Here is a 72,089-nt window from a genome sequence, read left to right on the forward strand (position 1 = left end):
TGGAACAATTCATTAAATGTGTGTTTTAAGCCCACTAGATAGTGGCAAAATCATGTTTTCTAAGCCCACCCGAGGGTGGCAAATCCACGTCTTAGCCTACTTGCGGGTAGCACCATCAAACCATTTTCAAATAAACAAACATGAAATGTTTTGTTCCAATTCAGGCGATCCAGTCTATACTTGTATGCTGTGCGCATCACATAGTAAATCTAGGCTAATAACCGGAATAAGAACGCATAAAGTTTTCAAAACTAGATATCATGGTTAGTAGAGGCCGATTTCTGATCGGGCGAGCGGGGGTGCTCACGAAGTGACCTTCCCCAATCGTACCCAAGTTCCCGAGCCGAGGCAACTTTGGTGATAACGGACACGTGGCCTTGGGCAAACGAGTCAGGGTTTCCTAAATTTTCCAAAATAAAATATTTAGGTGGCGACTCTGTATCTGGCAAAGCAGTCCATGTTTGGCACTTCTTTCAAAATCTGTTTTCTCAAAACGATTTGCCGGATTTGGACTCTTTGGTTCAGATTAAGAACCGTGACAATTTGAGAGTCCCGAACTGTAGTGAGCCCAACATCGAACGGAACGGGGGAGCTCGTTCCTCCCCGGGGCGTTTGGGGGACGTCTATAAACCGAGATGTTTTACTTTGGTTAATTGCGTTGATGATTTGCTCAACTTTTAGTTTAAAACCGAGATGTTTTACTAAGTTGACAATTTATTCAACTTCCTGAGACTTTAACCGCGATATTTTACTCCGGTTACTCAAGCTGGTTAGTCTTGCCGAGGTATTTTGTTTGGTTGAAGCTATTTCGCTTGAAGACCATACAAACACTTGAAGAAAACGGAGCTTTTTCATTGATGTGAAAAGTAATTACAAGAGGAGGGGCGGATAGCCCAGTTACATGTGTAATCCAAAAAGGGAGAAAGAAGACAAAGAAAACTAAGCTAGGGGGAAAGGTCAGTAAATTCGTCCTCGGCTGCCTCCAGGTTGACCGTTGGTGTTTGGTCTTGGACACCGGTCTCCATTTGGCTAGGTTGAACTGTGTGATTTTCTCCCTCCACATTTTCCTCGGTTTCCTCGTCACCTTCTTCCTCGGCCTCAGCTTGCAACGCGGCGAAGACGTCGTTGGCGTAGGGCACGAGATAGCTCGGTAGGGTGGCAGCTGGAGGAGTGGCGAACACGTTGGTCCTCGGTCCCTGGCCGAAATGCTCACAAGCAGACTTCCACCCAGCCTTGAAGAAAATGTCTTGGGTGGCGCGGACCTGCTTTGTGTAACTCTCTTCGGCCTTAAGGAAATCGGCGTTGTTTGAACCCTTCAGATCCTCTTCCCGTGATTGTTTCAGCGCATCTAGCTCGGCCCGCAGCGCGTCTCTCTCCTTCTCGGTAGAGCCAAGCTGGCCGAGCAACCGAGAGTTGTCGGAGTTCGCCATTTGCAATGAAGACTGGGCTCTCTCGAGCTCGGTTTGAAGGCTTGCAACCTGGCTGGCAGAATCATTGGCCTTCTGCCAGAGTCGGTGAATGTGTTCCATGACCAAGTGCTGTTTCTGGATGGCCTACAAGAAGAAAGTTTGGTTAGAAAGGAAACCGAACAAACACTTGAAAAATTTTGAGGGAAGTTTGAGATTCTTACCCTGGTCATGGATTTGACCGACGACGTCACCAACTGGGTGTCTGGCACATGGTCACTGCCAACCACGTCGCTCGGTAGCAAGAGCGCTTTGGTGAGGTCAAAGGCGAGCAGATGCTCTTTGTCGCCTTTGACAGAAGCTGTTGCTGGGATCTCCATGCCCCGATGTTTGAGCTGCGGTCTCCATGCGGGCGTTGGGTCGACTGTGACGGCAGGTTGTTCAGTATTGAGCTCCCCAACTAGCTCGGCAAATGGGTCTGCATGAGGCCTTTTCCTAGCGCGGCAGATGTCTTGGCTTGCTTGCCTGGCGGCGGGAGATGCCAACGCCACCACGGCCCCTCTGGATTGACTAGCAGCAGGAGAATGGGTTGGTATGCTTGGTATCTCGGTGGAGGTTGCTGTGAGTAGGTTCTTGATACGGCTTCTCTTTGCCATTTCTTCTGCCTCGGTTAAATGGATAAAGGGGACGTCTGGCAGTGTGGGATTTGGAGGTGGAGATGGAGCGCGGAGAAAGTCAGTAACTTTACTCCAGCGCGGAGCTGAATACCGGTATGTCAGAGTGTAGCCGAGGAGCTCGTTACAATCTCAGTTGCGGTAACGGAGCACGGTCCTGATGACTGCTTCGTTGGGGTAATGGTAGTGGGCTTGCAAGGCTTGGATCGCTGCAAAGGAAAGAAGAAAAGTGTCAGTACAGAATAATAAAGATAAATTGACCGAGCAGTTAGTACAACTTACATGTCTCGCCGAAGTTCTTGCTAATAAACCAGCCCGGTACGTCGGCCGTTTCATAGTTGCCAGACATCCAGAAAAAGTCATCGTCGTGTATGCCCTTGTCTGGGGTGCTGGTCACTATTTTTTCTTTGCCCGGTCAAATTTTTAAGTAATAGACGATGCCGTCGCCCGTGTGCCCAAGGGTGTATTGACGGAGTATCTCGGCTAAACCTAAGTTGGTTCCTAGCTTGTTTTTCAACTTGTGGACCCCGTTGATTATTCGGTAAGTGTTGGTTGAGACTTGAGTAGGTGCTAGCCCGGTGCGGCGCAAGAATTCGGTCATCAGTGGGTTGACCGGGAAGCGGAGGCCTCCTTCAATGATGGATAGCACGGTGAAGGGGCACTGGTCTAATTTGCCCCAAGGGGTTGTCTCAATTTCGCCGAGCTGTAGGTGGACGTCGGCCGGGATACCATATTCTTCTTGGAATACGGCCAAGGTGGTCGGAGTATCAACAAGGAAACGGAAGCGCCCCATGTGTAGCCGGCTGGTTTAGCTCGGCTAAGGTGGTTTGGAATAGACTAGAGTTTAATGGCTGCTCGGTCTTTGAGAGCCTCGGTAATTGATCAATGGTCCCCTTGGACTCTGCAGGAAAATGATGGCAAGTGTAAGTGGAAGCGCGGTCGTGAAGAGTTCTAGACCGCCTCGGTCGCGAAAGCAAACCAAGGAGCTCGGTCGCGAAAGCAGACCAGTTGCTAGCCCGGTCGAGCGGCCAAGTCCTCTGTCTACCTCAATTTCTACTAAGGTTTTGGCAAACTTGTAAATTGCTCGGTCTAATTGTTTTTTGGATCAAAAGAAGACCTGGAGCCCGGTTCGCTCTAGATCTTCATGTGTTCATGTGTTCATCACTGGGATTGAAGAACAACGAAGAGAATAGGGGCAAATGTGGGTTTTGGGAGGGTTATGTCCTAAAACCTACAGATTTTGTGCCCTAATATGTGAAATATCAAATGAAATAGCAATAAAGTGCTCGAAGGACTTACCAGGAAGGGGGTTGAATCTGAGTCTTCACGCACGAACGGAGAAGAGGAACAAGACTGGAGGTTGGAGCTCTGGAACGTCGAAGGTTGAAGGGGAGTCAGTAAGAGTGAAATGAAGGGGGATATGACGTGTTTGTAGGGTTAAAGAACCACCAAAAAATTTGAATGTGAAGGGATGTGATGGTTGGCTGCTCGAGGCCAATGAGTGAGCGACACGTGTCCCTATTGACGGCGACGTCAGTACTGAAGAGACAGGATGGCAAGTCGAGGCGTCGACCGAGCAAGTTCGGAAACCAGTCATATCAACTAGCCCAGTTGTCGTCTTGCAAACCGAGAACCGAGGAAGAGTTTACCCCTATCAGAACAAATAATCCCAGTCACGCTTGTGCGGACGGGATTAAGGAGCAATTGAGAGGGAGATTTATAATCTGGATTGGGCCGTGATAATGGCCGGGCAGATTTGAGCCGAACACAGTTGGGCCGTGGTAGCATGGGCCTGTCCAGAAAGGTTTTGCTCAACTAAGGCAAGGCATGGTTGGACCGAGCTATTTTGCTTCAGGGTGCAGAAACCGGTCGAGTGATGGTTTGGCCGAGATGTCCGCTGCCTCACTAGGTTCCACGGTTCGTGGGTTAGCTCGGCAGGAAGGCCGACAGCTAACCAGCATGAGCTGTCCCGAGCTCGGCTATGCCGGAATGCAACCGATCTTGGTCGTCATTAAGCTAGGAGAGCGGAGCGCTCTGGCTAGCAGTACAGCACGGCCTTTGGCAACCGAGATGCTACAGCCCGGCTGCCGAGCTCCCAGTAATGTGGGCTGGCAGTTTGGTTAGGTGATGTTCAGCTAGATTTGCGCTGACAGATGGGATAGCAGCACCACGTGTCGAGAGACTAATGGGAGTAGATTTGGGGCGCAAAAGGTATATAAGCGAGTCTACGCCCCTCATGCGGAGATAGATGAACATTTGGTGAGATTTACACTAAACACTCAATTCTCTCTCTCTCTCTCTCTCTATCCCTGTGTGTGTCTAACTTGATCGTCGGAGGGGCATTCCGGCCACACACCGCTGGGTAGCTCACCGCCGTTGTGCTCGCAGGTCGATCGGACAGGCAAAAACTTAGAAGAAAGGAGTACGGGTTTGCCAGAATATTTGCTTCCCGTATAGTCTTCAAAATAGATGTTCTAATATTAATAGAATCAATAATACATGCTTTCAGAACTAAATGACATAAGTTCTTAACAATATCACCTAAAATATGCTCTGAAATATTGTTGATCGATGGATTTAATAGCCTCCACGCGAGAATGATCGGCCCATCCGTTAGGCAGTGGTTCTATACTTGGTCTTAGAATCCAAAAGGCTTCAAGAATTTATTAATTTTTTATTATCTTAATATTCCCATAGTCTAAAACTCATTTTTCTTATGATGCACCTTCTCTATGATGACATCAGCCTGACGAGGAGAACGACTCAGTCTTTGGGCATTAAAATGTAATAGAACTTACACGTGAGAACTCATACGGTGGTTAAAGCCAATTAAATCTTGGGATAGAGGACGTAGGGGCTAGTATTACCCTCCGCGTCCCAAACCCACTTTTCATAATGCCCAAAGTGCCCCTCTGCTCACGCGAGGTGCACGTACCTTATGTCCATATAAGCCAGGGTTCAAGATCTGTGATATTATCTGACGGAAGAACCTGGCGCGTCTAAATGTCTTCGAAAGCGTTATGTGGAGCGTCTATCAACAAAGGCGGAGGAACTATATTTACATCCTTTGTTGGATTGGCATTTGGTGAGATACAGAGAGCAGTAATAGAGGTAAATTCTTTTTATGAATTTATAAAAACATATCAATATGGGTGACAAGATTCTGGTAAAGGAGTATTAATTGAAGGAATATATTTTCTTGTCGCAGATTTTTGTGAATCGAACATCAAATTAAGGAGAAAGATATCAACATGGGACGATGGGACGCAGGGGGTAAGAATTATAAATTCTTCCACTGTCCCAAGAAATGATTGGTCGACGGGTCTACATCATAACATCTCATCATAAAAAAAATGTTATATATGGGGGAGAACTTAACTAAATAAAAAATTAATAAATTTTTGAAGCCTTTTGGATTCTAAGACCAAGTATAGAACCACCACCTAACGGCTGACGTGGATTATTTTATTGATTTCCTTGTGGGTCCCACAACAGGTACTGTAGAGTTATGGATCTGGGATTTCATCCATACAAATATGGCACCTCTATATTTTGTCGAGATTGGCATAGAACTATATGTGCTATATCTAATAGATCTTTATTAGATATGAATATAACAGGTGATTAGAACATTAAATATGAAGAGCGTATATATGAATCAAAGATTATTGAAGAAGAAAAAGAAGAATATGGAGAAGAAGAGCTTGAAGATCTTTCAGAACCATTGTAATCTCTATAGTACCTGTTGTGGAACCCACAAAGAAATCAATAAAATAATCCATGTCAGCCGTTATGCGGTGGTTCTATACTTGGTCTTAGTATCCAAAAGGCTTCAAGAATTTATTAATTTTTTATTATCTTAATATTCTCATAGTCTATAACTCATTTTCTTATAATGGCCCTGTTTGGTAGAGCTGTGGGAAAGTGCTTATAGCTTATGCCTAAACAGCTTATAACTTATAACTTTCAGCTTAAGCTGATTTCCAGCTTATTCTTAAAGCATCTCCTGACCCACTCAAAGAATAAGCTATTTTCTGACTTCCACAAAGCTATAAGCTATAAGCTATAAGCTAAACCAAACACATCAAAATAGCTTAAATTAAGCTGAAAGCTGAAATAAGCTGAAATTAAGCTGTACCAAACAGGGCCAATGCACCTTCGTTATGACGACATTAGCCTGACGAGGAGAACGACTCAGTCTTTGGGCATTAAAATATAATAGAACTTACACGTGAGAACTCACACGGTGGTTATGAAAAGTAGGTTTGTAACACAGGGGTAATACTAGTCCATGTGTCCCTATTACAGAAATAAAACCCAACTTGAAGGGTATTGTTGTCCTTTGTTCCTTTATAATATTATTATTCTTTGTCGTATTATGCCCAAAGTCAAATGATTTGCACCGTAGATGGCCACACTCGTGCTAGACAGGTGGCATCATCATAGTGAGAGTACAGCATAAGAAAATGGGTTATAGACTATGGGAATATTTAAGATAATAATAAAAAATTAAGAATTCTTGAAGCCTTTTGGATTCTAAGACCAAGTATAGAACCACAGCCTAACGGCTGACGTGGATTATTTTATTGATTTCCTTGTGGGTCCCACAATATACGTGTATAAATACGTTCTGATGTATAATAAACAATAATATCGGAGCGCATTTGACAAAGTCTTCATTTTCTTCCTCTAGATCTCCGTAAATTTCTTCAAAGTCTTCAATGGCTAATAAAAGTCCTCTGAACACATACACAGTTATGTTGTTGCCTCTTCATATAGATCTTTGCAATGTTCATCAACAATCATGCAACAAATCTTTTTCTGAATTATGTTCTGCTTCTCTCTCGAAATAGATATCTTTTCTAATTTCTTCAGATTCTCTGTATATGATTTCTTAATATCGTCTTTACACTTGATAATATGATCAATGTTATCAATACTCTCTGTAATAATATCTCCATTCTTCTCTGATGAATATCAAATATTTCCTTGTAGGTCTTCAAAATCGATGATCGAATATTGATAGAATCAATAATACATGCTTTCAAAACTAAATGATATAAATTCTTAACAATATCACCTGGAATATGCTCTGAAATATTGTTGATCGATGGATTTAATAGCCTCCACGTGAGAATGATCGCCCCATCCGTTAGGCGATGGTTCTATACTTGGTCTTAGAATACAAAATGCTTCAACAATTTATTAATTTTTTATTTAGTTAAGTCCTCCCCCACATATAACCCTTTTTTAGGATGAGCTGTTATGATGTAGCCCCATCCCTAACGGATGGGGCGATCATTCTCGCGTGGAGGCTATTATATCCATTGATCATCAATATTTCAGAGCATATTCTAGCTAATATTGTTAAGAACTTATATCATTTAGTTCTGAAAGCATGTATTATTGATTCTATCAATATTAGAACATCTATTCTGAAGACCTACAAGGAAATATTTGATATTTATCAGAGAAGAATAGGGATATTATTTACAGAGAATATTGATAACATTGATCATATTGTCAAGTGTAAAGAGGATATTGAGAAATCATATATAGAGCATCTGAAGAAATTAGAAGAGATATCTATTTTGAGGGAAGTAGAACATAATTCAGAAGAAGATTTGTTGCATGATCGTTGATGAACGTTGCAAAGATCTATATGAAGAGGCAACAACAAAACTGTGTATGTGTGTTCAGAGGACTTTTCTTAGCCATTGAAGACTTTGAAGAAATTTACAGAGATCTAGAGGAAAAAGACAAAGACTTTGTCAATGGCGCTCCGATATTATTGTTTATTATGTGTCAGAACGTGTTTATACACGTATATTGTGGGACCCACAAGGAAATCAATAAAATAATCTATGTCAGCCGTTCGGCGGTGGTTCTATACTTGGTCATAGAATCCAAAAGGCTTCAAGAATTCTTATTTTTTTGTTATTATCTTAAATATTCCCATAGTCTATAACCCATTTTCTTATGCTACAATCTCGCTATGATGATGCCACCTGTCTAGCACAGGTGTGGCTATCTACGGTGCAGATCATTTGACTTTGGGTATAATACGACAAGGAATAATAATATTATAAAGGAGCAAAGGACAACAATATCCCTCAAGTTGGGTTTTATTTCTGTAATAGGGACGCAGGGGCTAATATTACCCCCTGCGTTACAAACCCACTTTTCATAACCACTGTGTGAGTTCTCACGTGTAAGTTCTATTATATTTTAATGCCCAAAGACTGAGTTGTTCTCCTCATCAAGCTGATGTCATCATAGCGAAGGTGCATCATAAGAAAATGAGTTATAGACTGGAATATTAAGATAATAAAAAATTAATAAATTCTCGAAGCCTTTTGGATTCTAAGACCAAGTATAGAGCCACCCCCTAACGGTTGACGTGGATTATTTTATTGATTTTTTTTGTGGGTCCCACAACAGGTATTGTAGAGATTACAATTGTTCTGAAAGATCTACAAGCGCTTCTTCTTCTTCATCAATAATCTTTGATTCTTTTTTACACTCTTCATATTTAATGTTCTAATCACCTGTTATATTCCTATCTAATAAAGATCTATTAGGTATAACACATATAGTTCTATGCCAATCTCGACAAAATACACAGGTGGCATATTTGTATGAAATCCCTAATCCATAACTCTACAGTACCTGTTGTGGGACCCACAGGGAAATCAATAAAATAATCCACGTTAGCCATTAGGCGGTGGTACTATACTTAGTCTTAGAATCCAAAAAGCTTCAAGAATTTATTAATTTTTTTATTTAGTTAAGTTCTCCCCCATATATAACCTTTTTTCATGATGAGCTGTTATAATGTAGACCCGTCGGCCAATCATTTCTTGGGACAGTGGAAGAATTTGTAATTCTTACCCCCTGCGTCCCAACGTCCCATGTTGATATCTTTCTCCTTAATTTGATGTTCGATTCACAAAAAGCTGCGACAAGAAAATATATTCCTTCAACTAATAATCCTTTACCAGAATCTTGTCGCCCATATTGATATGCTTTTATAAATTCATAAAAAGAATTTACCTCTATTATTGTTTTCTGTATCTCACCAAATGCCAATCCAACAAAGGATGTAAATATAGTTCCTCCGCCTTTGTTGATAGACGCTCTACATAACGCTTTCGAAGACATTTAGACGTGCCAGGTTCTTCCGTCAGATAATATCACAGATCTTGAACCCTGGCTTATATAGACATAAGGCACGTGCACCTCGTGTGAGCAGAGGGGCACTTTGGGCATCATGAAAAGTGGGTTTGGGACACGGGCGGTAATACTAGCCCCTGCGTCCTCTATCCTAAGATTTAACCACCGTGTGAGTTCTCACGTGTAATTTCTTTTATATTTTAATGCCCAAAGACTAAGTCGTTCTCCTCGTCAGGCTGATGTCATCATAGCAAAGTTGCATCATAAGAAAATGAGTTATAGACTATGGAAATATTAAGATAATAAAAAATTAATAAATTCTTGATGCCTTTTGGGTTCTAAGACCAATTATAGAACCACCGCCTAATAGATGGGGTGATCATTCTCGCGTGGAGGCTATTAAATCCATCGATCAACAATATTTCAGAGCATATTCAAAGTGATATTGTTAAGAACTTATGTCATTTAGTTCTGAAAACATGTATTATTGATTCTATCAATATTAGAACATCTATTTTGAAGACCAAAAAGGAAATATTTGATATTCATCTGAGAAAAACAGAGATATTATTTACAGAGAATATTGATAACATTGATCATATTATCAAGTGTAAAGAGGATATTGAGAAATCATATACAGAGCATCTGAAGAAATTAGAAGAGATATCTATTTTGAGGAAGAATCAGAACATAATTCAGAAGATGATTTGTTGCATGATCGTTGATGAACGTTGCAAAGATCTATATAAAGAGGCAACAACTGAACTGTGTATGTGTTCAGAAGACTTTTATTAGCCATTGAAGATTTTGAAGAAATTTACAGAGATCTAGAGGAAGAAGACGAAGACTTTGTCAATGGCGCTTCAATATTATTATTTATTATGTATCAGAATGTGTTTATATACATATATTGTGGGACCCACAAGGAAATCAATAAAATAATCCACGTCAGCCGTTCGGTTGTGGTCCTATACTTGGTCTTAGAATCCAAAAGGCTTCAAGAATTCTTAATTTTCTGTTATTATCTTAAATATTCCCGTAGTCTATAACCCATTTTCTTATGCTACAATCTCGCTATATGATGCCACCTGTCTAGCACAGGTGTGGCCATCTATGGTGCAAATCATTTGACTTTGGGCATAATACGACAAGTTCTATTATATTTTAATGCCCAAAGACTGAGTCGTTCTCCTCGATAGGCTGATGTCAGCATAGCAAAGATGCATCATAAGAAAATGAGTTATAGACTATGGGAATATTAAGATAATAAAAAATTAATAAATTTTTGAAGCCTTTTGGATTCTAAGACCAAGTATAGAACCACCACCTAACGGCTGACGTGGATTATTTTATTGATTCCTCTGTGGGTTCCACAACAGGTAATGTAGAGATTACAATTATTCTGAAAGATCTACAAGCTCTTCTTCTTCGTCGTCTTCTTCTTCTTCCTCTTCAATAATCTTTAATTCATATATATACTCTTCATATTTAATGTTCTGATCATCTGTTATATTCATATCTAATAAAGATTAATTAAATCTAACACATATAGTTCTATGCCAATCTCGAAAAAATACACAGGTGCCATATTTGTATGGATGAAATCCCTAATCCATAACTCTACAGTACATAATATCTATACATAATATCTTTACATAACATGATCAATGTTATCAATATTCTCTGTACATAATATCTTTACACTTGATAATATGATCAATGTTATTAATATTCTCTGTACATAATAGCTTTGTTCTTCTCTAATGAATATCAAATATTTCCTTGTAGGTCTTCAAAATAGATGTTCTAATATTGATATAATCAATAATACATGCTTTCAGAACTAAATGATATAAGTTCTTAACAATATCACCTGGAATATGCTCTGAAATATTGTTGATCGATGGATTTAATTGCCTCTAAGCGAGAATGATCGCCCCATCCTTCAAACGCTCTAGACACAATCTCTTCATACTTAGGCACGCCAGGTTCTTCCATCAAATAATATCATAGATCGTGATCTCTAGCTTATATAGACATAAGGATTTTTTTTTTTTTTTTTAAATGAGAACTTATAGAGCTTTCGTATACAAAATTGATAATTAAAAATAATTAAAATGAAATTATATCTTTTATGATAATCTTATCATGTGATATGTATGATAAAAATTATTTTATGAGATTAATAATGCCTTTATAATCTTATTGGTACAGGTTGAAAGTACAACTATAATGAATGCCATAAATTTTTAAAAATTTATAATTTTCAACTCAATTTGTTACAATAAAAAAAGAAAGGAGAGGTAAACTACATTTTTTAATCACATAGTTCGATTCAAATTTTACTGTAATTCATATTATTTTAATTTAAATAATTTAACTTTTTCTTTTTCATTCTAATTAAAAATATATTAAATTCAATTATAATGAGTTTATTGTCAAAATAAATTTCAATCATTCAATACTCATTATCAGTTTTCTCAATCAAGTAAATTTCAAAGAAAAAAAAATGATTCAAAATTAGTGTTTCACATGAAATGAAACTTTTACCTTGTAATAAAAACTTGAGTCATATCATAGATGGAGATTGACTTTTAGAACTTTCCAATTCGATCAGTGGAAAGCCAGAAAAAGAATTTACATTACCAGTGTATTTATGGAGCTAGAGCAACAAGACCAGACAAGATATAACTTTTTTTTAAGTGTGAAATCAAAAAAAAAAAAAAAGAAAAAGAAAAAAGCAACGTCATTAATACTCTCTCTTGTTCTATATATACACACTATATATCTTCATATTCCAATTCTCAACCAAAACAGCAAAAAAAAAAAAAAAAAAAAAAATCATCACTGAGAATTGAAAGATTTTCACAAACTCCAATCAAAATTACATGCATTTCTCAATACCCAACTCCCCAAATCTCTATGTCTCTATTTTTTCATCACTCTCTTCTCTGTCTCCCTCTCCGACCCCCGAATCTCCAAAGTCGGCCTCTTCTGCGGTGACACCACCCCATCTCTGCCGCAAAACGCCGCCTACATCCCAACCTTCGTTATAGAAATGGAATCACTCTCTCAACTCTTTTCCTCCAATCACTGGGCTTACTACGTTATCAATTCAATCATTTTCGGCCTATTCCAATGCTTCGAAGACCTCCCTCACACCGATTGTCTCCTCTGTTTCGCTACGAGTCGGACCCGAATCCCCCATTGTCTCCCCTCAATCTCAGCTCGAATCTACCTCGATGGCTGTTTTTTACGATATGAGAGCTTTGATTTCTTCAATCAAAGCGTCGATTCGGCTCAAGACACTGTGAATTGTGCTACTGATGTTGTGAGGGAGTTGGGTTTTGAGAGTAGGTTTGAGGAGGTGATTAGTGATGTGATTCAAGAAGCGGTGGTGAACGGAGGGTTTGCGGTGGGGAAAGAGAAAGGGGTTTATGGATTGGCGCAGTGTTGGAGGAGTGTAAGTAGTGGTGGGTGTAGAGACTGTTTGGAGAAGGCGGCGGGTGAGGTTAGAAGGTGTGTGCCTAGTAGGGAAGGCAGAGGGTTGAATGCTGGGTGTTATTTGAGGTATTCCACTGTGACGTTCTTCAATGGAGGTGAGAAATTGCAGAGAAGTTCTGGTTAGTGTGTGTGTGTCTCTCTCTCTATTTTTGAATTTGATCATGTGAGAATTTGTGAGTGAATGGAGTTTGATTTTAGTGTTTTTGTTATTGAATTCTTGTGTTTGAGGTTGTGACAATAGTTTGATAAAGAGAGGGAGAGAGAGCAAATGAATAATTCTGTATTTCTGTGTATATTTACAAAGAGATGTACACTCTCTTTATAGAGAGGAGAAGACAACATAGGATGCCAATTGAGGCACCAAAAGCATAAAGCAAGGGGACACTAATTATTAAAGCTAAACACTAACATATAATAATATACTAACAGCCCCCCTCAAACTCAAGGAGGATAGGTACTAACCAACTTGAGTTTGGAGAGAGTAACAAAACAGGAAAGTAAACTGATAAATAAAATAAAATAGGATAGGAGACACTGTATGGTTGTGTCAAATCGTTGTTGAAGACACGGTATGGTCGTGTCACACAGTTGGAGAAGACACTGTATGGTCGTGTCGGACCGTTGTAGCAGATAATGTCTGGACAGTTTACGAGGTCATGCCGGACCGATGTAGAAGCTAACCGGAATCAATGTCGAGACAGTTTACGGGGTCATGTCGGACCGTTGTAGGAGTTAATCGGAATCAATGTCGGGACAGTTTACAAGGTCATGCCGGACCGATATAGAAGCTAACCGGAATCAATGTTGGGACAGTTTACGGGGTCATGTCAGACCGATGTAGATGCTAACCGGAATCAATGTCGAGACAGTTTACGGGGTCATGCCGGACAGTTGTAGAAACTAACCGGAATCAATGTCGGGACAGTTTACGGGGTCATGCCGGACCGATGTAGTTGCTAACCGGAATCAATGTCGGGACAGTTTACGGGGTCATGTCGGACCGTTGTAGAAGCTATTGGTGGTGCACTAAGGATGCGACTTAGGGAATGCGCCATAGGGTGGCTTGAGTGGTTCCCATGGTGTATAACCATGCTCACCAGCTTGGGTGGTTCACATGGTGTATAACCATGCTCACCATGATATATGTATAACCCCCCCTCAAACTCAAATAGGTGTGAAGATAGAAACCTATTTGAGGTTGAAACAAAGGGATTCATAAAGTGGAGCAGAACGACTCAACATAGAGTGGAGATGTTAAAAAAAAAAAAAAATAGTAGAAAGGTTTTTTTTTTTTTTTGTGTGTGTGTGTGTAGAACGGTGAGTGGGGTGCCCTGATATGAATAATATAAGGGTGTTGTGCAAATCAGATGGCAAGAATGGTACAATTTTATTTTATTTTTGTTTTTTTAAAGAGGGGGAACACGCCCATGTGATAATAATAATAATAATAATAATAATGAGAATTTGCTCAGGATATTGTCCAGCGAAGTGATGGGAGATAGGAGGAGTGAGAGAGTTGAGTAATATATTATAATAAAAAGATATATATATATATATATATATGGGGCAGTGGATAAGATGTTGGGTCCATGGAGAGAGAGAGACTCAGGATCTACAGTCGGAACTGGTCACGATTTTACCGGAGTGGAATTTGTTTTTTTTTTTTTTTGGAATGATAAGTATGGTGATGATGAGTATGGTAAAAATAAAATAAAAGCAGTGGGGGGTTCAGAACCTGTCACCTGTGGGCTAGGATAGCGGATGATAAGATATTATGATGGGTTGGTATAATGCAAGTGTGTGTGTATCTGCGGGTGATAGGAGAGAGACACAATGGGGTTGGTGATGTAAAAGGGGTGAAAAGAAAAAAATAAAGAAATAAAAGAAGAAAAGTAAAATGAGTTTGAAAATAGAGAGAGTGTGTGTTTGGAACCGGATCTGGTTGTCAATGGCTTTGGGTGGGACTTGGCCGGAGAGTCCCATGCCGGGGACGGGGAACTCGGTGACGCGGCCGGAGTCGCAGATGACGCTAGGCCACGAGCATCGGCTGGGCTCGGAGAGGTTGGAAGGGATCTGCCAAGCGATCTTCGCGGAGGCGCAGGCGTGGCAGACTCGGGCAAGGGCGCATGAGGCCACTGCTGCGGCGCTGCAGGAGCGGCTTCAGCAAGTGATAATGAGCGACGACGGAGGGCTGCTGAGGAGCCCGCGCCATGGGCGGCGCGTGGTTGCGCGTTGGCTCTGACTCTTGAGACGATTCCAGCACCGGAGAAAAGAAAGCTGACGAGAAGTTTTCGTAGACGATGTCAAGAGAGCTAAAGCATTTGCTGCTGCTTCAATAGCCGCCTCAAGAATACGGCCTTGTTGATTTAGCTGTTGTGGTCTACTCAATGACTCATCACTCTTTGTTGAATGATGAGGTGGAATTGGAACATGAATCTTGGTTGGCGGGTGATTTACCATCAACACCCACAGGCCAATATGGAGCCTTAGTTGCAGCACTCAAACGTTGCAAAATTCCTTTATCTGCCTTCATGATAAGGATGCTAGTCTGTGTGTGTATGCTGTGTGTTGGTCTACTGACGGTTGCCAACTGGTGGGTTTGTGGCAACGGAGTGAAGGTATGTATAGAGGTCCGACGGGCGGCTAAGACGAGGCTGCCACCCGCTGGTGAAGCGGAATTACTAGGTTGTTAACCTAGCTCTGATAGCATATAACAATAGTTTGATAAAGAGAGGGAGAGAGAGCAAATGAATAATTCTGTATTTCTGTGTATATTTACAAAGAGATGTACACTCTCTTTATAGAGAGGAGAAAACAACATAGGATGCCAATTGAGGCACCGAAAGCATAAAGCAAAGGGACACTAATTATTAAAGCTAAACACTAACATATAATAATATACTAACAGAGGTAAAACTGCTTTTGGAAATTTGATTTTGGACCATGGTTGTGTGTTTTAATTGCTTATTTGGTCTTACTCTGTTCTTGAATTTTTTGTGTTCTTTTTTTCAAAATTTTGATTTCAAATGTTGCAAGTGTTGTTGCCACAATTGAGGAAAATTCGCCTTTGAGAGAGTTTGATTTCAAATCATGGTTTTGTGTTAATGGCTCGGGATCTTTTGTCTCTAATGCACTTCTATTTGCACGATTGTACCTTGATATTATTGTGTTACAAAATACTCATCACATTATGTAATTGAAAGTACATTAGAGAGGGGAAGTGAGTTTTTGGGATAAGGAGTCCCCACTTGTTTTAATTGTCATTCTGGTCTTTCTCGTTTGTTTCTTGAATGAATATATGTGAAGAGGATACCCTGCCTTTTTTTGGTACCTAAATTTGGTCACCAAAATATTATTATATATATACCCTCTTCTTTTTTTTTTTTGTTCTCTTTACTAAATATCTTATTATGAATAGGTTATTTAAAATTTAGGTAGCCTACTCTCAGCATGAACATAATTTACTTGCTTGCTTTGGTTATCATTTTTTTTTTTTTTTTTTTTTTTTCCAGGAGGTTCGGCTACAGGGGTCATTGTAACTATTGTTTTGGCAGCCACCGCCTTCTTCACGCTCTTATTCGTCGCCAGTTATGCATGCTATATGAGATTTTCAAGGATGAAAGAAGGTATAACCATCGATTACATGAAGACTCAACAAAAAGAAAAAGAAAAAGAAAAAGGAAAGAAACTACTGATAATCTGAAGTGAAATGATTTACTGCATTGTAATAGAACAAACTTTTTTTCTAGCATTTACACAGAAAGAAACAATCTCGGTCAGGTTTCTGCATCATTTAATGAGTCCAGCTTGAATTTCAAATATGAAATGCTTGAGAAGGCAACGGATTATTTTGATCTTTCAAGGAAAATAGGCCAAGGAGGAGCCGGATCTGTATTCAAGGGGACACTCCCGAATGGGGAAACTGTTGCAGTTAAGAGATTGTTTTTCAACACTAGGCAATGGGTAGATGAGTTCTTTAATGAGGTAAACTTGATTAAAGGAACTCGGCACAAGAACCTTGTCAAGCTCTTGGGTTGTAGCATTGAAGGCCCTGAGAGCCTCTTGGTTTACGAGTGCGCCCCAAACAAAAGCCTTGATCAGTTCCTTTTCGGTAATCATTTCATTTTTCATACACTCAAATTTCCAATTTACATTGAAATCTTGACAAGTCTTGATGAGAAAGTGACTTAATTGTGGTGATCATTCAGGTAAGGGCAAGGTTCAAAGCCTAAACTGGAAGCAGAGGCTTACTATAATAGTTGGAACAGCTGAGGGGCTTGAATATCTACATGGTGGGTCAGAAACAAGAATAATCCACAGGGACATCAAGAGCAACAATGTTCTGCTAGATGAGAATCTTGCTCCGAAGATTGCAGACTTCGGGCTTGCTCGGTGTTTCGGTGCTGATAAGACTTATCTTAACACTGGAATTGCAGGAACATTGTAAGTAAGATGTTTCCAATGAAAGCACAAAAATGGTATCATTTGATGTTATCATCCATTGTGTTCCCCATTTTTTCCCAGTTCGGTACATTTTATTGGAGTGTTTTTGTTTTTTTTTGAGTACATATATATTGGGAGTATGTGCTATTGGTACAATTTTCTGCTTACAAATTAGGTAATAAATGACTTGAATAAGCTGGAAAAAAAATTTTGATTCTGTGTTTTGATTATTGACTTTTAGCTTAGTGAAAAGTTGAATCAAATAGTCTAAACAAATTTCATTATGCATTCATGGGAAAATGCTTTTGATAAACAATGAATTTCTTTTGTTTGATGTTGTAGAGGTTATATGGCTCCTGAATATCTTGTTCGAGGACAGCTTACAGAGAAAGCAGAGAAAGCAGATGTCCATAGTTTTGGGGTGCTAGTTCTTGAGATTGTTTGTGGTTCAGATGCTGACTAACATAGAGTGTAAAATTCCTGAGCCTAAGCAACCTTCTTTTCTCACTTCCAGTGGGCTCAACCTTGCCAGCTCTGGTAGATCTTATGGCATAAACAGTTTAATATCGAATGCGTTGACGAAAATTAAAGGTTCCTATACCTCGACAGAGTCCTCAAGTTCGAACAAGACATTGAGAAGTGAGGAGTTAAAGCCGAAGTAAATTCAACCCTAAAAAGCTTCAAATTATGAACTATTTGGAGACAGAAAAATTGGATCCTCTATCCCTTTCTCCTTGCTCCAAATCCTCTCAGGTCGTTCTGGAATGTGATAGAGAGGAGAGATGATTCTCTGCCACGATTTGATAGCCAATTTTGTTGAAAGATGAAAATTTAAATTAGATAGTAGAGGGAGAGAAGATTGAGGAATCATAGTTGAAAGGACAAGTTCCCAAATATTTCTCACTCGGGAACTTTGAACATGCAAGGTTTTTGCAAGAGAGGCTGGTTTGGTCTTGTTTTCTGTTTACTATTTTCATTTTTCAAAAAATTTATCTGACAAACTTTCATCGGATTTAAAAAAAGAAAAAAAAAACAACTCAGTTTGTAGGAAAATAATCGAAAGCTATTTTCATTACTATATTAACAATAAAAAGGTCTCTCTCTCTTCATTTTCCCTTTTTGGATGCTGATTGATTACCATCCTTTTGTTGTCCTCTTGACTTTATGGTTATGAAAAATGTGGCAGACTCCCAAGTAAAACCGACCCCCAGTGAATCCCCCCTCCCAGTGTCACGTGGCACTGGGTGATTGGAAGGAAAAAAAAAAAATTTATTTTTGCCTACTGGGGGTCCTAGCACCATAACACCCTAGCACCACTGTTATGGTTATATCGAAATGTTAGGTGACTTGGGCGGTTGGCCGGACCTACTTGCTCAGTCACTCAAAATTTATATCATACTTTGCATATTTTATTTTTGATATTTTTCATAGTATTATAGGCTTCTTTTGGGAAAAGGGTCAGGTTGAGTTTGAGATTATTTTAGTTACAAAAAGACAAAATAAATTTTTTAATCTAATAAGATAAAATATCATATTCAACCCATAATTATTACATTCTTTCTCTCAAAAAAAGTTAAAAAAATCAAAAAGTCTTTCCTAAACAAGACTTTTTAACCCTAGACTAAAATAGTCAAAAAGTTAAAAAGTCAACTCACTTCCCAAATAAACCTGTATAGTTAGCTTTTCTTTTTTTTCTATAATACCTTTTCAATTATTTACAAATATTATCTTACTTTCTCAATTATAAATTCGTACATTTCAATCCATCAGCTATATGAGGTTTTTTCAAGGAAGTTGCAATTGACCCTATTCTTATTTTGGACTGGTATCAACTTTCAACTGATTATTATGGTGTTGAATTAATGATATAAAGTGAATTGTTGTTTTCTTTAATAAATATATGATGGACAGTCAGTGCAATTGTTGTTTCTTATCACTTTTTTCTTTGTCTGTCTTCTAGTTGTGATGTTATCATCTTAATTAATTAATTAATATATTTGATATATAGTCAAGCCACGTTGAAGCCCTTCCTAGCACATGATGAAATTGATCCGCATAAAGGCCTCCAAGTAAATTATTGATGAGATATTACAGACACACTGTATGAAAAGGGTTCAAGAACGTAATTGGGAAATTTGAAAATCTTCGAAGATCTTTTAAGAACAATTTCGAAATCTCTAGAAGATGATAAAATACTTAGATTTTTCAATAGTCTCAACTTAAGAACACAAGAGTAAAGGAGATGATGGAGATAAGAGATTGGGTGAAGAAAAAAGTAAAATAGTTAGAGAGAGAATAATGACAATGCTCTCCCATGGATCTCCCAATTTCACTCTCAAGGTTGCTAATGGAGAAGGGAAATTAGTTCTTTCTCAAAAGTTTTCTCTCCAAAATCCATCCCTTGTAAAGCTATGGGTGGGTGCTATGATGTAGGATGGAGCTCATGTGCAACGCACATGGGGAATATTCTTTCTAACCACCTTGTCCGAGAAGGTGACCTCTCCGAGGATGAGAAAAACCCTCGAAGAGGACATCAACCTCTCGGCGAACCCTTCTTCTTAGCCACACCTAACCAATGATCCCCAATCATCCCAAAAGGTCAGGGGTAGTCCCAGAGGACGTCCTGTCGCAGAAGGGTTAGGGGTAGTTCAAGAGAACGCCCTGCCACAAATATTGCCGAGTCTCAAGGACCCTCTAGATCGTGCCACCTCGATCCGGGTATAGGCTAGTTAAACCGAAGAGTGAATTTATCTCCGCTCACCGTCCTCGGAATCGGGTCCTTTGTTCAGACTCCATTACACCCATGGTTCTGGTATGTAGATCCCGGAACGCTCCGAGTCCACAAGTGTTCTAGGACTCATAAACGGAGCGACTTCTAGATTGCGTTTGAATCCGTTCGAAGCCAAGTGCTTCAGATCTCTAGGTTCGTGGATCCGAACCTTTTCGAGTCTAAGTGCCTCGGATCTCTAGGCTTGCTCAATACCCTTTCGAGTTCGGACCCGAATAAGTCTCTAAGTTCGTGGATCCGAACCCTTTTGAGGCTTAGAGCGATTCAGCCCGTTTGATGGCGATAAATCTGAGCCTACCAATCTTGGACTTGCGACAAATTCGGGCCTACCAACCTTGGACTATTGGACCTAATTAATTTAGTGGGCTCAAATTAGCTCCTCTTACATTTGTCCCTTGCGTGTATGAGAAATTTCGAATTCTCGAACATGCATATTATCACTTATGCAGCCATGCTGCACTTCATTCTCTCGAAAATATTTGTCCTCATATGACTTTTGGATAAGATTGCCAACTAATATTGATAAGAAAGAATCTTTTAGTCTTATGCCATGTTTGGCAAAGCCATGTTTGGCAAACACACGTTTATACCTTTGATTTATTCTCTCCAAAGAAAAAAAATCAAAATTTTAAATATTAATAATCCACCCAAGAATAACCAAGAATTAAATTCCTCCAGGAAATGATCAAGCCCATTTTTTTTTATTTCTTTCTCAAATATTTGAAACTACTAAAACCAATCAGGTTCTTTATATATATATATATATATATATTGAAGCTAGGACAAAATCCACCATTTTTGTCCTTTTTGGCAAATGTGAGCTCACTTTTTAAAATGTAATCAGCAAAAAAAAAAAAAAAAACTTTTTATTCTGAGAAGTCCAATCATCCAAACCCATTTTTGTTTTTCCCTCTAAAAAGTGGAAACCACTGTTCTTCTTTCTTCAGATTGAAAACCCGTAAACTGCTTGGGCCTTCTATATATGTATACTCAGATTTATTTATTTTTTTGGAGGAAATATTCAAGGAATTATACCTTTTTGTTTTTTTCTATTTTTATTTGCTCCAGATAACCATAAAATAAAGCCCACGTTTCTCCCCCCCTCTCTCTATATATCGTCAAAATATCTGAGGGATTATAGAATCATACCCCTTTTGAGGCCAAATAAAATTTGTCTTTATCCTTGTTTTGCAAAAATCACTATTTCCCCGCTCTCTCTCTCGCTGAACAGAGAGACCCAAACTTCATCTTCTTCAAAGAACAATATGTAATCTGTAACCCCACAGGGCCACCATCGCTTGCTTATTGCTCGTTGTGTAACTCCGGGCGCCGTCTTCGTCCACTCTATCCTGAATACAGTCAACTCACATGCACATTACTTACGCGACAATCACCGAAGACCACACAGACCACCGTCGTCGGCCTACGCGAGAGTCAGCAGCGGCACTGTTCTTTGCACGTGACCACACAACTCGCGCAGCTTGTGCGCTTCATGCCCAGCACCTGTGACATCGCTGCCTCTGTTAGATGCGACCTGCCAATGCCGACCACGTCACCCTTGCAACGCGTCGTTGGTCCGTCTAGCACCCTTCTCACATACTGCTTGTCTAAGCTATACGCACTGCTGCCGACTTGTCTTGGCTGTCCCTCAGGAGTTTAAATAGTAGCACACACCCTACTTTGACAAAAAGATCCCTTCTAATAGGCCACTGAGTCTCGAGGGCTGTTCTTCAAAAGTCTGAGTGGGAGAACAAACTCTACTTCAGCAAGAAAGATTCTTGACACTCTTTGAAAGTCTGAGTGGAAGAACACACTCTACTTTAGCAAGAAAGATCCTTGAAGCTCGCACTGATGGAAGCGAGATCTGTTCTTCGAAAATCTGAGTGGGAGTACACACTCTATTTCAACAAGAAAGATCCTCGAAGCTCGCGCTGATGGAAACGAGATTTGCTCTTCGAAAGTTTGAGTGGGAGCACACACTCTACTTCAACAAGAAAGATCCTCGAAACTCGCACTGATGGAAACGAGGTTTGTTTCTTGAAAGTCCAGATGGAAGCAAAGGTTGTTATTCGGAAGTCCGAGTGGGAACACACACTCTACTTCAACAAGAAAAACCCTCGAAGCTTGCATTGATGGAAGCAATGGCTGCTCTTCAGAGGTCCGAGTGGGAGTACATCCTACTTCGGTAACTAATGGAGGCTATCTCTCAGAAGTCCGAGTGGGAGTACACTTCTACTACGTCAAGAAAGGTCCTTGCAGGTTGGTAACCGAGTCTGCTATTCCTCTTTCTTCTTTGAGGGCCAACAAAAATTGAAAACTGTCTCAAGCAACATAACACAATGAAGATGCACAATATATATAGAGAAAATAAATTTCTTCATAACATAAGAAAGAAATATAGAACTTCTTGGATAATGCAGTAAATACAAATTGTAACTGTCATGGATAGACTTCTTCTACAAAATGTTGACATTTGCCCCTAGAGTTGTAAGGTCATTTGGAAAGCTTTCACCAGCTGCTCGGGTTGTAGCCATCATACACCATCATAACCACGTCTTCTAAGATATTCTGGGGCCCCTATTCTTTAAGTTCTAGCTCATCTGCTTCGACTTTCTTTCTAAAGGTCTTCTGAAGCGTCTGGCACTGTTCTGTAAGATGTCCTAGTGATCGGTGGAAAACACAATAATTAGGGCCCTCGCAATCCTTCTTTGGCAAAAGCCCTTCGATACGAGGCAACTTCAGTTCCCCATCTGCCACCCATTCTTTAACTAAGGCCTTCACCTCCTCAACACTACATGGAAAATGAGTGTCATCTTCGCAGTTTTTCCTCTTCTGACCTCTGAATTCCTCCCCTTGCGGCTTTCGGATGGATGATGCGGAAGCCACAGTGACAGAAGGTCCTCGGGACTTCTTGAAGCTGGTTTTATAACTAGTCTCAAACCCGATTTCCTGAGACTGAGGTATGTTGATGTTCTGAGATGCTTCAATTAGTGCCGAGAAAGTGGGTAACTTGTGATTAACAAGAAGCATTTTGTACCCGTTCAATGCCCCTTCAACACAGATTTGGATCAAGTAGCTTTCCTCTACAGCCTCATGACAGTCCACGGCTTTGTCTTGGAACCTTTTCACATATTCGAGAATGTCTTCACATTCCCGTTGCTTTTCCTTACACAGGGTGAGTATGGTCACTTTTTCAGCCACTTGAAAGAATTTGGTGTGGAATTTGTTGACCATCTCCTCCCAACTCCGAACAGAGTTTGGGGTCAAGTTAACGAACCAACTATATGCTCGGTCGGTGAGGGACTTGGAGAATTTTCTCAGCCGGAGGACGTGGTTCGAACCATGAATACCCAGAGTCTCGATGAACCGCACAACATGTTCTCAAGCATTTCCTTGTTTGCCATCGAATTTGATGAACTTCGGCACCGTGTACCCCCCAGGTATGGATAACTCAACATCTCGATAGGGTATGGTGGCTTGACATCCGGATTAGGCAAGGAGGGCAAAGTTTTCTTGCTCCGTTCTAGCTCGAACATAGCCTGGACATCTGCAAGGGTGAGAAATTGTTGAGGGAGAGAACTTGATGGTGGTATTTCCAGAACTTGGCTTGTAGACCCGAGGACTGAACTTGGAGCGACTTGGCCATTTGGGTGCTGAGAATTCATCATCAGTGAAGACGCATGACGATATTCGCCATCGACACCTATGGATATGCCATTTGGTGATGGGACGTTGTATTGGGTCCCATAAAGTTCATTGTACGCCACGGCTATACTGGGTTGGACTTGCAAACTTGGTGTCGGAGCCAAAGGAGACCCACTCGGTACATGAGTAGAATTTACAACGGTGGAACAAAATTAGGCATAGATGGAGCACCCTTTTGTAGAGAAATCTCTGTAGGCCTTCCTTGAACTTCCACATTTGCTGGAACACCATTCATCGCACCGGAAACTCCTCCAACCACCGATGGACCATGGCTCGATCCTTTGCGCTCCATCGGCCACAGGTTGGCCATGACTTGTTTCTCCTAGCACTTGATTTTGCACACCATTTTGTACAACTTCAGAGAGAATTTAGGATAGATGTTGATGGTTTTGACCATTTCCAACATTACCATGAAATTGTTGATGCTTGTCAGTGCTGACTTGACCTCCATTTGTTGCTGGTGGTGCGAAATTCGAACCCATCACCAACATGGTGTGGGTGAGATTTTGAAGGGTCGTGAGAATCTCTTGTTGAGTGTGTTAGAGTTCTTGAATGGCTTCAAGAATGAGAGGTGAGTCTTGAACTTGAGTCCTTTCATCACCACCATTGGAAGAGCCTTGTTGGTGAGTCTCATTATCTGCCATTTTTGTCGATGTTGTATGAGTTCCAGATCTCGTGGAGACCATTAACCAATCTGCCTCCCCAATGAAGTCGCCAAATGTATGAAAGGGTTCAAGAACGTCGTTGGAAAATTCGAAGATCTTCGAATATCCTTGAAGAACAACTTCGAAGTCTCTAGAAGATGATGAGAGCCTTAGATTCTTCAATAGTCTCAGCTTAAGAACACAAGAGTAAAGGAAATGATGGAGATAAGAGATTGGGTGAAGAAGAAGGCAAAATAGTTACAGAGAGAATAATGGCAAGGCTCTCCCATGGATCTCCCACTTTCACTCTCAAGGTTGATAATGGAGAAGGGAAATTAGTTCTTTCCAAAAGTTTACTCTCCAAAATCCATCCCTTGTAAAGCTATGGGTGGGTGCTATTTATAGGCACCTCATAATGTAGAATGGAGCCCATGTGCAAGGCACATGGGGAATATTCTCTCTAACCACCTTGTCCGAGGAGGTGACCTCTCCGAGGATAAGGAAAACCCTCGAAGAGGACATCAACCTCTCGGCGAACCCTTCTTCTTAGCTACACCTAACCAATGATCCCCAATCATCCCAAAGGGGCAGGGATAGTCCTAGAGGACGTCCTGCCGCAGAAAGGTCAGGGGTAGTTCAAGAGAACGCACTGCCGCAAATATTGCCGAGCCTTAGGGACCCCCTAAAATTTAAATATACTTTAATTTGTTGGAATGTGATCATCTACTGTGTTATGTTGTGCTGCTTCCATGGCCAAAACTTGTTTAGAAGTGTTTGGATCCTCTAGAATGGGAGTTGTCTAGAGTTTTGTAGAGTGATTCAAAATGAAATCGTTTTATACAAAACGACACCATTTTGCTTGAGGCCAAAAAAAAGAAAAGAAAAAAAAGAGCAGAGCAACAACATGAACAAAAAAAAAAGAGAAGCCGCTAACAGTAGTCACCCCTTACCCCAACCTCACCGTCGCAGTAACAGTGTAAAACAGCGTCATTTTAAATCACTCTATGAAATTGTTGGCACCATAAAATATTATTATTATTATTTTCAGGACACGTGGCATCCTCTTATTCATTTGGAAGTTAAAAGAAGTTATGGAGATGATGGAGAACATGAAGGACAAAGTGGATGAGTGGAAGAACACATGGCAAGACAAGAATGAAGATGAGAGAGATGGGTAGTTATTAAGTAATTACTACTGAATTTTTTTCTCTATAAATAGCCATCAATGGCTACATTGTAAAGGACCCAGAATTCAAATCAAAGACAATTGATTTCAATATTTCTTGACATTTTCCTTCTTTTAGGAGTAGTTTAACATAGATTTATATTTCGAAGCATTTATTTTCAGCATTTCCTTTTTGAAACATTTTATGCACTTCATTTTTGAAGAATAGGAGTAGAGGTAAGTAATTATTACTTTGATTGTTCACTCAATTGTCTTTCTCCATCTCCCTCATTTTTCTTTTCTCTACACTTGACAATTTTAAAGTCCTCTTCATTGAGGCAAAAGAACTGTTTAACACAATCGCTTGATAATTGGCTTGAATTTAATCTATAAGGATTTTTCAATCCTTATTGGCACGCTCGCATTTATGGTATTTTTCTTCGTAGGAAAAATAAGTCAACAATTTTTGGCACGCTCAATGGGACGTCAAGTGTAAGAAATGAAAAATAAATTAGATTCGTCCATTTCAAATAGCCTAGATGAAATTTATTGGAGTAAACAAAAAATTTTGGATCTTCAAGAAGAGATCTATTTTCTTAATGAAATAAACTTTCATCCCTTACAATATTATTTGGTGAAAGAAAAAAGACACCATTTAATTAGGGAAATTCATCAACTTGATATGGAAATTTGCCAATGGAATGATGAGTTGTCAACTCTCACTACCAAGTCTTTAATTGAGGCTTTAATAGCCGAAATCGGTGAATTTTTTCAAAAAAATTCCATGGTTGAAAATAGCAAAAACAAAGAGTTGATTTCATCAATAGCTCGGGGGGTTCAAGAGCCTGTTTTTAAATAACCAAATTATGAAATTAACATAATAAAAGAGTATATTCTTGAGCCAAATTTGGCTAAGAATGATGTTCCCAATTTGTAGAGAGTCAAGTCATGGAAATAACATACCTATGGGAGATTTTCATAAGCCATTAATGGCTAACATGGAAAAACAACCAACTTTGTCAAATAATTATGAAAATTAATTTGGCGAAAGTCATGTTTTTAAACCAAACATGGTCAAGAATAATGAACAAGTCACTGTTCATGAATTTAAAATGTTTTGACATTTTTCAAAGTGTCAAAAAGTATGAATTTTCATGGTCACACTATACCATGACTTTTGTTGTTCAAAATCCATTTTGGATTTATGGTTCATATCAAAATTTGATTTTGATGGAATGGCTAATAAAAAATATTTTGTTATTACAGTATATTGGGCCAAAAATATGGTTATTAATTGATCCATAAGACTATCACCATTTGGTTTTATGGTGACCTTCGAAGCTTGTGTCACATTGCACGAAGCACGAAGTATGTGTTCGTTTTTGTTGGTTTCAAGTTTATTGAATGAAGTCTACAAATTTAAAAGACTTGGCCAGATGTGCTTGAATAATGGGGCCACCATTCTTGGCTTCTGTAAACAAATATAATATTAAATGTGACATTTTGTTTATCTCTTAGTTAATTGGTCAATTTTGGTGACAATCATTAATTCTTTCTGGGGAAGTCCAAGTGCTGGACTTTGTTAAGTCTTAGGGTAATATATGCATCATGTATGGTGATAGCAGAGAATACAATTAGCCATATCAGTTGCATATCCAAGTTGTGTAACCACTAGTTGCGCTACTTCAAATGATCAATACAACTACTTCGAAGGTTCTGTTCATCAACCATTGTTTGCTTCGAAGACCCTTTACATCATTGGTTTTGTTCATTAATTGGATGTCTTCTTCAACTTTGCTTTGAAGACGGTTTGTTCAGATATTTGGTGAGATCTATTCATCTTATTGTTGTAATTAGTTCAAATTCACCTAACAGTGTTAGTGAGACTTTCGTGTTTCTTCGTAATCCGTTTAACCAAACTAATAATAATGGAATCGGATTTGTCTCATGGATGTACCTCAAAATTGAGGGAACCATGTAAATCAAAACTAACGTTTGGTTTGACCAAAATACTTGCAAAGATAAAATAAATAAATAAATAAACCGATTATTGGTTTAGCAAAAATATCTTCGAAAATATTGTGTGGATTCATTACGTGTGGTGTGTATTCATATACACTTGGAGTTGATACAAAGTAGTGTGTCACTATTGTTGTTACTATTAGTAGCTTCGAAGAGATTTTTGCTTCATCACCAATAGCTTCGAAGTATGGATTTGATTCCTCTCTATTGCTTCGAAGGTGTTTTATGGTTACTTCGAATGTTCTTGGCATCATTAGTTCATTAGTTTGATCCTTTAGTTCAGTCATTTTGCTTCAAAGGTTGTTTGGATGATTGTCAAGATTTGGTTCCTCTCTATTGCTTTGAAGGTGTTTTATAGTTACTTCGAAGGTTCTTGGCATCATTAGTTTGGTCCTTTGGTTCAATCATTTTGTTTCGAAAGTTGTTTGGATGATTGTGATTCCTTGCTTTCGAAACTCTACAAGGCTTCGGAACATACCATAGGATAAGAGAGGTTCTGAATATGTGCCACTCGTTGAATATATATAAATTGGTAATTAATTAAATGCCTATTTTGGCATTATAATTATACAACTCTTAAAGAATTTGAGAAAATTCATTCTTAAAAAGTTATGGGGGGTAATGTTGGTACCATAAAATATTATTATTATTAGTATTAGTATTATTATTTTGAGGACACGTATCATCCTCTTATTCATTTGGAAGTTAAAAGAAGTTATGGAGATGATGGAGAATATGAAGGACAAAGTAGATGAGTGGAAAGACACATAGCAAAACAATGATGAAGATGGGAGAGATGGGTAGTTATTGCTGTATTTTTTCCTCTATAAATATCAATGGCTATATTGTAAAGGATCCAGAATTCAAATCAAAGACAATTGATTTTAATATTTCTTGGCATTTTCCTCATTTTAGGAGTAACTTAACATAGATTTATATTTCGAAGCATTTATTTTCAGCATTTCCTTTTTGAAGCATTTTATGTACTTCCAGCATTTCCTTTTTGAAGCATTTTGTGTACTTCCATTTTGAAATATAGGAGTAGAGGTAAGTAATTATTACTTTGATTGTTCACTCAATCGTCTTTCTCTATCTCTCTCATTTTTCTTTTAATTTTTTTTTCTCTACACTTGGCAATGTTGAAGTCCTCTTCATTGAGGCAAAAGAACCGTTAACACAATCGTTTGAAAATCCTTACTGGCACACTCGCATTTATGATATTTTCCTTCGCAGGAAAAATAAGCCAACAGAAATTCTAGACAACTCCCACTCTAGAGGATCCAGATGTTGTTTGCAGACCTCCATTGAATGAGAGGATTGACACTTAAAAGTCAATTTTTGGTTTAAAAAATCAAAATGTCAAAAAATCACTAAATTATTTGTCACCTACTAGATAAGTTACATGTCACATCAACCCTTTTACATAATATTTTTTTAACAACTTCCCAAACGCATTAGCTTTTTTAATTTCTAAAAAAATCAAAAAGCCACAACCCCCCCCCCCCCCCAAAAAAAAAATAAATAAATAAAAATAAACACCCACTTATAAGATATGTAAACTTAGGCATAGGACACAACATTTTGTAGCCAAATCCAAACACTCATATGTAACTTAGGCATAGGACTCCAGTTATCCAAACAAACTGATTGGCTCAGCCTAGTGCAGTTTGGAGTGGGACAGCAACGCGCATTCGTGTGGTTCAAACCTACTTCGGCTAAGTTTTCCCTATATAAATACTACAATTTTTTTTCTAGAAAACCAATGTGGGTTAGACTTATTTACAATTCTTCAACCAATATCAAGTGGCGATTTTGAAGTTGATTTCTCACAGGAGTCCATATTTACTCATATTTTTGTTTGCTCACAAGAGTCCAACCCTAACAGTGCATAGAATTTTAACAACATTAGAGAATCAGTCAAAGAAAAGAAGCATATCTACATGGGAAAAGTAAAGTGGTGATACCAGTACCTACATTGACATCAAACAAAAAACTTAAACCTCTACAAAGCAGTTCAGTTCATTACCAGGTATATATGCATATGGTGGTAAAAACATCCTAGTCATCTTCTTCCACAACAGTGGTGATAATACCTTTGTCAAGCAAATCATAGAATTCTCTGGTCCTCCTCTGGAGGTCCCAGTGATGCATTTTCCAAAGGCCACCAACCATGAGAGCCAGGGTTATCCCATAAATGATCTCCTTCACTATACTTGGACCATGATATGCAGCAGCACCAGCCATTCTTTCCTGCAAATTCCACATGCTAAACACAATTACTTTTTCATTTCAATCTAAATATATCCGTATTATTAATTTCCTCACACATTTGCCACTACATAACTGATTAGGCTATGCTTGGATCTTGGATTTGTCAAGTAAACGGGAAATGTTAGAGAAATGAAATTACTCATACAATTTCAAGATCCAAACACTGCATTAGTGCACCCAAAAAAAAAATGAGATAATGTACAGAAGTAATGATCACATGGTAGCAAAATACAAATATTGTTAAAAGAGCATGCCAAAATGTAATCCATTCTTCCAATTTCATATTTCAAATCCTCTAGAAAAAGCCCATTTGAACCACAAAAGAGAGCTAAAACATAATACCCATCTCTCATTTATAAGATACAAAAAAAATTAAATAAAAATAATAATAATTTTCCTCTTAGAAAATAATTAAGCCTCTGAGCTGTGGCCTGGGGCAACAAAATCAATCTTCTATGTAGTATTTAGTTATTGATAGATTCTTTGCAACCAGGCTTTAAATGTCCATTTTCAATGTAAAAGCTATCATCCTGTTATAGTGGTGGCCAAGAAGTTCATTACCTCCTCAATGTAACCACACAGGCTGTATCGAACCAAGAAAAGACCAATAATCTAAAACATTAATTTTGTATATTATGAATCATGATGAAGGAAAAGAACATTCCATTAAGACCCCCCATTCAATAATTTCTTTCATTTTGTGCATGACAAGAACACATTTTCACTTGTGCTTATTTAGCTATAAAATTGTCACCTTTTTTAGAGAGAGAGAGATAAAAAAAAAAAAAAACCATGGAAGGAAAGAGAATAACCAGAAAAACAGTACAACCAGTTAGCCCCCATTGAATGAGTCCCTGTGTGAGGGAAAAACTGAAGTTAATAGGTCAAGATTTAACCACTAGATCAATGATTTCCAGATATAAACCCTTCACATAGAACTCAACTTTGAAAAATCACATATATTTACATACTTCACGAGATGCGGTGATTGACCCTGATATCAAATTATATAAACCCCTTGAGAAGAACTCGTCATTAACAACTTGCAAAAGAAGAGTGCTCAACAAGTTCAAGCTGAGAGAGTCTGTTGAGTACTTGGCCTAGAGGTTTTAACCATTTTCTGTTGTTTAAATTGGGTAATTGAAACAAAAGAAATAAATTCATGTTTTATTAAATTAACTAAAAGAACATCAAATAAAATCATATTTGAGAAATTACATCATAGAGCATAAACATGGAACAAGACTAATATAAGAACATATTTAATCTGAATATGAAAACAAGAAATCAAATCAAATTCTGTGTGATACCATAGTGTCCTTAAAACAGATTAAGCCGTCTCACAGTGGGTGCTGGAGGAACGTCAGCTTTTGTCTCCCAAGATAAGATGGTTTTAAACCGGCTAACTCAAAAGCACCTTCTGTTAGTTTTGGCGAACCGACATTGGCAGCACTCTCTCACAGTAAGAAATTTCTAGCAAACTGATTAAAGAATGGAAGAAACAATTTATGTGTTTGAGACTTGACAGGAGAGTCTCAATTTATACACGTATAGGGGAGAGAGGAGAAGCCTCCAGCCTTTATGGCTGGTCACTAATGCACCATTAACCTCTGCAATAAAAGTAGGAGTTACAAACCCCATTAATGCACTATTAAACTCTGCAATAAAGGCAAAAGTTACAAACCTCATTAACTCTTTCATGAAGCTAACTTCATAGGGCAATTTCTCATTCAATTCTCAATGATTTTTAATATTTGTGATGTAAAGATTTCATCACAAAGTATCTAAACCCAGTAGATGGTTTTGCAAACATGCTATTGCACACATAGAAACAAAAATAAACAATTCTGAGCAACAAAATTTTATGATCAGTATGCAATAGTCACATACATAACAATATGGTGCAACGGTGGACTAACATATATAAATTACATATGAATCTATTTATTTTTTTTCAATTACCCAATTTAAACAGCATTTGCATCATGCAACTTTTTTCTTTTTTCTTTTTCTCTGTAATCTCAATGTTTGCTCTGTTACCTCTTTTCCTCTGTTTTCTCGTGAACCAAACAGAATATTAAAACGAAAATTAAAAATTCGTTAAAATGAAGTACCTTTGATCGCTAATCTGTTATAGAGAGAACCCACCGAGAAAGCTAAAAGAAGAGGGTTTTACCACAGTAGACTAGACGCTTCGCGATTTCAGGGTAATGAAGGCGTGGAGGTGACGGCAATAATCGAGTGTGATTTCAGCACACAGTACATTATGCCACGGTGTATCATTTATGGTCAGTTGACTCATCAAGTTGTAAATCTTTATCTACAACCGTAGGATGACGCTTTTGAACAACATTTTTATTTTAGCAACGCATGGGTAACCGCCTTTCAGCTGTAACTCTCTCTCTCTCATTGGGTTACGTACGTTTCGCTTGGAAAATGTATTTTAACTTTATTTTTTTATCTTGTCAAATTTGAAATGAATTTTAAGGGGTTTTTTTTTTTTTTTTTTTTTTTTTTAAATGCTACAAGGTGAAATGATAGGAATCTTAACAAATTGAGCTTTGAATAATTTTATTTGTTTACTACTCAGTGTTCACTTGCCAAACATTTTGTTTAAGTAATAAGACTTTTATTTGGTTTTAATTTCATAATGGAACTTTTGAAATTTTTCTCAAAAAAGAAAATTAATTTGACAAAAATAAATATCAAAAATATATTTTTAAAATTACTTTTGCCCCCAAAAGGTAGAGCCATACGAGAATGATGGTATTTTTTTTTTTTTTTACTATATTTTTCATTAAATTTAGCTTTTAGTTTTTTTCAAAAAATTTAAAAATTAGATTCTGAAAATCAAACCCAACAGAGCCTAATTTTGAAGACAAATTGTTAAGGCCCTTTCAAATGCGTTTTCTTGATTGTCCCATTTCTGCTTTTGAAAACGAAACCCCAAAAAGAAAAAATGATTTTCAAAAACAGTACTGATGAATATGCAAAAGCCAATACTGTCAAAAGCCAAGTCATGAAGTTACTATCAGTATCAGGACGAACCAAAGAGAGAATTCACTTTGCTCTTGAAATTGTCATACCAAGGCACTAAGAACAGTAAACATTTCTCAATGTGAGCAAGAAATAAGAAACTCTTGAAAGGAATGTGTATCTTATGCAGTGTAGAAGCACTCAGAGAAATGAAAACACACTCTTAAACCCAAGAAAGGAATCCGCTTCCTTGATTTCGCTTGTGGTTGTCTTCGAACAGCACTGCCTTCTTGATAAACTAGGAGAGCATGACTGTTTCCCACTGCTTTCTATGGAGATTCCCGGGCCTTCGAAGCTGAATTCATTGTCTAATATTTGGTTACTGAGCGCTGGAATTTTGAATGATGTTTGATCACTCCTTCCAAATGCACCACGGGTGCTTTGAGAAAGCAGATCGTATTTTATAGCCTGTAAGCCTTCCTTCTCCATGGGTTCTGAATCTGAAAGCTTCGGCTCCAACATATCAAAAGCAGCATTCTTGGACTCGATCTGGTTCTTGGTGAAGAGTTCTTTTGTTGTGATAGATGGTTCAGGCTCCAAGAATTTCCATTTATTGACCGTTGAGAAGTTCTTAGCCTTTTTATGTATGTGTTCAAATATTGTTTCTTCAGTTAAGGTCTTGGATGTGCTCTCTTTAGATTCAAGACAAAGCTTGCCTTCAGTAAATAACGTTAAGAGGTTAAAATCCTAATAAGAAGCAAAGAGTAATATACCCAGTAGCATCTGAGCTATATAGGGTAAATAGTACCGAAGCATATAGGGGAATTTGGAGTAGAGGCTTTGTCAATGTCATCTCTATGTTGTTCTCTGTGTTCTGAAGATGGAATGAGCAAATTTGAACGTGGAATTTTATTTCCCTCTGTTTCCTCCAAAACTTCTATGGCATTGTTGTGTTCGAGATGTTTCTCATGAGTGCGTTTTCTGATGAGGAGCAAGGTCTCTGATGACGGGGGGCATGCATTAGGTGATGCAGCCAAGTTAGGAAAGCTCTTGGCTTTTTCACGTATGTGGTCAAACACTGTTCTTTGGTTTATAATTTTGCATTCACTGTCTCCGGTTTCAAAACTAGGCCCACCTTCTGTAATTTAAGATATGTTAAGCCGGTGAGAAAAGGCATATAAATATATGAAAATGTACCGGATTGTCTTCAGTCTATACCTTCTTCTGACTCCTCATCTAGGAGGTTGAAACTGGGCCTGCAGGGCCAACAGTTATAATTAATATACATATACAATAATTTAACAAAATGTGTACATAAAAGCAAGAAAAAGCACTTACATGCTATCAATTTTTCCTTTGGATTTACTTGAACTGTGAAACGCTTCAGTTGGAGCACAAGACATATATTCTTTGTCATCGTCTTCTATAATGCACACATCCTTGGGCTGAGGAAAAGAGGACAGATGCTCAATTCCAAGCTTGTGGATCATGTTTGAGTCAGTCATCTTCCTTAATATATATTTTTGGTGGAGATCAATTCCTACTGCATGAATATCAGTATGCATGGTTTTAGACAAACAACAATTAGAACAAGTAACTGTGAAACTACACATCTGCTAATCATGGCGGAAGCATACTGAATTCTTCAAAAATCAGGTCTGCCTTAGCAGTCATCTTTTCTTGCTGAGGGCTTGACACCAGAATGGTTGCACTGTAAGGGCTGCAGAGAAAACCAACAACCTCAAACAATTAAAAAATTACACTCTGGATCCATTTATAGATTACAGAGACAACATGATTAAGGTAAGTCCTTTGAAAGTTGAGCATCACCAGCAGAACCCCTAAACCCCCTTCTTAACTATTTTAAGGGGTTGATGACTCCCTATATACTTCCATCAGCACCCTTAAACATTTTGCTAAAATAAGAATTACTACAGTGCCTCCCTATTTGTAGGGAGTCACTGTAGCTCCCTTATATATATATATATATATATATTTTAATTTTGTTTTGTTTAGGGACTACAGTACACATTTAAGATTTTTATTTTTTTTAAATTTATAATTAAAAATTATATTTTAATAGAATAGAGAAAAAATAGAGAGTTTATTAATAGAATAGAGAAAGAATAAGGAGTTTGTTGGGAAAAATAGATGAAAAAGTGATTCCTAAAATAGGGAATGAATTTTTTAATAATATTTTAGGATAAAATTTAAGTAGGCTGGTAAGGATGCTCTAAGCCATAGGAGTACCCAATTCACTAATTGTCTTTATTGAAAATAAAATAAAATCAAATGAAGAAGAAGAAAGGATCAGGGAATTAAAGTTTTCTTGCCTGGAAAACTCATCCACTCTGCTGCAACCAATTCAAGGAATGTAATTTAGTATATTGACAGAGAATAATGACATATTCAATTAAATCAAGTAATGATACTTCGGGGTTTAACATTCAGACAAGACAACCAAATAAATGCGGACTATCTAGGAAGTTTCCCGGGCCAAAGTAAGAGCCACAAGTATGGAAACTCAACGTCTAAATTTGGACTTAGGCCTCGTTTGGGAACAGGCTAATTTAGTAACTTTTTGGCTATTTGGCTAAAATATGAGCTAAAAAAACTAGTATGTGTAGGATGACTTTTTGGCTTTTTACGAAAAGATGTGCAAAAAGTAGAGAGAAAAGAGAATCTTTGACTTTTTTGTATGAGTTGTTGGCTTTTTGGCTAATTTAGTAACTTTTTGACTTTTTGGCTAAAAAGTTCGGTTGCCAAACGAGGCCTTAGTCGGGAAGGCTACCTTGATTGGACTACCTAGATAACTAACCACACCAGACTATTGTTTTAATAAGGACCCGAAAGTGCAAAACTATCCTAATGTCCAATCACGCCCTTTAAAGAATTAAGTCAACATCACCTTATTTTCTCATGAAACAGAATCTGGTTATCTTCTTCTAAAGCAACAACCTGTCAGAACCAAAAATAAAATAAAAAAATCTCAGTAGCATTTTGTTAAAATGATTTATTAGCAAATCAATACAATATAAATGCAGATTTCAAAAATAAGCTTGAGAAGCAAATGCAATTGAAATTTCCTGTCTGCTACCATATCAGCATAGTGTCGTTTGTTTGATTGAGCCGATTCTGATAGTCTAGTCAATGTTACTACTAGTTTGGACTTCCCTTGCCTTTGGCATTGAGTTTCCTCAAGCTTCATCTCAATTTTGGGGGGTAGTGACCGCAGTGACTCCTTTATATGATTCCCAAATGGGTATTTTCGACCAGTGATTATTTCTATTTTCCTTGGATCAGCTTCACAAAGGGTCTCAAATGACTTTACTCCCATGGATTGAAGTGCCTGAGTACAGCATTTTGGATGTTAGAGACTGAAAAATTGGAATTGGTATATTCAAATTAAGAAATCAAATGCAGTCATGTAGCAAGTGACAAGTCAATGAACATAACCTTAGCAGTCACCATTCCAATGCCAGGTAATTGTTTCAGCAAGTATGGGCTGTCATCCCAGAGTTTTTGATGAAAGGATTTGGCTAGAAGGGTTGAGTTTAAAGCTCCTTTGTAATTCTTTTTATAAATAAAATACTCCTTCATGCACTTGGCAATTCTACATCCATTTGAGCATATAGAATTCATGTCCTATGACATAGCACACCAGTTCATTATTTTGTGAACAAAGCTTTGATCATATTAAACTACTACATAATTTATTAGTGTAATTTAAGCTAGTGAAACCTGGCTCATGGATAAGTCATGCAATGAAGGATCCCCAGTCAAGCAGTCATTTGCTAAAAGAAATATCTTCTCCTCCCTGGTTTGGATACGCTTTTTCCTCTTTTTATTATCTCCAAGGATGTGAAAGCGAAGCCGGCCATCTTTGTCAGTATTTATATCATTTAAAAGCTTCTTTTCATTGCGCCTGAGCTGTATCCCTTCATTTCCAAGCAAATAACATGTCATTCCTTCACCTTTTCGAAATTACTTATCCATGTGGTGCCAGTATATGATACATACAGGCAATTTCTTCAGCTCGGCAGACAACATGGAGAGCATCTTCGACACTGCAGTCCGCAGGGGCCAGCATAATGTTTTTCATGGTGTCGAATCTCAAATAATACTTCGTCATCAGCCTTCCGGGCTCTGAATACCGAAAGAGCAGAAAGTTCAGATTTTTAAAATTATTTTGTCAAACATGAAATTATCAAAATACTTACCAAGCGGCTTCAAGAGGAAACCATCTTCATCAGTCCAGATCATTTGATTTCTCGATAACTCATTAACTTTCTGAACACAAATCTCTGGCAGTACATAAGATGAATCAAGCAACAAAAAAAAAACGAAAGATCCTATGAACTTTATCAGTGTATTCATCATAATTACCTTGCATGTGCTTCTCTATACGGTCACTAGGAATCCCTTTCTTTATTGCATAATTTTCAGGGTTCTGATTTTGCACAAGAAGTTTCAGATATGCAATTGAATAGATTATAAAATCCAAAAAAATTCTCCAAGGTGTGTCCACTAGAACGTGCCTTTTTCATTCTGACATATAAGTATGAACACTTCATCCATTCAATTGCCCGTGTTATATCTGAAATGGTGAGTTGCACAACTTCTGCAGTAAGATGCTCCGTTATGCATGAAAGCAATCTGAGGAAGCAGGAAAACGTATAAACCTAGTTATTAGATGATAAACATAACGTTTAACACCATAAATCAAATATTTTAGAGCACCAGATCAATATAAGTTCAAAGTTATAGACGTACTGTGATTCAACCATTTCACAACCACTCAAAAGATTCTGATACAAATGGACCTAACATCATGTAAAAGCAAACACAAGTAATTATGTTATATCTTCATGTGTGTGTGTGTGTGCGCGCGCGTGTACAAAATAAAAAATATAGGAGATTTTGACAAGCCCCAACACTAGTTCAATAAGAACTAACTCAACTACGAGAGAAGCAAAACAATTTCAAAAACAATAGTGTGCATGAGAGACAGAGAGAGAGAGCTAATTACTGTTTCTCTCCTTGTCATAATTATAACCATTCCTGTATCATCAAAAGGTGGACGACCTGCTCTCCCAGACATCTGCATTAAAGAAAGAGCAAAGTAACTTTTGAGTAAAAAAGGTGGTTAGCATGTGAATTGTGAGAACAAAGACAAGCATGTAGATGTATGAGCTGAAGAACATCAAAAGAACTGGCATGCTCATTGATCACAAAAACATCCATTTGATTTTTCACTAATTACATCAAACATAATTCAAACACCTGTAGTATCATTGATCGGTCATATTCCATATAGAGCCCCTTCTCCTTGTTGCTGGAAAGAAGCAAGTTACATTGGATTAAATACAGAAAGAATGTTATAACTTTAATAGAATTGTTATCGGAAAACTTGTTCAACATACAAATGCTGTGTTGATTTGATCACTACTGTATGTGCTGGTAGGTTGATTCCATGGGCAAGAGTATTTGTAGTGCACAAAACTTGAAGATCACCGTTAAGAAAAAGGCCTTCAATGAGGTTCCGATCCTTCAGACAAAGCCCACCATTGTGGTAACCAACTGCAAACAGGAAATGAAATAAAAAAACAACATTGTAAAACTCATTTTAAAGTCAAATCCAGGACACAACATTGCAACAGTTATTGCAGCAAACATTCAAGCTAATTTAGCACATACCACCGTAGAGGATATATGATTGCATTTGTTTGTCACTACATAATAGTGAAGCTTCCCTTAGTCTTTCCTGCTGTTCTCTGTCTTTAATGAATGGATTAGAATGACCAAAGGTCATTGCGGTCTGAGATAGTCGCTGTGCTGCTTCTTGGGCTCCTTTTCTTGTTGAACAAAAGATCATGGCAGATTTCGCTCTAGAATATTGCATGAGAAGATCTGCAATTCGAATTTGCTTTTTAAGTACTTCATGATACTTCAATTTATAAATTTTAAATTCATTACAGATGTGATCAGACATAAATAGAAGGAAAATATGTTGATGAGTTGGTCCATTAGTCTCCGCTTACCGAAAATATAGTTTTGAAGGCGCTGGAAGATGCAATGAAAGGGTAAAACGTCAGAAAGAATGAGAGTGAAGAAAACTCATCAAACAATGACTTTCAAAATTATTGTTTCCCAGCGGTACCAATTTTTAGAACAGAAACAAATATTTAGACTACTCAAAACTTTAGTAGCAGGGATGAAAAACATAAAGACATGAACACTCACTTTTTCAAATAGGAAGTCATTTTTTGCAGGGGTGTACCCTGCAAGAAAGGGTTGCCATGAAAGAGAGATTGAAAAGAAAAATAAGTTATCAGTTAATTACACACACACACACACATATGATAATAAACAATTTCCATAGTCAACTAGATCGCCATACATATGGAACAATCCAAAAAGAACTCGGTATGGTTTAAGTTTATCATTCTCCTATAACATATAATATACTGAATTTAAGGTATAGACAAACTTCAGAATAACTAAATTGAGAGTGGAAATATTGAGGATGTTATGTGTACCAAAGACTTTGGTAGTCAGCTTTACAGGTCTCATTTCTTCACCAAACCTGTGAAAATAATTGGGGGGAGCAAATAGAACTGGATGGGTACTGACATTAAAGATTAAGAAGCATATACCACATTAAAGATTAAGAAGCATATACCACAAAAACCAGCATTTAAACATACTTTTTGATTCCTTGGATAGGAACCATAAGCCATTCAGCTGCAAAAGTTAAATGTATTGTGTCAATAAAATTTTGTTAAAGATCCAACAACAAATTTGAAATCGTGTTTAATTTTTTCAAGGACGACAATATATCAAATCTGAAAGTTACCAAGGTCACCAATATTTGGGATAGTGGCAGAAACAGCAACGAAACGGACATGAGCCAGAGGACTTGCTTTCATTTCAGGATTACGAGAAAGCATTTTTATTCTACAAACTATTGCCTCCAAAGCTGCTCCACGTGGTTCATTCAACAAGTGAACTTCATCAATGAGCACAAGTGCTATATCACTGAAAAAGCTCAAGCCACCATCTTTTATGCGATACCGAGTCACTGCATCAAACTTCTGCAGAAAGTACAGGCAGCTTACTAAACCATGCTCCAGGAACAAGTCCCCCCACTCCCCGACAATAAGGTTCAGAAGCAAACAAGTTACAAAAATAAAAAAATAAGAGAAGATATTTTTTAAAATAATATCCAGATATTCATCTGCATACCAACCTCAGGAGTGGTTACAATAACGTCTGCTTCTTGTATGTTCCTTATGTTGTAAGATTCGTTGTCACCTGTCAGTTCTAGGCAATTTATGCCCCATGACCCAAGCTTCTGGTTCCAATCCCGCAGCTTCTCTTGTACCAAAGCCTTAGATGGGGCTATATAGATCTGCACACCACTTGGAAATAAGCAGAAACCAGGTACAACAACTTACTAATGGTGCAGAGAGACAATATATATTTTGTTCAAACCTTATGTAATATATAAAATCATGGAAATACCTATGTAAGGACTAAATACTACTGTAATTGTTCTGTAAGATACATCGCTTTTCTAATCACTGATAAAAGTGAAAGCATACAGAAAAATATTTCAACTGTTGAAGCAATTATGGATTTAACAATTATAATAGACCTCATTAGTCAGACAATAAGGTATAATAGACCCTAAAAATATATTTATATAAATGTATATAAATCAAATAAAATCAAATAATAATAAAATTCCTTCCACAACATAAGGAGTTTATTCCCAAAACCAAACAACAATACAAAGTAAATGAAATAAAAAACATCCGTAGGTGTCCTGGTGGTGTGAAATCAATAATCTTCTGAACTTTTCAGTGTTTAAATAAACATCTAAAATTTTTCCATATACAAAATTGTAGAAAGCCTACTGTTTTGAGCATTCCCTTTAAGTGAATAAATCTTCCCTCTGCAGAGATGAACCTTGACAGCAGTCTCAAAATGCAAAGCTCAAAAAGTACTGTTTTTCCACTTCCAGTTGGTGCTGAAATGACCATATTTACATCGGATTGGAAACAGGCAGAAAAGCATTCACTCTGCAGCGAGTTAAAGTACCTGTACAACAAATACAAATGCAGAAACAATACCAATTACACCATGTATAGCAACAGAACAATATTTTAGGCATTGTGGGTCAATTCCCTAAAGAAAATTTAGCATCATACATGATTGATGTTATGAAAATTTAGATACATATATTAAAGAAAGGCAAAAATTATTGCATAAATTTAGCATGCATCCATCTGAGTTGTTACACGTTTATGAAACTTAACAAAAACAGTTAAAATAATTGAAAATCAATGTAAGGAAAAATCTAAAGCCAAAAGATGCCAAAAGGATGGCCACATGCAAGCTGTTAGAAATAAAAGTTAAAATTTCAAATGTTTTATGAACTCATTTTCTTGGTTGAATATTTTGGTCAAAAGTAATAACCACATCTGAAAATTCAATCTCTCATATAAATAAGAAAAAAAAAACTGTAAATAAATTCTACATATAAATCATGACTCCAACATAATGGTCAACCATCAAATTCCAATACCAACTTAACTAAATTACCTGAAACCAAAAATTGAACGGAAGGGAGCAGGTAAATCTGAAACGGACTTCAGTGCATATGGATCCATAATCGAGCTCATTTATCAATCAACTGAGGAAACAAAAAGAGAAAATCTATTTATCTTAAACTTGTGTTCATTTAATATAGAACACTAAATACTGTAGGATAATCACTTCAAAAACACATAATATATGTACGGGGAGGAAATAATTCTCCTCGTATAATCCTGTTGACCAAGTCCACGCTCCTCCGTACGACGTCGCTTTGTCACCTGAAAACACAAACGTGAGCTAGCCGGCGGGTGTGTGCCGGAAACCTCTCCGATGCCTAAGTCAGAAAACTTGACAAATAGACAAAGCTCTAAGTTCTCAAAAAGATTGTGTTCAATTACCTCCTCCAAGGTGATGCTTGTGAGCTTTTATAAGTTTCATATGGCACAATCCTAGTAGGACTTGTATTTCTCCATACAGAGTCCTCCTAGGATTCAATCTCTTAAGGATAATGCTTATCCTTTTACACCCTCCCCCACTGCTCAAACCAAGTGGGATGGTTTTCTTTACGGCCGAACTTCCTTTCGACCGAAGTAAACTTGGCTATATCGAGTCACAGAAGGCCGAACTATCCTTAGCTCGGTCCTCTCCTCCAAATCTTTACTTCGGCTGCCCTGTTCAACCTTGATGCGCTTAGATCAGACTTCCAAGTAACAAGTTCTGACCGACCTAACCATTGTAAGTCACGACCGGACTAACTCTGAGATCGGCCTAACTGTGAGTTGCCTCCAGACCGGAGTAGTTTTACTTTTTCTTGGGCCGAAGTAACTTTGTCTTCCCAAGGCCGGAGTAGCTTTACATCCATGAGCCGAAGTAACATTTACTTCTCCCAGCCGGAGTAACATTGCTCTCTGGGCCGGAGTATCCTTTACGGCCTTCTTACTTAGTCCTTCGCGTTTTGGGCCTCAAAGCCCAACTTGCAGCTCGGCCCAATTTTTCCCAAAAATTACCCTCTCAATTGCCCCTTAATTCCATCTGCATAGCATGATTGGGATTACCAGTCCACTGGCCGAGCTAGTGTCGTTTTAAGCTTTTCCAGCCGAGCTAAAAAATACTTTAGCCTCTCCAGCCGAGCTAAAAACTCTCGAGTTTTAAGCCGAGCTAATTTTACTCCTGGCCATGTTTTGTCCGGTCAAAAACGTCTCTTCAATCATAATGTCTGTAACGCTTCCCATTCTTATGACACGTGGCATGTTTTGGTTGGCTAAGGACGGCTGTCACGCCGTCTTTCGTACTTCGTGAAATTTGAACAGTCCCGCCCAAATTTTGGGCTTTCTAACAAAATCAATCCCTGAGGCTAGGGTCCCCTCACTTTTGCCATTTCTCCATCTTCTCTCTCTGTGTTCTTGCTGCTCGTGCTCTTTCTTTACTGCGACAGTCTTCATCTTCAGTCCTTCCTTATTTAATTCTGGTAAGCAAATCCATTTTCCCTTCATGTTTTTGCTTTTACATTCGTTTTGTGCAACTGTATATCTAGTTTTCGTATGCTTTTGCGAAACATTTCTTCCATTTATCTGCTCTGCTTTTGTACTTTTTATGAAGAAACCAGTAGAACTTGTATGTGTATGAACTATTTTGTAGGAATCTTAGATCCAAAATCACCTAGCAACCGGACTAGAAAACTGTTTGTGTTATGTATGTGGACAGATTCTGAACATAACCGAACTAGAACTTGTAGGAATATCAGTAGTTTCTTCTGACCCACTCTAGCCAAGATAAGATCACCGAACAAGCTTGCTCATACCGAACTCGGTACTTCGGTCTATAACCGAGCTAAGATTTTGGGGCCAAGCCGGCTTTCTTAGTTCTCAAACCGAACTCAGAAAGCCGCCCCTGAGAGCTCAACCGAAGTAATTATACTGTAACCGTTTTAGGCCTTGGGACTAAACCAGCTTTCTTAGTTTCTTAGACCGAACTCAGGAAAGCTGCCCCTAGACGTTAAACCGGTCTAAACTGCTCAAAAACCGAGCTAAGAAACCTTCTGATGAGCCAAGGTAGAACCAGCCAACTAAGCCGAAGTAGGATTTGTATATCTTGCTTATAATTTTGTAGCGCGGTCCAACGATCTGTGCTTAACCCCCTTGCTTTCTACTTTGCAGACTTAGGTTGCCCAGGCCCTCCTGCGTGTGCTCAACCGAGCTTACTGTAGGATAATCACTTCAAAAACACATAATATAGAAAAAGGATCAAAGCAATCCATGAAAATTAAGTTTTGATCATTGGCATAGAAACTGTCAGTTGCATTTAACTATAACTGACATTGATCCTAAACTGAGGGACTCAAAATATTTGACATAGAAAAGAAGTGAGGATACATTAACAAAAAAAAAACAAAACAATAGAAACCGTCTAGAAAGAAGCACATGACACCTTCAAACATTCAAAGTGTAACAATCTATATTCATGCATTCCAAGTGTAAAAATCTATGCGAAAGTAAGATAAACTATATAACATCTGATTCTTACATATTATTTTCATTATGCACATAGAAACAAATCAGAAGTCAAAATTCTCAAAATTAACAAACAGTTGATAGTATTGACCCAATCAAAAGTCCTTTACGCCCCAAAACCAGTGAGAAAAATTCGAAAATATTGCAAGGAGAGTAACTTGTAAAGCCTCCTCAACATTCTAACTGAGTTAACAAAATCTGTTCCATTACGCATTAATTTGACTTAGAAAATGCTACCAAGATCTACATAAGGTTCGTCACGCTATGAAGACAAAATTCGTGTCCGTTTTTCCTCAAAATAAGTGAAATCAGAGACAGAAAACCGCTGTTTATAATGAATCACGTATCAAATATATTATAGAATTCACGAAGATCTGCTTCTTCGAGTCATAATTCACTGAATTAGCTACAATAATCACGAATTTGAAACCGAAGGACCTCTAGAACTCTCAAACTACGAACTGGAACAGATTTGTTGCGAATGCTTTGTAGATTCCGATTCACCTTCTCTTAACCATCTTAGAAAGTGTTTGTAAGTTGTTTGATCTCAAGATCAAACTGTATTAGATGCCAATGGCAATGATGTCAACGCCAATTCGAGCAGATTTTCAAGTGTATAAGCGATTGAAAATATGAAAAAAAGATGTAGAATTTCTCGATTCATCAGATCAAACTTGTATATACCTCATAATTTGTATTAAAGTATATGCATATTCGTTAAAGCTTGCAGAGAGTTTCTCTTCTCGAAGTTCATAGATTCAATTCAATCAAGAGAGAGAGAGAGAGAAAGGGTCACCTTGCAAAGCAATAATAAGCTTTGCTGTGGAGGCCAAACAAAATGGTGAGAGCAACGAAAATGGAGCCATTTATAGGCTGAGCAGGTTATGCTGCGGCCCTTTGGCGGGAGATCGCGGTCTAAATTACCACCGCTAGTCTTTATGATTAAATATACATATATATATATATATATATATGAAAAATTTTGAATCTTGTAACACAATAATATATGAATTTTTAATTTTATTAATTTAAATTTAAATTTTAAAATTTATTTTTTATTTGTAATCAATAAGAAAAAATATAATATTTTAATTATTAAATTTAATAAAAAATATATTTTAAACATTATATATATATATATATATGTATGAGTTTAATTCACTATATAGCACAACTCATTACTAATTGTAACTCGACTTTTCGAATTCCTTTCGGATACGACTAGTCCTACATTTCTTACCTGTTAAATCATTGTATTATGCTGGGTACGTTGTATGTTAATGAGATTGTGAGATATGGCGTACCTGTATCTATTGTGTCTCACAGAGATCCTAAGTTCATTTCAAGAATCTGGCAAAGTCTACAACAAGCTCTAAGAATTGAATTGAGGCTAAGCAGTGCTTATCACCCACAAACAGATACCCAATCTGAACAGACCATTTAAACGTTCGAAGACTTGTTACGAATGTGTGCTCTAGACTTTCAAGGCAGTTGAAAAACCTACTTACCATTAGCCGAGTTTGTGTATAATAACAGTTACCATTCAAGTATCGGTATGGCTCCTTATGAAGCTTTGTATGGTAAAAAATGTCGATCTTTGATCTGTTGGGCCGAGGTAGATAATAGACCATTATTAGGACCAAAATTGGTGCAAGAAACAACTGAGAAGTTAGTGATCATGTGTTCATAAAGGTGACTCCTATGAAAGGGCAAACCCGGTTTGGCGTTAAGGACAAGTTGGCGCCAAGATATGTTGGGCCATATGAGATTCTCGAGAAGATTAATTCAGTAACATACCGAGTAGCCTTACCTCCAATGATGGAAAACATGCACAATGTCTTTCATGTTTCTATGCTTCGAGATTATTTGAGAGATCCACTATATATGATTGAGCCGACTCATGTACTTCTAAAAGATGATTATACATACGAGGAGAGGCCAATGCAAATTGTGAACCGCCGAATCAAAAGATTGAGAAACATGGAAATTCTGTTAGTGAAGGTTGATTGGCAGAATCATGGAGGAATTTATGCAACTTGGGAGACAGAAGAAGACATGATAAGAAGATACCCTGAGTTGTTTCCTCTAAATCTGGTGTTCTTCCAAAATGAAGGTAATTCGAGTTTGGAGAACCAAACTCTTTGAGGGGGAAAGACTATAACAACCCCAACCCATGATTAGCGTTAATTCATGCTTAAGTATGCCTAACAAGTAATTAAAAAGAAATCCTGAGTTAATTACATGTGCATTGCATTATTTTGTGTTTATATCTATTTAACGTAGAAAGATCTGTTCATGTTTTTATTCGGTTTGCAAATTGAAGGCCTTATTGACATCCGATCAGAAATTGACTTGATTTATTTGCTATTTGAAATTTTTAGAACATTATGGTAAGTTTAATTAAAATTCGATTCGGAACGAAATAATTAAAATGATTAATGCTCAATTAAGTCCAAAGTTAATGAATTTATTAGTCAAGCCTATATAAGGCCATTTTATTGACTCCTACACATTGTTTTTACACTTCCATTTCCTTTTAATTGAACATCAAAACGTGAGAGAGGAAGAAAAAAGAGAAGTTAAGCTCAATTATAAGGATTGCTAGAGAGCTTGTAAATTTGGACTTAGGAACTCAAGGATCAAACTCCTAACTCTCATCTTGACAAGTTTAGGTAAGAATTCAACCCTTTGTTTGAGCAACCATGAAGTGTAAGACATGAACTCCAGAGAATTGAGATGATTAATGTAAGAATTGAGTTAGAAATGAAGAGTATTGAGCCATACCATGCATGCATGCATGTTTTCTCATATTTTGAGTTTAATTTCCAAGAATTCCCTCATGCATGTCTCGAATTCATCTTAATTTTGGAAAATCATCAAGTTTCATGTTGTTTTGTAGCATTTGATCATGTTTTGAGAATATTAAGTTCAAAGAAATTCATGCATGTCATGTTCATGGAACATTTATAAATTTTAAGTTGAATTTTTGCACAATTGGCAAGCTATTGGGCCATGATTTCTTGAAATGATCCTTAATTCATGACGTTTTATGAGTTTCTCAATGTTCCCTCAAGTTTTGGCCCAGAAAAATCGAGCTTGATGCTTTAAGATTGAGTTTTGAAGCTTGGAAACAATTCTGGAAATTCTAGAATTTTGCTTCCATGCTCGAGCGACCACTCCGTGTCTCACATTTCTGCTCGAGCGATTAAGGGCTGGCTCGAGCGTGAAATGCATGCTCCCAGAAGTTCTTACGTTTTACAGCACGTTTAAGCGACAACAGTTGCGTTCGAGCATGGGCATGTCTCTCACGCTCGAGCGAGTGTCAAGCGAGCGTCGAGCGGAAAAAATAAGCAACTAGTACTTTTTCAAAGTTTTCAAACTGCTTAAGCAAAAGAAGTTGCGCTCGAACGAACCCTCACATTTTGCATGTCCGCTCGAGCAAGGAAAGCTACGCTCGAGCGTGGACCCTATTTTCAGTAAGTTTTGAAAAATATTTTCAAATGCATTTTTGCATCTTCATTCCATCCTAGGCATTCCTAGGCCAAGATCAAGACACTATGATGAGGATAAAGGCTAGAAACATACTAAGAACAAATGAAATAAGTTATATACAATCTAAGCGTGTGTTTCAATGTATGTATCTGTCATGTTATATAGGTCACGCGCCTCAAGTTAAGTGATTGACTACTCTACTTGTCTATTTGAAGCCACCGGTTATCTGTGAGTAATGACTTAGTAAAGCTATGTTCAAGTTAAATTATTTTATGTATATGAAATAAGATCTGTTTTATGAAATGTTATGTTCACACTATGAATGATTGTCCGCCTTTGGCAAACATTTGTGACATTAATGTTAAGATTCAAGAATGCTATCTGTACTCGAACCGGAGGTTCCTTAATGGAACTGACAAGTTATCCGTACCCAATCCGGAGGTCTCTCTATGGAATTGGCAAGTTATCCGTACCCGGCCAAAGGTTCCTCTATGGAACTGACAGGTATGATCTATGATGTTTTGTATATGATCTATTAATGCTAACGGATGAATTATGAATGATCAAACATGATTTCTGAATTTTGTATACGAATTGAATGAGAACACAAATATGAATTGGTTCTATGTACGGATTAAATTATGGGACATCATTCATTTAACCCTTTACTCTGTTATTATTCACTGGGCTCCTGCTCACTATTTATATTACGTATGTAGGTGATCAGGCACGTGACCAGGCTCAGAGTTAAGGACCTGGAGTTTCAATTTTTGTCAGCCAGCCTTCGTGCTTCCCAAGGAAGTTCCGGTTTGAGTCAAGCCCCGTGGATTGTATTGGGGATGTAAAGGTTTTTGTTCCTTTTGATTTGCAAACAAGTTTTCTGTTGTGTATACATGAAATGACTTAATTGTTGCATTTTGTTTTGATCACACGTATGGTTATGAAAGTTCAAAATTTTCAGTCCCATGTATGTCTTCGTAGCTCGTTGGACTATGTATATTTCATGTATTTGCTTCCGCAGCCCTTATTTATATGCTATTATGTTAAAAGGCCTTCTGTAATCTAAGGATTACTGGCCGGTTACGACACTATAACCTATAGGGGTGGGTTTGGATTGTGACAAATAGGTTGATGGCTAAAGCCTAAACCACCAAGCCTATGAGGACAATTACACTACAAGCATACTATACAAAGCTCAACTGCAATGAACAACAAAAAACAGTCCACAAAAGTGCTGGAATTAAGATAAAAATAATTACAACAATTAGCTAAAATATAGAGGAATTAAAACTAGTACACAAGCATAATGAGGGGAGGGTAATCCCTCTACTTTTAGGACTCCAAAACATGATTTTTGCCTCTGAAAAATCTCTAAAAAACAATGGTAAAAAGCTTTAAAAAGGTGATGAGAATGTGAGAAATACAAGGGCAAAGGCCTTAGAATCAAGGTTTAAAGAAGGGTTATCAACCCCTCTACTTTTAATGGCCTTAAATCACAAGTTTCAGCCCAAAAATACAGGTAATAAACAGTTTAAAAACAACAAGAAATGATAGAAAACAAGTTGTGTAAAGATGGTACAAAAAGTACTAGAAGGTATACCTCTGGAAGAGGAATGAACCCTTGAGTTACAAACCACCAATTTCACACTCTCAAGTGCCTTAAGAGCTAAAATTCAAGCCCAAATCACCTCAGCAAAGAACTATCTAGGTTTGGTTTAGAGTGTTCGAGCAAAGGCTATGTAAGTTGTAAGAGAGAGAGAGAGAGAATTGTAGAGAGAAAATTTTGCTCTTCTAAAAATATTTTCTCACTTCTCAATTTTTCCAACCTTGAAAGTAAGAGGGGAGGTCATCTATATATAGAAAACCATGTGTCTAACTCAAAAATATCTGTATACATACAGATGGAATAATGCATGCACGTGGGGGGATAACTGGCGGAAAATATCTAAGTTTTTGCACTAGTGGTCGGCAGGCCACTAATAATGGGTGGCCGGCCACTAATAGTGATCGGCAGGCCACATTAGTGGGCGGCAAGCCACACTAGTGAATGACAGGTCACTGGAGGCTCAGGCCTGAAAAATCACTATTTTGGTCCAAAACAAGGCACAAGGTTTGAAGGTTTAAAACTGAGGTTTCCTACTGAGGAAGTCAAGCATTCGGTGAGTGTACACATTCATCATTGAGTGATCAATCAGTAGTGCCCAAATCTTAAGGACCATAAAAAATGGGGTATCTATACTGTTACCCAAAAGACAACCTAAGAGGGGGGTGAACTAGGTTTTTACAATTAAAATTAATAATATCCTAATAAAAATTATGACTAGCACAATAGATAAATATAATTAATGAAATAAAAATAATTAAAACAAGTGTCTTAATAACTATGTCAGTTAATGATTTTAGCACAATAAAAATGTGAAATATAGTTATGACAATTTAAAATAAAATAAAGAGATAAGGGAAAGAGAGGCAAACAAATTTATAATGGTTCGGCTTCAACTCGGCTTACGTCCACTCCTCAACCTTCACTTGAGATTTTCCACTATTTTCTAACTTCACAGGGGTACTAGCAACCTCTTTACAAATAGAGCAATTGTAACGCCCTCAAAAAAATAATATTAAACCCATCAAATAAGACATTCGCTGACATATGAAATAACCACATTCTTTTATTCATCAGAGTTTCATTACATAAGTATTGCATGTTAACAACAAAAGCAAAATGCCCTACGGGCTTACAGCTTTCCAAGTTAACACTTGGTTACAACAAAAAGAGTACTAACTCATTTACACATTAAGCCCTTGGCTTGAATTTACATGTAATACATCAAAAACAAAACGACAAAAGTATGTCCGCCTCTAGCCTCCCAAGCTATGTCCTTGGAGGTGGCATGCTACCTGTACCTGAAAATGATATTCCCATATAGGGTGAGCCACAACCCAGTAGAAATACACTAAACCAACCATGAACAATGACTAAAAGATTAGCAATTGATAGATGGCTAACACTGATACATTCACATAAATCACATATTTATGTCATACGACTTATGAGTCCAAGTTACTTTTCATTTTCCCTTTTTCAACAGATAAGCATGTTAGCTCTATCATTATTTCAACAGATATGTATAAAAACTATATCCCACATTCACAGAGAAGCATATAAGCTGTATCCATACTTCACAAAGATAAGCATATGAGCTCTATCTTCACTTCTCTAGACAAGCATATGAGCTGTATCTACGGAGTTCATCCCCTATCTTCTCCCAACACTATCCGGTTTAGAGGTACATCCCCCATCTTCCCCTAAATCGCGGAGTATATCCCCCATCTCCTCCTCTACACATAACGTATACAAACACATTGGTTCTATATACAATCACTCAATACATACAGTTAATGTATCAAATTCCATGACACATTCCATTGATTAGTTTCCGTTTGCCTAATCATCATGCATTGTCTACAACAAGCACGACTATCCTCCACCGATAGCCCAAAGCAGTTATTTCTAAACAGAAAATAAATGCACAATGGATATTCAATCAACATTTCATTTCCTCATTTCTCACAATTAATTATCCCAATCAATCAAACAATGTAATTAGGTCATTATCCATAATTAACATTTCAACCCTTAGGTCCCATTTTCATTAATGATTCAACATTTATTCCATTTCTCTATGCCAAACATGCTTCTAGGTTTATTATGAATAAAACCCCAACTTTTGTAAAATAACACAAAAGCCCCAAACTTTCACCAAATTACCAAACCAACCCCAACATCTCAAAATATTAAAATTTAAAGACAAAATCCATAGGGGGGAGTAGGATATCCCTACCTCGAAGTTTTAGCCAAAAATGAGATGAAGACTCGAAGATCAACGTGCTCCAAATCCAAACTTTTTCAGATTAAGTCAAAGCTCTCAACGCCCTCTATCTTTTTAACAAAGGCCCTAGGCTAGATTCACACTCTAGGGAGATCAAATCTTAGAGAGAGTGTAAGTTTAGAGAGAGAGAGTCTCGGATCTAGGGTTTGAAAGAAAAAGAAAGTGAAAAACTGATGTTCAAAAACGCTACTGTCCGCTGATATAAAACACGCTCGCTCGAGCGAAGCCTTTGTCGCTCGAGCGACCAGACACAGAAAACTCTCGCTCGAGCCAAGAAGTTCTCGCTCGAGCCGAAAACTCAGAAGTGCGCTCGAGCGAAAGAATGCTCGCTCGAGCCAACAACTCAAACCCTCAGGTCTGCCACCAGCACGCTCGAGCGACAGACTTCTCGCTCGAGCGAAGAACAAACCAGACCGTTCGAGCGAAGAAAACTCGCTCGAGCCAAGAAATGCAACTCTCAGGTCCAGAACCAGACGCAATCGCTCGCTCGAGCGAAGCCACTCTGGCTCGATCCACCAGACACGAACTTAACTCTCGCTCGAGCGACCAACTCCTCGCTCGAGCGAAGGTCCAAAAATCTGGGCAGCAGCAATAGGCTCCCAAATACAACCAACCTGTAATAAACCTGCCCAACACATCCTATAACTCAATATACAAAGTAAAAAGGATGCAAACAAGATAATAAACAACTACTAACATCCACGGACACATGTCCGGATCACTGTACAACAAGGGTAAACCCGGGATCGCTATAACAATTCTTCACAGATTTTACACAGACTTCACAAGTCCAAACTCTTGCAAATCTTAGGTGATTCACAATCACTCTCAAGATTTCAAGAACATAGTGTTTGCAACACTTTTATAAGATGAAATGGTATTTTTGCTTTCAAAGAAAGCTTACAATAAATATCTTTCAAAGATAGATATATAAAATGAAATTTTGATTTTTCTGTAAATCTCATATAGGAAAGATGAGCTTAATGCTATAAGGCTCAGTGTATAATTTTTGAGAAAAAATGTGAGTGATTATAGATCAAAGAATATTTTTAGGTTTTTTTTGTAATTTGTTTACATTAGATGCTTTGGTATATATAATGAAAATTATAACCGTTTATACCCATTGTATTCATTTGAATTTATAGTCGTTAATAGCCATTGTACTTCTATCATTACCAATTTGAATATCTTCAACTCATCATTACAAATTTGAATATCTTCCACTCAAACCTTTTGAACCTTTTGGCCTTTTGAACCTCTATAGTCGTTGTACTTCCATCATTACTAATTTGAATATCTTCTACTTGAACCTTTTGAACCTTTTGGCCTGCTGTTGTGCTAGGCTGTTTGAACCTTTGTTTTGAGCTGTTTGAACTCCTGATTTAATCAAATATTAAATACATTCTAACAACATTTAGGATAAAGGTTTATGTAAAAAATAATAGGACAAAATAAATTTTGATTCTATTTTTCTCTTTCAAATAAATCATCAAAATAAATTTTGATTCTATTTTTCTCTTTCAAATAAATCATCAATAAATTTTGATTAAAATATAATTAAATAAGTCATCAAAATAAATTTTGAATTCTATTTTTTCTTTCAAATAAATTAAAACATAATTAAATAAATCATCAAAATAATAAGTCTAACATATACTAATATAATGATCTTAGAATAAATAAAATATAATTATTATAATATCATAAAATTTGATCGTGTTCATGTGAACATCTGGAGCCTCTTGTCTTCACACATACAAATAATAATATAAAAAAAAAAAATTAAAGAATACAATTCAAACTTTTTCATTAAAATTAATATTTTTTTTTATATTTTTATTAATTGTCCAGATATCATAATCTCAATGCTAAATAAAATCCAATAAAAACATTGGCTTTGTCTAAATTAATGCAAAATGTTGCACCAAAAGATCGAACACAAAACATAAAGATATTCAGCTTATTTGGTTATTGTTTCCATAAAACACTTTTTAGAAAATTTTATTTTTTAATTTTTCATAATTTTTGTTTTTAATAAATTTTTTAATATTTTAAGCAATTTCTTTTTATTTTTATTTTTAGACACATCTAACATAAATACATTTTAAAATTTTAATATTTGTGAAAAAATCCTTAAAAAATTCACTAAATATCAAAAATACAAAAAAAATAAATAAATACAAATTCGGTATATTTTTCATATTTTTGTGTATTTATTAATTTTTTAAAATATTTTTTCATAAATATTTTACTATTTAGATACATCTAAGTAAGGTGCATCTAAAAAAGTAAAAAATTTACTTAAGGTTTTAAAAATGTTCGCTAAAAATAAATAAAAAAATACGAAAAATAAACTCAATTTTCAAAAAACTGAAACCAAACACACTGATTTATATTCATTAAGTGTCTAATTCTTTTTATACATATAATTTGTCTGATTCTTTTTGTGTACATAACACTAGGGCTGCAAACAAATCGAGCTAAATTTTAATATACTTAGGCTTATTTATTAGGATTTGAACAAATTCGAATTCGAGTTCGAGCTCAATAAAAATTTAACAAATTGAACTTAAGTTGAGTTGATTTAGGTTTTACTTGAATTTGAATTTGTTCATGAGCCTTAACAAGTCAAAAAAGTTACAAATTTACACTTGTATATAAAACTAAAGTTACAATTGAAACTTGGAAAAATTAGTGAAATGTCCCTCTCTAATTTTGTGTAGTAGGAGAGGTCCAAATTTTTTTTTATTAACTAAGGTCCCTCAACATTTCATAAGAGAAATTTTGCCCTGACTCAGGGAAATTTCAATTTTTATAGAGAAAATATGTTGAGGCCTTAATTACTATGAAAATATTATATGTCATTTATCTTATAAAATCTTAATATTAGGGATCTTAAAAAAAAAATTCTTCTTAAAACTTTGATTTATACAATTATATATAATGTATATAAACATGCTGAAAGAAAAATTAACATTTTACCAAAATAAGAATACACTCATTTGGCATAATGGCTTGGGGCTAAAATAGTTATAAAAAGACAAAATAGACTAAAAAACTAATAAGACAAAACATCATATATAAATTATAATCATTTCATTTTTTATCTCACAAATTTTTTTTTTAAAAAAAAAAAACTAAAAAACATCACAAATGAGGCTTTTTAACTGCAAGCTAAAATAGCCAAAAAGGTAAAAAAGTTAAAAATCCAACCCACATCACAAACTAACCTAATATCTAACACAATTATTATATAAATTTATTATCCATAGTTAGTCATTATTTACATTTATATTTTTAAAATATATAAATAATATATTTATTTTATTATTTAAATAAATATTAAATAAGTTCAATTAAGGGGATTTTTTCTAAAGTCCCTAGTATTAAGATTTTATAGCATAAAAGACAGCCAATATTTTCATAATGTCTAAGGTCCTTTAACATCGATCCAGAGAAAATTCAATCCAAAGAATTTCTCTGGACTTCTCAGAGAGTTTTTCTCAACTCTAGAGAAATTCTGGGAATTTCTTTGGACCTCCCCGAGAATTTCTCAGAGAAAATTTACACAGTGGCCAAAATCCCAGAAAATTTCTCTGGACAGAAATTCTCTTTAGAGAAAATGAGTTGGCCAAAAAGTGGCTTTGAGTTCCAATTCTACAAAGGAAGAAATAAAGAAAAAAGAAGAAGAAGACATACTCAATAAGCCAAACAATCTTCCTAGAAAAGCCTGTTATTTTTACATCTCATTCATGAACTCCATATTTGAATCAACACTTGATTTCTTGTGTAATCCAGCTTTAATAGTGATGCTCAACCCCACTTGATCATCAGCATCATCATCACCATCAGTCCAATCTTGATCTAGTTCCCAGAGAATTTCTTTAGACTTCCTAAAGAAATTCTCTCAAGAGAAATTGACTTCCCAGATAAATTCTCTCAAAACCAGAGATATTCTCTATTTCTTTACAGAGAATTGTCGATTTTGTTGAAAAAATTGCTAATGCAGAGAAAATCCAAAGTCAGAACCATAAATGCAATAAGAACAATGAATTTGGAGTTGAAAGTATAAATCAAACACAGAGGACATATCATAATACATGTTGTACGGAAAAGAAATAAACCTTCTCGTATAATCCTGTTGATCAAGTCTACATTCCTCCGTACGATATCGCTTTATTCCCTGAAAACACAAACGTGAGCTAGCCGGCGGGTGTGTGCCGGATACCTCTCCGATGCCTAAGTCAGCAAAATAGACAAATAGACCAAAGCTCCGTGTATTCGAGAATCAAAGTTGTGTTACCTCTCCATAGATGATGTTATGAGCTTTTATAGGTTCCGTGTGGCACAATCTTAGTAAGACTCTTACTCCTCCATGCAGAGTCCTCCTAGGAATCACATTCTTGAAAGATAATGCTTATCCCTCAACACCCCCCTCATTGCTTAAACCAAGTGAGATGGTTCTACCACGGTTGGATGTCCATACGACCGAGATAACATGGCCACGCTAAAGCCGCGGACTAGACCGAGCTCCAACTAGCTCGGTTCTTCCTTTTACTGTGCATGTACCTCGGCTGACATTCCAACTGGGTTGTCCGAAACCGTGCTATCCACAATGAGCCTAGACCGAGCTAACCAGTAGCAAGGTTCTGAGGAAAGCTCAACATACTTTGGCCCAACATAGTATGACTGAGCTAACTGCAATATGCCACGACCGAGCTAACTCTACGTGTGGTGACCGAGCTACCTGTAAAGCCCTCATAGACCGAGCTTAACTCCAAAGCTCTCTCTAGACCGGGCTATCTCCAAGCCCTTTTTACTGTGGCCCACAACGGCCCATTACCCAGCTCGGCTCAATTTTTCTATAAATTACCCTCTCACATGTATTTAGACATTCATTCTTAGAATTTTGAAAACTAGTGAAGCAGAGAGAGAGAGAATGCGAGGAGTTTTGGAGAGAGAAACAGTATCTGGGAGCAGAGTTGATATATATACGTTTATATATCAGCAACTAGAGAATCGAGAATGCTGACATGCGTAGCCAGTTTGTGTTGGACAATCTTCACTACATTTAAAAGATTTAATTCTATTGTGTACAAAACAACAACTAGAATTTAAAGAAATAAAGAAAATGAGAGAATTTGTTTGATTACAAAAATCAAACTTGAAATAATAAATAAATAAATAAATAAATAACAGATTTTATTTTGTTACAAAAACAAAATTTAAATATGATTTTAATAAATAAAACCAACACTGAAAATAAATTAAATAACTTACTTGACTTAATTTCTTCGAATTATTTTCTGATCAAGTCCAGTGTTTGACACTGTGTCCTTAAGACAGATTCGTCCTCTCCACGGTGCTATCAGAATTTGGACGTCTACCTCCCAGGATGAAATGATCTACCACAAACAATAGCAGCACTACAAATTGTTTGCTTTACGAACACACTAAGTGTTTACACTCTTTCTTTCAGAAATAAAATGCAAACAAAATGAAGAATAGAATAAGCAGAGGTGAAGTACGAAATTTCTGAATCAATTTAACATCAAATGAGGGTGGTCCTATTTATAGATGTAAATGTGGCTCTTGGTTTTAAATTGAACAGGTATGATACCTGTTGGTTTTGAATTCAAATAGATTTGAATCTGTTAATAATTCAAACAGATAGCAAAAAAGGGGAAGGGCCCTGTTTAGGTGTGCACTAATTCCAAACTAGTTTATTTCTGTTTGAAATCGGGAAGGGCCCTGTTTGGATGCACAGAAAATCCAAATCAGTTTAATTTGAATTCTTGATTTTATTTTACCAAAAATAAAATTAAATTCAAATATTTTTGGCCCAAAAAGATTAGTATTGGGCCGAACAAGCCCAACCACACACCCGCGCCCAGGCCCAGCCCGCCCGACCGGACGGCGGCGCGCGTGTGGTGATTTTTGGGTCCAATGGGTCTAACCTATTTTGCCCATAAACCTCTCCCTCTAAAACACTTGGGTACCCCTTGGGGCACACCCTAAGTACCAAACCCATGCCTTATAAACCCTTTCAAAACTTCCCACCAAATCAATGTGGGACAAGCCAATTTACAACCTTAAGGAATTTCCACCAAAACTCCATTTCCATGGAGCACACTTTGGCTTCAATTTCCCATTCACTCGGTAATGGTTTTGAGCAACCAAATATACCACGTGAATCACAACGCGGTATAGAACGCGTTACCACTTTGACCCGTGTAAATCGATGCACGGGGCCCACCTAAAAAATAGACCAAACTTGAGAAAAAATTCTGGTTTTACCCATAATTTTTCTACCATTTCCAACAGTTTGAAGTAGCCTGCCGATGAATCCCTTAATCAACCTTAACAAATCAACTCCCATGCCACTCAAAATACCAAGCTTGCCATCAAATCTCTCATTTCTCAGGCAATTAATATCTCTCTCTCTATATATACACACACAAACATATGCATATCAAGTGAATTAGGGAAATGAATTTGGTTTTGCAGATCAAGGACATGGTATTGAAGGCATCAGGGGTGTACCGGAACTGCAATCCGTGCATAACGACGACTTAGCATCAATGACACAACAAGGGCTACGTGGAGTCGTTGACGTCGGAGAGATTCCGGTACTGGAGAATAGTGAGCTCGGATTCCAATTCCATGGTGTCGAGGCAATAGGGGAAGAATATAGAGGCAAGGCTCAAAGGACTTTCGAGCAGCCATTGAAGGGAGTGAAAGTGAGATTTGGATTTAGAGAGAAAAGAAAAAGACGTAATAGGAAAGAGAGAGAGAGAAAGATGAGGTTTGATTTGAGAGAGTCAAATTTCTCTGTAATATGTAAGTGTAGGATTGAGGGATCTTAGACATTATAAAATAATATTATGAATTTCTTCCATCACTAAAAATGAGAGAAGAATCTTAAATTAATTTTCTCTTCAATTAACGGGTCAAATATTATAACGTTTAAGTTTATTTATTAAAATTTTAACAAACTAAAACGGGATAAAATACAAAAAAAAAATAAAATAAAAACAAAAGTAAAAGTAAAAATAAAAATAAAAATAAAAATAATAAATCAAATTTGAACGGGCTCTTATTTGCGATTCTGTTAGTTTTCAGTCCTACCTAAGCAGCACTGCTGAAATTATAATGATAATAATCTACAGTAGGTGGATATCCCTACAACGCACTCTTTCTTTTATTCCCTCATAAATTCCCCCAAACCAAGGAAAATATTCCACCATCCCTTCCTCTATTTCCATTTTTCTTTCTCTCTCCTGGAAATTCCTTCTCTTCTTTCGTACATCAAAGTTTGCGCATGTTAGTCTCCCTAGTTTGCCCTTCAAAGTTTGAACCAGAGGTGGGGATTCCAGTTATGAGGTCTCTGCAAACTTACCTGAAAGATTGACAATATTCCTTGTGATCCAGTAATTCCCAGCTAAATGGGTATTTATTATTTTGTTGATTTATTCAGCTCTTCTGCAGATTTCTGTTAGATTTACAACCCCACAAAAATTTCATGTGAATTTCACGAATCATGCTTATTGACATTTGAATTTCAGTTATCTCAAATGTGTGATCTGATCTGTGTGTGTGTGTGTGTGTGTGTGTGTGTGTGTGTTTGGATGGTTGAATAGACATTTTAGTTTGCATGTTGAAATTGATTACTGGTTCTGGGTTCCTATTTTATATTATTTTTGTTAGTTGAGCCAATGTGATAATTGTCTTAGGCAATTCAACGAACAACTTATGGACCTGTAGCTAATACTGTAAAATTTTCGTAAATTAGAACAGCCAAAAATTCAAAGCCATGCTAAGTTTATGAATATTCGGGTTTTCTATTTGCTCGAGGTTATTGGTTGCTACATGTGCTTGAATTGAAGTCAGTAGGATAGGGCATGTGAAGGAAAAATCCACTTCAGATGCAGTGTTTTCGGTTCCATGACCGTGCATGTTTGTGTTCTGGTGTTGGTGTGATAAAGCAGTAGCTCTTCTATTAGCTTGATAGACCCATTTCATAATTGCTTAAATTTTGTTGGGACAATTAGTGGTTTCAATTTTTCTCAGTGGGCTTGCCTCTTCACATGGGACAGTTAGTGGTCTGACATGGTATCAAGTTTCATCACCCCTGGATCTTGTTCTCTCAATAGGTTGGTCTCTTCATGTGGGACAATTAGTGGTCTAACATGGGTATCGAGTTCAAGTGTTCTCTCAGTCTATTTACCTCTCCACATGTGATATGGGGTCGCACGTGAGGAGTGTTGCTTGTTGGGTCAATTTCCTCATAGGTCAAGCTTTTGAGACAATTGATGATCTAACATGTAGTTGTGTTGGCTGGGACTCTTGAAAAGCTATTTGTTGTATTTTTTTTTTCTTCTTTCGTTTTATGCTGTTTTCATGTCATTGGTAGCTAGAATCACTTAATATGGTGTGCACGTACATGCTTGTTAAATGATAGAATTTTTATTTATGATCTTTAGATAAAGTATTGAAAATTTCATAGAAACTATCAAAGCTATTGAACCATCAAGCTTGTTCAATTTAGTTCTGCACTACTTCAAATTTTATAATTTTGCTTTATTTTAATGGTTCATTTTTTCGCCATCTTAATCTTGTTCTGTTTCTTTTGCAGTGTCCAAGATGAACTCTGCAGACTTTGTAGAGTTGTCTAATGATGACAAGATTGGTGAGTCAAGTGGAACAGATAGTAAAAAGGGGCTGGATTCTGTTTTGGGAACAACTGAATTGAAAGGGAATACTAAGAGCAAGAAAGTTTATCGGAAATCCAAAACACAATCTGCAAGACAAAAATCTGAGGAGAGCAGAAGCTCAGTTGCGCATAGTGTAAGCCGAAATGACTCCAGTGTTTTAGATCAAGGGTGTTCCACTGTTGATGAGTCAGGCCCTTCTTCTGTTCCTTCTTTTTGTCCAGCTCCAATTTGTCGGCAATTCTGGAAAGCTGGGAACTACGACACAGGACAGGGTTATAAAACCCAACTTAAAAGTATGAACCTGTCAAATATTACATTTAAAAATTGCCTGATTTATTTATGCAGACAAAAGAGAAAGGAGAATTGGGAAGGATGTCAATGTGTACATGGTCTAACTATGTGACGTGATCATCTGACTAATTATTATTACTACTATTATTGTTGTTAACATGTTGATTATTATCTAGTTTGGCTTCCAATTGTTAGATCAAGTATCAAGATGAACCCAATTTCCTTGTGGAATCTTTACTAGCAAGAGTGAGTAAATGATCTAGTGGAAATGACAATGGGAAAAACTTTAGGTACATAGGAGTAGAAAATATGATAAAGTAAATAAAGAAGCTGTATTAGAACTATATAGTTGTGTCTCTGTGCTCTGCTATTGATCAAATTGTTTCTGAGAGCACCTTTCTGAATCTGGTTTACAGATGGGAAAAATCATTTACGTGTGCACCCCATGTTCCTTCACTCAAATGCCACCTCACATAAGTGGGCATTTGGTGGTATGCTTCATTTACATTTCTTCTTTGTTTTGTTTTGTTTTATTTTTTTTTTTGACAAAATGCTGATTTCTTTGTTAATGAATATTATGTTTAATCCATTTCTTGTTGATTCTTGCTTGCAGCTATAGCAGAGTTGCTTGACAATGCTGTTGATGAGGCAAATTCCTATCTATTCCTACTTGAACTGCTCTGTTATGTCTTGAATTGAAATGTTTAGATTGGAAGAAAGTCAAAATAACCCATATATGAATCAACCTGGAAAACTATACTGTATATGTTTTATTTAGAACATAGAGTATTAAAAGTTTTTCAGGCTACACTCTTTTCTTAGATGTTTTCCTTCTGAAGATATACATTTCATAATGCTAAGTTCCCCTTTTCATTTGCATTTCCTTTTTCGTTTTAATGTGAACATTACAACTCAAGTATGTTATCTTTTTTAATGTGAAAAGAGGCTGTAGCATATGGTTCACAATTCAATTCTGGTCAAGGGTAATTTATAACTATTCAATGATGTGCATTGTGTGGAATAGATTCAAAATGGGGCTACTTTTGTTGTTATAGACAAGACTACAAATCCACGGGATGGAAATCCAGCCTTGCTCATTCAAGGTAATTATGCATTTGAAACTTCCTCGAGTATCACAGTTGGATGTTAATATAATATTGGAAACTTTCCAGTTTGTTTATTGTTCATAAACAAGGATAAAATTCTTGTTTTTGAATTTTTGTTTATCTATTTCTTCATGCTCCGGACAAGACGACGGTGGTGGAATGGATCCGAAAACTATAAGGCGTTGTATGAGCTTTGGATTTTCAGATAAGAAAATGAAATCCGCCATTGGGCAATGTATGGATACTATCTTGTTAACTTTACCTTTATCATGCTTTCCTTTCTTTTGGTACTAATTGGTTGGTTTTAGCATTTCAGATGGAAATGGGTTCAAGACAAGTTCTATGAGACTTGGAGCAGATGTTGTTGTGTTTACCCGTCACTTGAGAGAGAGGTTTGTGCACAAGAACATAACTCTTTTACCTGTCTGAATTGTTTTTGTCAGATTACTCATTTTATAATAATCTATTCAGATACCAAAAGAGAACAAGAGATGCAATAATCTATAATGAGAATGTGATCATTGATATATGTGGAATCATTTCTTGAACTGGTATTTGTTCCATAACGTAATCAAAGTAGGATTATTATATAGGTCCGTAGCTCTTGTATTCGACTTCCTTAAGGTTGATAATACTTCTCTTTTGATCAAGCCCAATATAGAAGTTTCTGGTCATCTCTGTTTAAGCTATTTGGTTATGTCTTGTTGACTTTGGAATTCCATTCAAATTGGTATTGTATTCATGACCAGGACACTGACTCAAAGCGTTGGATTCCTCTCTTACACATTTTTAAGACAAACAGGTCATGACAGAATAGTAGTACCACTGGTGAGTTGGACATTTAAGTATAAGTACCATTTTTTTTTCTTTTTCTTTCCCATAACGATTATTTCAATGTATGTTTTGCCAATTGACTATAATTGCAGAAATCTGTGCTAATTTTTCGAATTGAAAATTAGGTGTATGAATTACCTTATCCATCCGTTACACATCTGGCACGCTTGCAGACATGCCTGCAACCACCTTTTGGGGAGTTCTGTTGTGGAGATAAAAAATAATAGGCTGATAGCAACTTAACAATGTGTTGCTTTCTGGTTGTCACTGTATAAATGCGTGTGCGAACATCTATTGAGAAAAAAAGGAACTGGGTTAGTAGTCTCATGATAATCCATCAATGACTGTTTGAGAAACTGAAATTGAGTACTGCCATTGATGACCTGTTTGGATGTCTTATCTTGGCTGGTTAGAATTTTGGGTCCTGTTTCCAAATTAAATTAGGTAGACGACATTCCACAAACAGATTCATATATTCTTTGCTTTCTGCCTCACATTATGAGTGGGCTTTCCTGGCCTGCGCTTTATTCTTGCATCAGATATCCAAAGAGTCTATTTAAACATGGTTCCATGATCCATCTATCTTGACTAACTGTTGGCTTTCCTTTGGGTCACCCTACAACTTCCTATCTTCTCATGGTTAGGTATTTTTGCAAAAAATTATTACAGGTGGATTATGAATTCAATGAATCAACTACAAAATTGGAACCCATACTTTCTTATGGAAAAGAACATTTTTCATCTAATCTGTCTGTGCTACTGCAGTGGTCTCCATATCTGACAGAAGAAATAATGCTGAAGCAGGTAAGGTTCAAAACACTTTGGCTTTAGAATTTTACAGTAATAATGGTAATAGGATTAATATTAGTGATGACCATTTCATGTTTCTCATTTGCATGCTGCTTTTGCTGATGATATTTGAGATGTTGTTAAGTCTGTTAGCCTCCTTGCTTAGTGACGGAAAATAAAGAATGGGATGGGGTTTGGTTCTCAAGTCAAAAATTTGAATTAATTACGTGTGTGATAAGACTATATGAAATTTTCAAATGAACATTTAAGATTTATATGAACTCTCAAAATAAGAATAAGTATGTTTTTTCTGTTTTACTTATTTATTTGTTTGTTTTTTGTTCCTACACTAATTTTTCTCCCTGTTGTAGACATGGAACTTTTATGTTATTAGTTATGTATATAAATTTTAAACGTGAAACTACTTCCATTAGGGAACTGCCAGAAATTCTCATGTTTCTTGATGTATCAATATCTGTTATGTCTCTCCCACCATTTCAAGCTTCAATCCGTGCAATTTGATATCCTTATTAACCCGGTGGGCAGTTTGATGATATAGGGAATCATGGAACAAAGATTGTAATATACAATCTTTGGTTAAATGACAATGGGGATATGGAACTAGATTTTGATTTGGATGCGGAGGTACCTTTCATCCTTTTGCTCTTACTCCTTTCTGTTGGATCTTTTAAGTTATGTTTATCATGTAGCCTACTTGTAAGTAATACCATGTTGCAGGATATTCGTGTTATTGCAGACCCAAAGCTGCTTCAAACTGGTTGCCGTCCAAATCAAGTTTCTGACCAGCATATTGCTAACCTTTACCATTATTCACTCCGTGTAAATTTATAGTTTACATTATGAAGTTGATTAATAGAGTGGTCTCTTCTTCCCTTCATGGTTTTAAAATCAAGTTCTTTTTCAAGATACACAGGTATATTCTTCCATTTTGTACCTACGGGTACCTCAAAGCTTCAAAATAGTTCTGCGGGGACGAGTTGTCGAACATCATAATATTGCCAATGATCTAAAATTTCCTGAGTTTATATTGTATAAGCCTCATGGCGGGAACATGGAGGTTTGTATTAGCTTGTTTATGAATGTCCATTACAGTTGTCACTACTTGCATCTTATAAGTTGTTTTACATTTCTGTCACACTTGGCTGTAGCCGCTTCCTGTATGGTTTTATGGTATAATGGTTGTGTCTGTATAGTTGATTAATACTTCACAAGCTGATTAATTACAGGAACATGTTTTTTTTCAAATTCAAGTAAACAGTGATATTTTCTAAATATATTATTTTCAAGAAGAAAGAACACTATAAATGAATCAATTAAGCACGGGTACTCCAAAAATAGTGCCGTACACGCACCGGGTGCGGGTACGGGTACGGGTACGGGTACGGGTGCGGGTGCGGGTGCGGGTGCACGTGTAGCGGGTACGGCAAAAAGTAGTCGAGTACGTCTGCCTCAGTCGGGTACGGCATGGGTATGGCTCGGGTACAGAATGGGTACGCCTTTGGTATGTTTTGGGTACGGCGGGGGCAGAAATCAAATTTTCTGAAAAATTGAGGGGTACCGGAGCAATATTAAGAAAAATTTAAAACAAAAAAAGAAAAAATGTATATACGAATTTGGCCTAATCTCATCACTTTTGCCCTAATCTCATCGAAGCAAAGAGGCGACTTCGACCATCACTCTCGTCTTCGACTTCGACATAGAGATCGACTTCGACCCTCGTCTTCGACTTCGACCCAGAGATCGACTTCGACTTTGACTTCGACCCAGAGATCACCCTCGTCTTCGACTTCGACCCACGGCATCGGGTACAACTCCTTTGCCTTCAGAGAGGTATAATCTCTTCATCTTTGTTTTTTTTCTTGTTTCTTGTTTCTTCTTCAGAGAGGTATAATTTGATGTTGATGTAGAACCAAAAAAAAATTAGAGAGGTATAGAACCAAGTTATTCAATCATATTTAGAACAAAAAAAAAAAAAAAAGATCAAAAAAATTAATAAATTAGAACACAAATATATTAATAAAAAATTAGAACCAAGTTAATAAATTAGAACACAAATATATTAATAAAAAATTAATAAATTAATAAATTAGAACCAAGTTATTCCTTTGCTTGGATTATGGACTGCATTGGTGTTGGTTATGTTGAATTCAAATATATTAATATTTTTGTCTTTTAGTTTTATAGTTCTCTTTTTAGTTTTGATATTTAACTTCAATTTGTAGGTTGGATCTTTTAACCATAATTATAAAAAATAAAAAAATAATAAAAAAATATCGGCGTACCGCAGCCGTACCCTACTTTTTTGGGGTTTTGCCGTATCGGCGTACCCGTACTGTACTCGTACCCGCACCCGTGCAACGATTCATTAATTTTGACTAAAGATCTTATATCTGCTCTTTTATAGATATATAAATAGAGAACAATACTGCGTCTGTTTCAAACTTTTTTTAAATGCCTGCCTTAAATTCATGCATCACATGCTTGCTTTGTTGAATAATTGTGGTTGTTAAAAATATTTGGCAGAGACTGGACATGGTGTGGGCTTTTAGATTGACTATTATTACTAACATAAGTCTGTTCTTGTTTATTATCTAATGCTCTATTGTTTCAATCGGAAGCCCCTTCTCTCACAATGCCTGTTGGGTTTATTTTCAGGCAGTTGTTACTACTATAGGGTTTTTGAAGGAAGCTCCACGTGTAAATATACATGGGTTCAATGTCTACTATAAGAACCGTCTTATATTGGTGAGGGATATTCTCTTACAACTTAAAATCATCTCATAAGTTGTAAGATTCATTAGAGCAGAATCACTCTTCTCGATAGCACCCTCTTCGTGTTTGATGTGGTGTATATGGAGGGAAAGGAAAAGGAAAAGAAGATCCTTGAAAATGTAGAGAGCTCCATTTTCTATTTCACTGGAGCAATGGCTATTTATTTATTTAATGCTTTTTGGCAAAAAAGCCAAAAAGCCAACAAATTTAACCCCATTAGCAAAACATCACGTCATACATATCAATCAATTGCTTTTCCCCTCACAACTATCTATTCAACTAGAAAATCCATTTCAAACACTAACTTTTTTTGCCTCATAAAAAAGCTAAAAAGCCAAAAATCCACTAAAAAGGCCAAGTTCCCAAATGGGCACTTAATAGGTTTTTTGTGCTTAACTTTCATTAGTATCTTCTATGGCAGCCATTTTGGCGTGTAGTCAAGGAAACAACCAGCAGTCGTGGAAGAGGAATTGTTGGTGATAATCATTGCTCCACTTATCTTGTTACATCAAGTTTTTCAGTTTTAGTGGATAGTTGATGAGTGATGTTATAGTATTTTGTAGGTGTTCTTGAAGCAAATTTTGTTGAGCCTACTCACAATAAGCAAGATTTTGAGAAGACTTCCCTTTTTCAAAAGCTTGAAGCCCGATTAAAGGAGATGACATTGGAATATTGGTAAGCTTCCATTTGCAAGGTTTTAAGCCTTATCCCAGTGAAAATTATGGGAAGTGAATTTGGATTATTTAATTCCACGAAAAGTCAAACAGAGATGTTTTTGTTCAAACTTCAAATTGAACAATCATTTCATGACATTAAGACAAATGTAGGTGAGTTGCTTGCTAGCTGGGTTAGTTTCTAATGGCTAGATAATATCACAGGCATTTCAATGATTCTTGTTTTTATCAGCAACGATAAATTCAACTGATTTATATTTATATTTTATCAACATTAGAGTACCGAGTAATATTGTGGTAAAACTTTAATCATCATTCATCACTTTATATTGTTCAAAGTATCAAAACTCTATGATTTTGAAAATGAGTATGGAGTTTTAAGTTGGACTGGTTTCCTTGTGATGTATTTCTGATTGTTGATACTCTTAGTTCTTCTCTGTCCTAGGTATGAGTTTTGTTTTTATTTCTATTTGCATCTTATTCCTAAGGCATTTTTCTGCTGAATCTTGGTAGGAATTTCCATTGCGGATTGATTGGTTATCAGCAAATGAAAAAATCTCCACCAGCACCCAAGCCTTCTCAGGAAACACGTTCATTTAGGGCACATAGTTTCATTGAACAACCTGTGTTACTGAATCACAGGTCCTCTGTAACTGACAATGCGGGACCACTTTCTTCTGCAGTTGAATCTTTTGAAGATACGGTAGCCACTCCTTCAAAGAGGAAAGAACAAAATCCTGCAGGGGAACTCGAACATGTAAAAAGGCACACAGGATCAAGGTCCTATTCAACTGATACCCAGCACATTGGAGTAAATCAGGTTTGTTTACGATGCTGATCATGGTTCGAATCAATTGGAATGCCATCTTTTGTGCTTAGTGCCGACATTTATGGACCAAAGTTATTTATAAACCACTTATAATAAAGGGTCAGGGGGATGGTTTGTTTATTTGGTTGCCACCAAAAAGATATCTTTCTGAAATGCTGAATTGATACTCTTTTCTGTTACTGATTGAGAAGTTGGGTTCAAACATTAAATATTAAACTGAGCAATGCTAGGGACCCTAGAAAAATACCAAATATTCTGCACAATACCCACATGGGTGTGGGTCCATGTGAGTATTGTGTAAAATATTTGGTAATTCGTTCAGGGTCTCTAGCATTTTTGATAAATAAAATTAATAAATTGAGGTAAAAGTAATAAACTAACAACATTTTCTACTTCCATTGGAATGCCATATTTCAGAAGTAGTAAATTTTCCCAAGTAGTAAAAGAACACATTTGCTACACACAGCTGAAGAAACTCTATGAGAACTATCTGATGTGGTGGGGAATTTGTGTTTGGTTGTTTTTTGTGGATTGTTTTCCCTTTTTCTTTGCTAAGTGAAGTATTCTATTTGTTATTTATACGTGACTCTGTGTCCATATTCTATGCTTGTCAACCGCTTTATCTCTTTATTATTTGTGGTATCTACTGAAAGAGGTATTGGATTCTCTAATACTTGCTTGTTTGTATTGTATTGTAGCCTACCCCTGAGCATGAAAATCAGTTGCAGGACGACGAGTTTACCAGCCTGATGCAAGAAAATGAAAAGCTCCAGACACAGTAAGTACAGAACAGGTTGTAATTTTGCATGATTACTTTTGGAGCTTACTGTAGATCAGGTTGGACCATTTGGATCGTCTAGATTTACTAATTTCTATTTGTCTGAACTTGATCCTCTACTCTTGCAACGTCAACACCAGCAAGAGTTTAGGATTCACTATATAGTATGTCTCACACTATGAGCCAAAATGGCATTGGGCTTTCCTGCTTATGTGTAGTTTGAGCTAGCTTCACTTTTGGCTAGTGGTCTTAAAGCATCCGATGGATACACTAACGACTTTGTTAGTGCCAGCTCTTAAATAAGTTAGCGAGAAATTGCAATTACTTCTCTCCAATGCAGTTGCTAGCACAGCTCCAAACACTGTCAGAGACTAAACCGTTTGTTTTCTGCAGCGAGCCTCCTAGAATACTTGAGAGAGAGAGAGAGAGAGAGAGGACCTGACACAATATATCCTTTTTACTTTTGTTGTTTACACACACTTTAGTTCCTCCATTGCAGCACCCATTCACTACCTAAATATAGGAACATTTAACACACAAAATTGAGTCACACTTTTATCACTCTTTGTCAGTTAACACACATTTTAACATCTCTGTTAGAGATGCTCTTAAAGTCCTTGCTTAATCAAATTCTTCTTTTTGACCATCCCAAGTCGGTCTTGATCATCAATCTTGTTATTCACATGAGTGGATGAACTTTGGCTATAGGATAAGTTCCAGCTCAGCTTGGACTACAATTCTTTAGTTTTGAAATACCCTTGACTGTCTGAGCCCAGCCCCGACTTGCTCCCCTACCATCACTATTGCTTGAACTAAACATCTACAATTAATATGGTCCACACCTGACTTAATGTACTCTTCCTCATTTTAAATTTTGTAGATAAAACTGTTTGTTTGTGTTTTTCAGGCTATTGGAATTGGAGAGAAGCGAGGAATGTCTTACTCTAAAGGTACTTCACATTATATACAGTAAATCATTTGATGAATTGCAAATCAAAGAAATTCACATTACTGTTTTCAATCCATTATGATTTGCAAATTTGGCATTTCATGTTGTCCATTTTAAAACATCCAGCCAGCTGTAGAAAATTTGTGTAGGTCATCGTTTGACAGAAGCCTACGATCACTGTCCAAGCCCTAGCTTCAATTTTGTCAACCAAATTAAGGAAACAAAACTGCCTTTAGCTTTGGCACGGTTAGAAATGTAACTTTTGATAGTTTTCTTGTATTTCAGTTACAATTACTTTGTCAATTTTGGTGCAGGTGCGACAACTTAGGAAAGAACTAGGTGACATTCAGTCCGAGTACGCGAGACTGGTGGCTGAATCGGAATCAATGAACATAGTTAAGGATGAGAAAACTATAAATGGATAATATCTTTGGATTTTATTTTTTGTGGTAAATAACCTGATGTTTTTGTACATTGTTATCACAAAATCTATATATCATTTTGGAGTACTAAATAGTTGAGCACGTCATAGTTTTGGTTTGGGAGTTTCTAAATACACCGTTTTGTACAATTGGGTGCAGAGAGATATTTTGAAGCGTATTTTAGAACCCTTTTGGTTCCTAGCCAGCTGTGAAGTATGAGTATGAGTACTGGTATTGATACGATACGAGTATGGTAAAATCTAAAAAAAATATAGTGTGGCTATGGCTAGGTACTGCTATAATTTTTTTTTTAATTTTTAGTTTGAAGTAATGTAAAAATTAGTTAAATGGTTAAATTTGTTAAAATCTAACCTATAATTTACATTTAATACCAAAAGTAAAGGTATAAATTAAAATTAATTGTCATTATATTAAATATTTATAAAAAAAGGTCATTATATTAAATAACTTATAAATTATAATTTAATTTTAAAATTATATTAAACATAAAAATAAAAATAATAAGGAAGTCTAATGAAATTGATTTTATAAAATATTTTTTCAATTGAGGTATGGTACGGTTTAGGTATAATTAAGTATTTCTAGATACGTCAAAAATTTAGAAGGAAAAATTTAAGTATGTGTTTCGTGTATCCAGTATGTATGCAGAAGTATTATATAAAGTATCAATATTTAGGCCTCGTTTGGGAATATGTTTTTTTAGTAACTTTTTGATTTTTTTGACTAAAATGTGATGTAAAAAAAAATAGTATGTTTGAGATGATTTTTTAGCTTTTTATGAAAAGATGTGCAAAAAGTAGAGAGAAAATGAAATATTTGACTTTTTGGTATGAGTTATTGGCTTTTTAATTTTTTTAATAACTTTTTGACTTTTTAACTAAATCGGTCACTTCTCAAACAAGACCTAGAATATTAAGTATAACATATTTATCGAAGTACCTTGTTTCATAGCTAGCCAGGAATTCATGTTGTCATCTTATGTAAATGGGGTAGAATATAAATAACATCGATTTTTGGGACAAGTTCGTTTTGTGAGTTTCATTAATTGTCTATGACTTTGCATTTGTGTTTTGAAGGTAGCTGTTAATATGTTATATTACAACATAGGTTGATGTCTTTCCATAGATTTCAATTTGAGGTCGATGTCTTCCCATAGAATTGAACTTGTGACTTCACATTCCTTGGGCTATTGCCCGGGTCTAATCTTAGTTTAGATCCTAGTTTGGGTGTTTTGACAATAAGTCAAAAAAAAGTCAAAAATCAACTTTTAATTTATTTTAGGTTACATCACCGTTTACTTAAAATAGTGAAAAAAATTTAAAAAGTATAAAAATTAATTTTTAACCATCTTTTTAAAACAGTCTACGTTATCGATATCGAAATTTGGCACTATCTAAAAAAAAAATATATATATTTGACGCCATGTGAAAGGAGCTATCATAATGTAACAATGTCAAACTGTGTCATACTTGAGATAAGATTTGATAATTATAAAATTTACAACTCACATTCTCTCTCCCTCTTTTACGATAAGTTCACATATTATATTTACATTTAAAATTGTGAAGAAAAGAAATGACATTTGTACCATTGAAATACAGTTATTAAATTATAACATTTTGATATGTAATATCAAAATATGAATTTGACATTAAATGATCACACATGTTCTTGGGTTTCTCCTACCAAATCATTTTGGTTTAGGGTGGTTACTAGTCAGCAATTCCACCAATGTTAGCTTTGGTTAGGTCAACAATTAGGCATGGTTTGCTTGCTAAAGTTTTGTTTTAGGGAAATTATAGTTCGCCGCTATCTTCTTAAAATAATTACAGATTCATAAAAAAGAAAAGGGAATTTGACTATAAACCCCTTTTACCTTCCTTTCATTGTTAAAAGGACTAAGAAAAAAATTAAATTTTCTAAACCCTTTCATAATTATAAAATCTTGCATAAAGGACAAAATTTATTATTTAAATATTTTTTCAGACTATTATACCCTCAACTAAATCTTCCCACCTGCTCTACCTTCTTGGTCTCTATGACTCTGGCCAGCCAAAATCGAGTTCATCTAAGCCTAAGATTCATTCAATCTTTGACCTAGAACACTGACCTAGTTCAAGCAATCACAATCTGACCTGTGTATTTGAATTGAAGCTTAGTTTGAAGCTTTAATCTAATTTGCGTCTGTTAAGAAACCAAGGACTTCATCGCAAAATTGATCCGATTCGACAATCAACCTGAATTCAAGCTTCTGGAACTCGCGATTACGAACTGGAGTCCTTCGCGATCTGACATTGGGTTCTCTCTTGTGACTCGTTGTTTTTTGAGTCAACTTCGATGAGAACTTTGGATTTCAAATTCTAATTGGAATTGCGATGACCACGAGTTCGCAATGACCACGTGGAGAAGAGTGCGGGTGGAGTTGTTTGGTTATACATATTTTTTTAAACACAGATTTGAGTTTTGAATATATGTATATGTATATATATATATATATGTGTGTGTGTATGAGTGTTGTTGAACACATGTATTTTTTTCATTGAGATTTGTGATTGTTGATCGAGTTTTAGAAATTTTTTTTCTCAATTAGATATGTTGATTTGTTGATTAATTTGTTTTGTTTTT

General features: G+C 36.6%; 3 protein-coding genes and 1 long non-coding RNA gene across 15 annotated transcripts; 2 read left to right on the top strand and 2 right to left on the bottom strand.

Moving 5' to 3' along the window:
• The first annotated feature begins 12,296 nt into the window (after positions 1–12,296).
• On the top strand, positions 12,297–17,663 carry LOC114316319 (cysteine-rich receptor-like protein kinase 42). Its single transcript, XM_082924126.1, has 5 exons — positions 12,297–12,876; positions 16,216–16,383; positions 16,518–16,868; positions 16,966–17,200; positions 17,543–17,663. The coding sequence occupies exons 1-5, from the start codon at positions 12,312–12,314 to the stop codon at positions 17,661–17,663; spliced, it is 1,440 nt and encodes a 479-aa protein (XP_082780252.1). The 5' UTR covers positions 12,297–12,311.
• An 11,971-nt stretch (positions 17,664–29,634) lies between these two features.
• Positions 29,635–32,295, bottom strand: LOC145823211 (uncharacterized). The gene is made up of 3 exons (XR_014365481.1): positions 31,910–32,295; positions 31,106–31,405; positions 29,635–29,774 (listed from the first exon to the last, which is right to left on the bottom strand). It is a non-coding gene; the product is annotated as an uncharacterized LOC145823211 (long non-coding RNA).
• Positions 32,296–32,858: 563 nt separating this feature from the next.
• RCK (DNA helicase ROCK-N-ROLLERS) lies at positions 32,859–41,446 on the bottom strand. Its single transcript, XM_028262961.2, has 27 exons — positions 41,379–41,446; positions 40,691–40,874; positions 40,021–40,182; positions 39,628–39,865; positions 39,479–39,515; positions 39,311–39,357; positions 39,015–39,052; positions 38,813–38,834; positions 38,469–38,681; positions 38,195–38,351; positions 38,055–38,106; positions 37,801–37,872; positions 37,545–37,594; positions 37,310–37,427; positions 37,158–37,221; positions 36,992–37,075; positions 36,792–36,917; positions 36,513–36,709; positions 36,228–36,416; positions 35,869–36,120; positions 35,680–35,729; positions 35,105–35,122; positions 34,409–34,491; positions 34,110–34,314; positions 33,990–34,027; positions 33,580–33,909; positions 32,859–33,487 (listed from the first exon to the last, which is right to left on the bottom strand). Exons 1-27 carry the CDS (start codon positions 41,444–41,446, stop codon positions 32,973–32,975), a joined length of 3,609 nt encoding a protein of 1,202 aa, XP_028118762.2. The 3' UTR covers positions 32,859–32,972.
• Positions 41,447–58,366: 16,920 nt separating this feature from the next.
• On the top strand, positions 58,367–69,535 carry LOC114316285 (protein MICRORCHIDIA 6). Of its 12 annotated transcripts, XM_082922747.1 has the most exons (21): positions 58,507–58,694; positions 59,900–60,111; positions 60,200–60,271; positions 60,686–60,760; positions 60,883–60,917; positions 61,294–61,372; positions 61,521–61,610; positions 61,692–61,767; positions 62,125–62,203; positions 62,879–63,013; positions 63,545–63,643; positions 63,737–63,838; positions 63,933–64,076; positions 64,673–64,849; positions 65,675–65,764; positions 66,198–66,267; positions 66,355–66,466; positions 66,979–67,285; positions 67,993–68,072; positions 68,980–69,022; positions 69,336–69,535. In XM_082922747.1, exons 4-21 carry the CDS (start codon positions 60,715–60,717, stop codon positions 69,444–69,446), a joined length of 1,875 nt encoding a protein of 624 aa, XP_082778873.1. In that variant the 5' UTR covers positions 58,507–58,694; positions 59,900–60,111; positions 60,200–60,271; positions 60,686–60,714; the 3' UTR covers positions 69,447–69,535. The 12 variants fall into 12 exon arrangements, with proteins under 12 accessions (XP_082778862.1, XP_082778865.1, XP_082778867.1 ...); XM_082922736.1 differs by having other exon boundaries at positions 58,367–58,713; positions 59,900–60,271; XM_082922739.1 differs by having other exon boundaries at positions 58,367–58,713; positions 59,900–60,271; positions 66,213–66,267.
• The last annotated feature ends 2,554 nt before the right edge of the window (positions 69,536–72,089 follow it).

This window comes from Camellia sinensis, chromosome 4 (assembly GCF_055761805.1).
Source record: "Camellia sinensis isolate YWXY chromosome 4, ASM5576180v1, whole genome shotgun sequence".
NCBI lineage: Eukaryota > Viridiplantae > Streptophyta > Magnoliopsida > Ericales > Theaceae > Camellia > Camellia sinensis.

Excerpts from the sequence above, each read along its gene's own strand:
- LOC114316285 (XM_082922736.1), top strand. Across the intron at positions 65,765-66,197 it reads ATAAGAACCGTCTTATATTG|TATCTTCTATGGCAGCCATT; the intron begins GTGAGGGATATT and ends AACTTTCATTAG. Across the intron at positions 66,268-66,354 it reads TCGTGGAAGAGGAATTGTTG|GTGTTCTTGAAGCAAATTTT; the intron begins GTGATAATCATT and ends AGTATTTTGTAG.
- RCK (XM_028262961.2), bottom strand. The coding sequence starts at position 41,446 with ATGGATCCATATGCACTGAAGTCCGTTTCAGATTTACCTGCTCCCTTC. Across the intron at positions 38,107-38,194 it reads ATCAAATCAACACAGCATTT|CAACAAGGAGAAGGGGCTCT; the intron begins GTATGTTGAACA and ends GCTTCTTTCCAG. Across the intron at positions 37,076-37,157 it reads TATAGAGAAGCACATGCAAG|AGATTTGTGTTCAGAAAGTT; the intron begins GTAATTATGATG and ends ATGTACTGCCAG.
- LOC114316319 (XM_082924126.1), top strand. The coding sequence starts at position 12,312 with ATGGAATCACTCTCTCAACTCTTTTCCTCCAATCACTGGGCTTACTAC. Across the intron at positions 16,384-16,517 it reads ATTTTCAAGGATGAAAGAAG|AAAGAAACAATCTCGGTCAG; the intron begins GTATAACCATCG and ends GCATTTACACAG. Across the intron at positions 17,201-17,542 it reads ACTGGAATTGCAGGAACATT|AGGTTATATGGCTCCTGAAT; the intron begins GTAAGTAAGATG and ends TTGATGTTGTAG.